The sequence below is a fragment of the Capsicum annuum genome, chromosome 5 (assembly GCF_002878395.1).
Source record: "Capsicum annuum cultivar UCD-10X-F1 chromosome 5, UCD10Xv1.1, whole genome shotgun sequence".
In the NCBI taxonomy this organism is placed as follows: Eukaryota; Viridiplantae; Streptophyta; class Magnoliopsida; order Solanales; family Solanaceae; genus Capsicum; species Capsicum annuum.
In genome coordinates, this window is record NC_061115.1 from 201,526,807 (window position 1) to 201,588,693 (window position 61,887).

General features: G+C 35.3%; 1 protein-coding gene, 2 non-coding genes and 1 pseudogene across 3 annotated transcripts; 3 read left to right on the forward strand and 1 right to left on the reverse strand.

Moving 5' to 3' along the window:
* The first annotated feature begins 23,119 nt into the window (after positions 1–23,119).
* On the forward strand, positions 23,120–24,246 carry LOC107872029. Its single transcript, XM_016718854.2, has 3 exons — positions 23,120–23,347; positions 23,419–23,553; positions 23,707–24,246. Exons 1-3 carry the CDS (start codon positions 23,120–23,122, stop codon positions 24,244–24,246), a joined length of 903 nt encoding a protein of 300 aa, XP_016574340.2.
* Positions 24,247–25,193: 947 nt separating this feature from the next.
* On the reverse strand, positions 25,194–25,354 carry LOC124899137. The gene has a single exon (XR_007056275.1). It is a non-coding gene; the product is annotated as a U1 spliceosomal RNA (small nuclear RNA).
* Positions 25,355–29,648: 4,294 nt separating this feature from the next.
* On the forward strand, positions 29,649–29,809 carry LOC124899093. Its single transcript, XR_007056231.1, has one exon. It is a non-coding gene; the product is annotated as a U1 spliceosomal RNA (small nuclear RNA).
* An 821-nt stretch (positions 29,810–30,630) lies between these two features.
* Positions 30,631–42,072, forward strand: LOC107872028 (annotated as a pseudogene).
* Positions 42,073–61,887: the final 19,815 nt, after the last annotated feature.

The window sequence follows — 61,887 nt, forward strand, 5'->3', positions numbered from 1 at the left end:
TACTCTGTTGATGTTTGAGGGTTATTTATGGAAACCCCCTTGATTTGTGTTGAACTAAATGAAAATGGCTCAAAGGGTTAGCTTGGGTCTACTCGTAGCCTCAAGCACCGTGTGACGCTCCGGGACCCGTTTTCGGGGCATTACAACTACCACCATAGACCTTATTGAAAATCACAAAAAATAAGTCGCACCGTAAAACTTTTGGGGTCAAATTAACATAATTCGGGGCACAACTCTAATACGAATCATGACTAGAGCCTTAACAATTGACCACTCTAACTTACATGTAATGTTCCCATTACTCCTAAACTTACCACCGTTGATATGGCTCAATTCCAAACAGAATTTGGTACCAATCACCTCCTTAGTACTTTATGCACCTATATGTAATCAAAAACAACAAAAAAATGATTCGAAGGATGGGCTGTCTCCTACCAAGCGTCGTAGTTTCGGTTGTGGCTCAACTTTTATTCTTGATTTTTTTTAACATGATAAAATAAAAATAAAATCATGGGTTGTCTCCCATGCAGCGCCTAATTTAACATTGCGGCATGACTCAATTATCTTGACTACTTAGGCTTCATCAAGATACATCAATGATACTATTTGTACCTCATCTTCATAGAATACATTAACGATCGAGAAAACACTCATCTCCATTTGTTGTTTCATGGATTTACACACTTCAAAACTAACCTCTTTCTTGTTGAGCCTAAATTTTAGCTCATTCAACTCCAAGTCAACAAACGCTCTCCTGATTGCTAAGAATGGCCTGCCCAAAATTATGGGTACTTCAAAGTTCAATTCGCAATCAAGAATTAGAAAGTCAGCAGGAAATATAAAATCGGCAACTCTTATAAGTACATCATGTAGAATCCTAATTGGCCTTTTTACCAGTCTATTCGCCATTTGAAGTTGCATATTGGTGCGCGTAGGATCTCCTAAACCCAGTTTATTGAAAACCGCCAATGGCATAAGATTTATACTTGCCCCAAGATCTTAAGAGGCTCTTTCAAAATTTAGCGATCCAATCGTACATGGGATAGTAAATGCTCCCGAACCATCTTTCTTCTGCATAATAGATCTTGTAGCAATAGCACTACAATGATGAAGATTGTCTACCGCTTCATAGCTCACAATCCTTTTCTTCGTCAATAGGTCTTTCATAAACTTAGCATATTCGGGCATTTGCTCCAGTGCTTCAACTAAGGGTACATTCACTGTCAACTGCTTCAACATAACCATGAATTTGCTAAACTTGCCATTATCTTCTTTCTTCTTTAATTATTGTGGAAATGGTGGTGGTGGCCTTGGGATTTCAACTGGAGCAACTTCTACCTTCTTTCTTATGCCTTGATCCACATCACTAATATGCTTCAACTTAGGTGGTTGTTCCACTTCTGCACTCTTCTTTTCTGAACCTCCCAACTCCACAGGCACCACTGAATATTCATCAACTATCTCCCAATCCATTTCAACCACATCAGTATGAGAGAATGCTCCCAATCCTGGATTAGATAAGATCTTATTGCTCGTAGTGGTAATAGCCATACATGATCCATCAGTCCTGGAATTCTGAACTATATCACTTGGTAGAGTCCCATTCCGTCTTTGGTTGAATGATGTGGATAATTGGCTTATCTGCTGCTCTAATTTTGTAATAGCAGTTAAGTGTGAATTTACTAGTTGACTCAGGGAATATATGTCACTATTTATAGTAGTCACCCTAGGTCGCCTCAACTTTCTCTAATAGTTTCTCTATCATGTCCTTCATGGACATTTTGCCTGAACTAGTGGCAGCATTATCATGGCTTCTGGGAGGTATATACAGTCCACTCCTATCACTTTTATTCTTCAAATGTCCTTGATGGTTCCAACCTTGGAATCCTTGACCACCAGTCTGGAAACCCCCTTAGTTATTCAAGTAGTTAGCCTCTTCCTCGGTGTTTGATTCAGCTCCCTTATTATGGGACCCCAAATCTTTTACCTTTTCTAAATTTCCTAATAGCAAATGTTTCGTGAGCAAATCCATCTGGATTTTTATGTGGGCCATATCCTAATCACACACCTCTTCTCTCCTACGCTACTCTGCTGATATTACACTAGACCTAGTATTACTTTCTACCACAGAATCTATGGTATGCCAAGGTCTACTTGTCTTAGTCATTCTTTCTAACATGTCCGTAGCCTCAGTAAATGTGAGCTCCATAAAAGCTCCTCTTGCAGCATTATCCACTATTCCCTTTGTAAGTGAGTTAAAAGCTCTTCAGGTTTTCATCAGTCATCTTATGGTTTGGGCATTGAGTCAATTTCTTTTTAAAACTCACCCAAGTCTCATGCAAAGCTTCATTAGCCAATTGCCTAAATTTGCTGATCTCATCCCTCAATTGTAACATTCTGGAGGGTAGTAAGAACCTTTCTAGGAAAGCTCCTTTTAATTGCCTCTAGTTTGTTATAGAATCAGGAGTCAGCTCATTCAACCACATAGTTAACTCTCCAAAAAGAGACAATGGGAACAATATCAAATAAATAGAATTTTATCCCACTCTAGGATTATTAAATAAATTACAAATATTGATGAAATTCACCAAATGTAGATTTGGATCATCACCAGGTAATCCACCAATGAGTCCTTTCAAATTCAGTAGCTGGATCATAGTACTGGTGATGTTAAATTTCACCCCAGGAGCTAGTAATGGTGGATTGATTGAACCTGTATCTCCAGCTCCATCTAAATCATCCTCATCGTTGTCAATATCAAACTGCATATCTTGGCGGTCTAGTCTACCTCTGAATGGATGATTTTAATTTACAGGTGTAACTACTTCCGCTGCATGCCTCCTATTAGCCGGGTCAATTAAATATCATCTCTCAAGTGCTATTCATCTAGATTAGGTACCCGACCTGGGTTATCTGCATTCTGTTGATTTAATTGAGTATTAGCCAAAGCGGCTAATCTTTCGGCTTTTTGTTGGTTAGCCATTCTTTCAATGAGATGAGGATAATGGTTCTCCTGAACTTCTGGTTCATGGCATAAACAACAATGAGCCTGTAATTAACAAAAACAATAAATAAATATAAAATAAGAAAACTTGACTAACAGTCAATTAACACACATAAACGCAATTGAAAACCTATTCCCCGGCAACGACGTCAAAATTTGATACGCCCAAATTACAACTCTATTACAGCTAGGCTGGGGTCAAATCCCACAGGGAATATGGTGTTAATTAAGTTGTGTGCAGATTAGTTGACTTCTAATCATTTTTTTCCATAAAGCAAAAGGGGGGATTTGATTTAGTTCATAAATTAATGGTTTCAGTTTAACAAGATGAAATATGTGTAGTAGTTTTCAAATTCAAGGAAATAGCAAGCTAAGGTTATATCCACCTTGTAGTTTTCAATGCTTTCTAACTATGGATTTTACTAATTCATACATGTATCATGCTTACAGAGAAACATATTGTATATGATAACATAATCCTAGTGTTTCACAACCATCAAGGACTAATTCACTTTAGTTCTCTCGAATCAAAAGTGTTTACAAAAAAATATGAAATCTCCAAGTAGTTAATCCTGGAAATCCTATTTTCTTGTCACTACTCTCTTTTTCGAACCTCAACCTTTCTATCGAACAAGTTGAGTTTTAAGGCACATCCTCTATGTTTGCAACCATGAGAATTCAAGATAAACGAAGAGAGTATGATATAAGTAGATCAATACATGATAAATTCAAAAACCCAAAGTAATAGATTGTATGTTACAAGGCTTCCATAACTCTAACTAATAAACTTAGCTACTCATGAGTAAAACAAAAATCACAATAGAAACATTCATCATACCAAAAAGTAAACCCAAATTTAGTGGAGAAGGTGAAGTTGCGTGTTTTTCCCCTCAGTGCTAAGCCACCACCCTCGGTACAAAAAAATACAGAATAATGAATAATACGAGACTTTTCAACATCAAGTAGTTTTAATAGCTTTTCCCTCATAATTTCCTTCTAAGTCCCTAGACTAACTCTAAATGAAAAATTAGTCTTGGACATAGGTTTTAGGCACCACATTTGGTCCAGACTTCTACTATCTCTTGTGTCATATGCCATCAGCATCCCATAGTCCCATTATGTCTCCATCTACCTCATTAATACCTGAAATCATGCTAATCACATCGGTTAGCTCAATTACATAGAAGTAGAGTAAAAAGATAAGAAACTAGGCACTTTATTCTCCAAACTTAGCTAAAATATGGGTAAATTATGGTGCTTAGGTGTATAAATACACCCAAGATCAAACACATAGTCAATGACAAAGGAAACACTAAACACATCCCACCTCTTTTCTTGGTGGTAGGTTCCTTATGGTTCCTTGCGTCTTCCCCTTAACTTCTCTTCCATCATATTCGCATCATTGTAGATTCCATGTTGCTCCCCCTGATCGGCAACCTCATTGGTTGTACTTTCTGAACTTCTAGGATGATCAAAACTAGAAGGAATGGTAATAAAATTAGAGACTACACCATTCTATTTCTAAATCTTCTCTAATACATTATCAGTAATTCCGACTTCACTTTCTCGAAGACTACATCTCTGATTCTAATGACCTTATTCTTTACAAGATCCCACAATATATACCCAAACTGTTCATCTCCATATCCGATGAATATGTAGGGAACTAATTTATCATCTAGTTTTGTTCTCTGCTCCTTCAGTACATGTGCAAAAGCTCTGCAACAAAACACCTTCATTTGAGAGTACGACACTGCTTTGTTGGTCCAAATTTTCTCTGGGATGTCAAACTCCAATAGAACTAATAGACTATGATTGATCAGGTAACAGTCTATTTGAACTGCTTTATCCCATAATAACTTGGCCAGTTTAGCCATTTTAAGTATGCTTCTCACCTTCTCCACAATGGTGCGATTTATCTGCTCAGCCACATCATTGTGTTGTGGGGTTCGAGGAACTATCATCTCATGTATGATCCCATGACTTGAACTTTCCTCTTCAAATTCCCTTGAAGTGTACTCACCTCCATTGTTAGTGCGGAGACGTTTTAGCTTTTGATCCATCTACCTTTCCACCAGAGCATGAAACTTCTGGAATACTTGAAATACCTGATCTTTGGTTTTCAAGATATAAGCCCACAATTTTTGTGGAGAATCATCAATAAAAGTAACAAAATATTTGTTACTACCCATCGATTCAACCTCCATTAGACCACAAACAACAAAATATACCTGATCAAGTATTTTTAATTTTCAATCAGACGATGTCTGAAATGAGACTCTATGTTGCTTACCAAATAAGCAGTAGTCACATGATTTTTCCATCGTAACTTTGGCAAAAGAGATAAGTGATTTATTAGTGAGAATCTTTAATCCTTTCTCGCTCATATGACCTATTTTTCTATGCCACAAATCTGCAGAAATATCTTCTTCAGACACGGTCAATTCACCTCGATAAATTTTTGCATTTGTCCTGTACAATGTGCTATGAACAACTCTTTTTGCAATCACTAATTCTCCATTGGTGAGTCTTTATTTCTTATTTGCAAATACATGGCGCACATCTATTAAAATGAATATGTATCTGATATTAGTCCTGATACTAATGTCTCCAATCCCCACAATCTTTGAATAGATTGAGTTACACTTTTTCACGGTGCCGAAATCACCTGCTACATACTTGCAGAAAAAATCCCTTATTGGTGTAGCATGGTAAGATACTACTATGTCAACCACCTATTCTGAATTTGTCCCTGTCAAGTGCATGCACTCCTCTTCCTCGTTTATGAAAGAACAATATTATCATTGTTTTACACCACTACAGCTGTGTTGTCGTAATTTTCTGGCCACTGCTTTCACCTTTTCCCCTTCTTAGATTTGGACAATCTCTTTTGAAGTGACCTGGTTGATCGCAATTGTAGCAATTTTTAGCTCTTGATTTAGATCGGACCTTGGATTTTCCACGACCTTCGGATCTATTATAGATGCTTGAACTCCTTCGGTGACTTCTGTCTCTACTTATTGTGATGAGAGCTTGCCCATGATTTTCAGGCTTCTTTCTCATCTTTTCATTGAGTAGAAGAGCAGATGTGACATCTTTCAGCTTAACAAAGTTCTTACCATGTAAAATGGTTGTTGCGAAAGTATCATATGAAGATGGCAACGAATTCAAGAGTATGATAACTTTATCTTCCTCCCTGATCTTTACTTCGAGGTTAGCTAGCTGCGTGTCAGTCCATTAAGCACATTTAAATGTGACAAAAAATATGTACCTTCACCCATATGTAGGGCGTAAAACTGCTTCTTTAGGTACAATTTATTTACCAACATTTTGGACATGTAGAGATTTTCTAACTTTGTCCAAATACCACATGCACTATCTTCGTTGATGATGTTATTGACCACATCATCTGTTAAATGCAACCTGATTGCACTAGCAGCCTTTCCATCCATTTATTCTCAATCCTCCAGTTTCATGGATTTGGGATTTTTGGGTTTATCACTTAGTACTATGTATAATCCTTGTTGGTTGAGCAGATCCCTCATCCTTCTCTTCCACATTAAAAAAAGCTATCATCGTTGAATTTTGTTGCCTTGTACTTCACTCCGGACATGTTATTTTTATCGAGTATAGTTCCACCAACTGCAAAAATTATTTTTTAATGATGAGCAGAACCTGTGCTTAGTACCTAGGAGTGTGTATCGATCGGTTCGGTCGGTTTTATATATTATTGGTTCAGTTTATCAGTTTTTATTTTTTAAATATGCTAAACCAATAACCAAATAAATAAGATATTTTTTATCGATTTTTAGTCCTTAATGGTTCGGTTTTCGATTTAACTGATAAGAAAATACTATAAAATAAAAATAATAGTAACTAACATAAAAAAAATCGAATCTTAGTTGCAATCAAAAATCCTACATTATGTGTTTTAATTTACAAGAATCTTCAAGTTTGGACTAAATGTTGTTAGGAGAAATTAAGAGTTTGTATAATTGAAATAATAGGTTTGTTAATTTGTAGAAACTAAAGAAAAATATATATTAAGTCATATATATATATATATATGTATATATATATATATGTATATATATATATATGTATATATATATATGTATGTATGTATATATATATGTATGTATGTATATATATATGTATGTATGTATGTATGTATATATAAGAAAAAATCAAACCGAACCAATAACCTAATAATTTTTTTATAAATCATTAAAAAATCGTTAATCCAATAACCCAATAACAATAAATCAATAACATTTTTATAAGTTCGATTTTTACACATCCCTATTTGTACCAGTTGTTAGGGATAAATCCCGCCACAAGAATAATATTATGGTAATAAAAGCAATAAATATGACAATAATAATACGGTTAATCAATAAAAACAATAAGAGCAATAATGACATTAAAATGTTTACGTGAAAACCCAGTAAGGAAAAAAATCATGGGCCAAGAAGAGCAACTGACATTACTATAGTAAGAAATTTTACACTTGTAGTCTAAGTAAAATACTCTGAAGACCACTGCACACTTAAAAGAAATATCTCTCTCTTGATTTTTCCACCTCACTATAACACATTAATGGCCCAACTACAAAATCTTCATTTGTTCAATTTTTACAGCCATTACCTTTTTGTCAACTTTTGCTACCAAAGACTTTGTGACATGGGATGGGACCCTTCAAATATTACATATTATACCACTAAATAAGAGTCCAAACACATGGTCAAGGTGTTCGGACACATAATTTAATTACAGTAGATCCATGTATCTCATATACATGCACATATACCTTGGGGGGGGGGGGGGTTACATTAAGTAGATCCATATATCTCAGATGTATGCTCATGTATTTGGGGGCTATAATTGATTAATAGTCACATATATCAAAAATTATTAAGAAGTGGGATATTATGTAATTACTTTAAATTAGAAAGAGATTTAATAGTGGGGAAAGCCGGGGGGGGGGGGGGTGTATGCTAAATCACAGTATATCCATATATCTCGAATGCATGCTCATGTATTTGGGGGCTATGACTGATTATCAGTGCCATGTATAAGGAATTGTTAAGAAGTGGGATATTTGTAATTAATTTAAAATGGAGAGAGATCTAATAGTTATGGTAAGGATGTTTGGTTATTTAGACAGTTTTTGCTAAAAAGGTGATATACTTTGATTATAGTTTAAATAGCGATCCTTAAATCAACTGTACGCGCACTTATACCCCTATTTTAGCGAGTCGCGATCAAAGCAAAAGAAGACCCAAATGTTTAAGTAAAAATTATATAAATCGAAGTACTTTTGGAGCTAATTACTCTCTATCTCAATTTTTTTAAAATTATTAAAAATTCTTGATTTAGTCCATATAAATATATCACATTATTCTGGATACATCACTTAGTTTTACAATAATACATCACATTCTACATAGATACATCACATTCTTTTGAATACATCACTTAATTTTGTACAAATACATCACATTCTTCTGAATACATCACTTAATACATCACATTTTTCAGTGAAGTGATTATCTCAACCCTTTTAAATGATTACATAAATCTCATATTTTCCTTTCTCTCTCTAAAACTCATGGATACATCATCACAGAAGAATGTGATTATTCGTGTAAAATTAAGTGATGTATTCAGAATAATGTGATGTATATGTATGAAATAAATCAAGAAGTTTTAGTAATATTGAAACGAGTTGGAATAGAGAATTAGTTCCAAAAGGGTTGAAATTTGTGTTGTTTTTAGTAAATTAACATAATCATACACATTAAATTACCATATGTATACAAATCTCCATGCTTACAAAGAAATCACAAAATTCCAATGAATTATGTATCTTTGTTGGATGTATCGAGAGCTAATTATGCATCCCGACAGATGCAAAATTGAAAAAGTATATCGAAAGCTAATTATGTATCTTTACTAAAGAAAAAATGTCTCTTCGTTTGCAGATGTAACATGCCATGGTGTCTACATAAGAGCTTTCACTCAAATGTGTCTTTACATCATCTGCAAACTGTATTCTAAAAGCTCTCACTCAAGTTCTTCTTTAAGCATAAAAATGGCTTAAAATACTAGTTACTATTGAATTTGATATAAACATACCCTTTGTTTATCTTTTGACTTTAAAATGCCTCTTATGTCAACGTATTAGCCCTCAGATGCCCTTATTTTTCACTATTACATTTGAAAATATACGATTAAGGTTTACCCTTTGGTGATTTTCAACATTTACGATTATTATGTACGATGATCTGACCAAGCTGAACGTATAATAGACACACTTCTAGACTATATCGCCCGATGGTACTAGTGACATTCAAACTTAAACTAAAAGTACATAGAATATAATATATTATTTTTTTTAAAACTTTTGTAATCTTAAACATTTCATATATAATATTTGCAATTAAAATTTCCAATAGATTAAAAAACTTCTTAAAAATGAACTAAAAAGAAAAACAAGATGAACGAAGTAAAACGAAATAACCAGGGAGAGAGAAATAACCTGTCCAAAACAAAGTATCACTCAAGTCAAGTTTTCCATACTCCAAAATCCTCAAAACCCTAGCGGCACATTTACTCCATCATCATCCACCTTATCAATAAAATTTTCTAACAATGCCATCTAATGATCAAACAGCGTTGCAATTTTCTCCATCATCATCAACATTCACTTTATTAGCTAAAGTTCACCCTTTGGTCATTTTCAGTATTTGTGATTGTTATGTAATATGACTTTATCAAGCCGAAGGTATAATCAGCACTCTTATCGGTCAGATTTCGCGCACCTCAACTAAATCAATGGGATACCTGCCAGTGAGTGACCAAAGGCGTATCCAGGATATCGAGAGGATGGATAAACTGTTATGCAGATACTTTGAGCGTAGTTTACACATCTATATTTAAATATTTTTTTGGAAAAAATATGACACTATTATTTACGGTCTAGGGAGGGAAACATGGATTCACCTGAACCCGGTGACCCGCACCTAGATATGCATGTAACTATGTCCACCAAGATAGTTGAGAAGAATTGACTAGTGTTTTATTTTTTATTTCTGTTGGATTTGAACGTGAGACCTCAGATTTTTAACCCATTTCATTGACCACTAAGACACTTCATTGATGAAATGAATCCAGAAAGTGTTGTATTTGGATGATTTTTTTGACAACCGTTGTATTCAGGCAAGCTTATGTTAGAACATGCACAGCGGAAGCAACAATTAACCAGAATCAACAACTTACATAACATCTAGATAATGTTGCGTTCATAGAAGTGTGAATGGAAAATGGAAAAAAAATGGTGAAGAAGAGGAGACACCAATTTGGAAAGTGTACTCCCAAAATTGGAAAGTTCACTAATTCTCCCACATTGGTGGGAGAAAGGAAATTTGGAGTGTTTATAATGATGAATACTTACTCCACATGATAACTGAGGCAAGAAATAAGAGATGCCTCGTGCCGCCGTTGTCGCTCGCTCGGCTTCGGCTTCGGCTTCGGATAATGATCGATGAGATCTATTTTTTGAACAAACTTTATTTAATGAAATCTGATCAATACTCCATTTATATGCATACAGTAACAGATGCAATGTTTTGACAGAACTGATGCACTGTTTCGACTGAACTGATGCACTGTTTCTCAACCGATGCACTATTTCTTTTCGACTGAACTGATGCATGCACTGAACTGATATACTGATTCTGTTTCGACTGAACAGATGCAATTCTTCAATGAAGTGATGCACTATTTTGAACAGGTGCACTGTTTGGTGAAATGGTATACTGCTTCAGTAAAAATGCTGCAGACATGCATTTTCAGAAACATCACACCATTTAAGTGAACCAATGCCACCTTTTTGAAGAGGCATCTACTAGGCTATATAAACCTGCTTTCCTTCACAGGTTTTAATATGAAAATTTTAGAATAAAAAATCTTTTCTTTTCTTTACAAATATTTTGTGTGATCAATCAAAACGTTCTGTGCGTTCGAAGAATCCACATATTTGAGGTACCGCTATAGTCAGATTGAAGGTCATTTTATCCTGGGAGGAAGATTCCATAACCTCGGGTACAGTGAGGGGAATTATTCCTTATGGAAATTCCGTGAATTCGAACGACTTGGCTCTATTCATTTCTGTTTCATCTACTTTCTGAAAGAATAAAATACACCTCTTGGAAAGGTCATTTTGATCTTGTGTTGAGGGTATTTGATATGGTTCCTTGTGTTCTTGTTTATACTTGAATTTTAGTTGAAGTTTTTGTTTTGCATATACAGATTCTGCATACCCGTAGAAGGAAATAACAATCTTAAGGAATAAATTTAATTTTACAGAATTTGTATAACTTGTTTTTGGAGATTAAAGCTTTAAGCTTTCTACTCCGCTTGAATTTATTAGTGATTAGAAGACCTAAAATCTTCATCATAATTTAAAGTTCACTCGGTTGACGATTTGAAGTTATAAAAACTTCATCGTTAATTAGAAACAAAAGAAAAGTTGAAAAGTTATTTAACTCTATAAGAAGTATTCTGAAAATACTAAATTTTTTTGTCTTGTGTTGAGGAAAGATGATGAACGAAAGTCAAATTATGGATGCGAAAATGTCTGTTGGGGCAACTAATATTGCCACATCAAGTCGCACAAATGCTTCACTAACAATGGCACCGGCGGAGAAGCTCGAAAAATTTTTGGGCATTGACTTCAAGCGGTGGCAGCAAAAGATGTTCTTTTACCTCACCACTTTATGTTTGCAACAATTCACTAGCGAAGAAGCTCCTAAGGTGCCCGAGGGAACCTCGGACAAAGACCACTTCATTATTGTAGAAGCTTGAAAGCATTCGGACTTCCTTTGCAGTAATTATATTCTGAGTGGTCTCCAAGACGACCTCTACAATGTTGATAGTGGAACCAAGACATCAAAGAAACTGTGGGGGCACTTGAATGAAAATATAAGGCAGAGGATGCGGGAAGTAAGAAATTCCTTGTTGCTTGGTTCCTGGACTTCAAAATTATAGATAGCAAATCTGTTGTCTCTCAAGTATAGGAGTTGCAAGTCATCATACATGATCTCCTAACAGAAGGTATATCTTTGAAAAATACCTTAGTTGAACAAATTAAAAATGCTCTTAATACTTACATAAACTGTTTTGTAGGTTGAATTATGAATGATGCTTTCCAAGTAGTAGTGATAGTTGAGAAGATACCACCTTTGTGGAAAGACTTCAAAAACTACTTAAAGCATAAACGCAAGGAGATGAATATTAAAGATCTTATTGTCCGACTTCTTATTGAAGAGGATAATAAAGATACCGAAAGAAGGTCAAAGGGGAATTCAACAATTAATGGAGCACATATTGTAGAAGATGACCAAAACAATTCCAAGAAAAGAAAGAAAGCTGAACAAGGAAGCAATCAACCTAAGAAAAAGTTCAAGGGAAAATGATTCAAGTGTGGCAAGATTGGCCATAAATCCACAGACTGTCGTGCCCCAAAGAAAGGCAAGAAGAAGGATCAAGAAAATATGATTGAATCCAACAAAGAATGCAATGATCTGTGCGCTATATTCTCAGAATGCAACTTGACGGGGAGTCCTCGCAAATGGTGGATGGATTATGGTGCCACCCGCCATGTTTGTGCCAATAGAGAGTTGTTTTCGTCATTCTCTCCGACTCAAATAGAAGAAATGATCTACATGGCTAACTCTTCTATGGCTAATGTAGAAGGAACAGAAAAAATTTGCTTAAAAATGACTTCTGGAAAGGTCTTGACACTTAACAATGACTTGTATGTTCCGGAGTTACGTAGGAATTTAATTTCTGTTTCACTTCTAGAAAAGAACGGATTCAAATGTGTAACCGTTTTGGCGAAAATTGTAATTAGCAAAGGAGAAATGTATGTAGGAAAAGGCTATCTGACCGAAGGCCTCTATAAGATGAATATAATGACTGTTATTAACTTAGAAGTTTTGCCAAACTTTGAGTGCAATAAATCAAAGTGTCAAACGTGTGTGGAATCGAAGTATGCAAAGCGTCCTTATAAGTCCGTTGAAAGGAATTTCAATCCCTTAGACTTAATACACACTGATATTTGTGATATGAAGTCAACACCATCAAGTGGTGGGAAAAAGTATTTCATAACTTTTATTGGAGATTGCACTAGATACTATTATGTCTACTTGCTAAATAGTTAGGATGAAGAAATAGATGCGTTTAGGAAATATAAAATTGAAGTTGAAAATTAGTTAGACAAAATGATCAAACTGATAAGAAGTGATAGGGGTAGAGAATATGAATTCCCTTTACAAAAATATGTATAGAGAATGGAATAATCCATCAAACTACGGCCCCATATTCACCTCAATCTAATGGAATTGCGAAAAGAAAAAACCAAACTTTGAAGGAAATGATGAATGCCTTACTTATAAGATCTGGTTTACTGCAAAACTTTTGGGGAGAGGCTATCCTTAAGGCCAATCATATACTCAATAGAGTTCCCCATAGTAAGACACAATTAATTCCTTATGAAAAGTCGAAAGGAAGAAAACCCAACTTGAAATATTTCAAAGTGTGGGGGTGTCTAGCAAAGGTCCAAGTTTTTGTGCTTAAAGGGTTAAGATAGGACCTAAAATGGTGGACTGTGTGTTCATAGGATATGCTAAAAGTAGTAAGGCATGTCGATTTTTGGTTCATAAATCCAAACATTCGGATATTAATGAAAATATGGTAATTGAATCAGACAATGCTGAATTCTTTGAAAACATTTATCCGTATAAATTAGACATGAACAGTCTAGTGGGAGTTTTAAACGACCTCATGATAAACCAATTGAGAATGAACATAATGAAAAAAATTCAAGACATAGTACACGTCAAAGAACGTCTACATTATTTGTATTGGATTTTATAACATTTCTCTTAGAAAATGAGCCTCAAACATTTAAGAAAGTAATGGCATCTTCAAATTCATCCTTTTGGAAAGAGGTAGTCAATAGTGAGATTGATTCAACCTTAAGCAACCATACATGGGAATTGATTGTTCTTCCTCCCAGAGATAAACCTTTAGGTTCTAAATGGATCTTCAAAAGGAAAATAAAAACGGATGACACTATTGAAAAATACAAGGTAAGACTTGTAGTAAAAGGCTTCAAACAAAAAGAAGGCATTGATTACTTTGATAGATACTCGCCAGTAACAAGGATAACATCGATTCGAATGTTAATTGCCTTAGCGGCAGTATATGATCTTCAAATCCATCAAATGGATATGAAAACCACTGTTCTAAATAGAGAATTGGAGGAAGAAATATACATGGAACAACCTGAGGGTTTTATCGTTCCAGAAAAGGAAAATAAGGTGTGTAGACTTATTAAGTCGTTGTATGGACTAAAGCAAGAACCTAAACAATGGCATATGAAGTTTGACCAAACCATGTTGGCAAATAGGTTCAAGATAAATGGATGTGATAAATGTGTATATATTAAAGACATTCCAAATCACCAAGTCATTGTTTGCTTATATATATGGATGATATGTTGATCATCAGTAGAGACATTTCTAACATAAATGCAACCAAACAAATGCTCGGGAGCAAGTTTGATATGAAATACCTTGGAGTTGTAGATGTGATCTTAGTTATAAGAATCCATCGAACTCCATAAGGGTTAGCATTGTCACAGTCTCATTATATCAAAAAAGTACTTGACAAGTTCAATTATATGGAATTTGGTATTGCCAAGACTCCATTGGATGTGAACTTTGCACTTCGAAAGAATGAAGGTGAATGTGATTCACAATTGGAGTATGCAAGAGTATTGCGATGTTTAATGTATATAATGAACTGTACACGGCCAGACATAACATGTGCTATTAGTAAATTGAGTCGGTACATGACTAATCCCAACAAAACTCACTGGATGGCAATGAAACGAGTTTTGGGCTATCTTAAATACACTCAAAATTATGCTTTGCATTATAATAAATATCCTGCGGTACTTGAAGGATGTAGTGATGCAAATTGGATCACAGGATCGAATGAAGTAAAATCCATAAGTGGATACGTATTTACTATCGGTGGAGGAGTAGTCTCTTAGAAATCATCCAAGCAGACATGTATCGCTCGCTCTACAATGAAATCTAAATTTATTGCATTAGATAAAGTTGGTGAAGAAGCAAAATGGATTTGAAATTTCTTGGAAGATATTACGTATTGGCCCAAGCTAGTGGCACCAGTATGTATACACTGTGATAGCGAAGAGGCAATAGGTAGGGCAGGGAGCATGATGTATAACGATAAATATCATCATATAAGACGAAGACATAATACACTAGAACTCCTCTCTAGTGGAATTATCACTATAGACTATGTAAAGTCAAATGATAATATGTCGGATCCACTTACAAAAGGCCTATCTAGAGAAGGAGTAGAAAGGACATCCAAGAAAATGAGTTTAAGGCCTAGGACAAGTCATCACGGCGGTAACTCTACCTAACATACTTGAGATCCCAAGATCTAGGTTCAAGGAGATCAAACAAAGTTGTGTCTGACAAGTTCACCATTGTCAAATACCCAACCCATTCTCAAAATGTAGACAATGTTTAGTAAACAAGGATAAGACTTCAGGTGAAAAGTCTTTTAATGATTCTCTAAATTTGGAAGATTTGACCAAATAGTTTAATTTACAGGATTGAACATTTATAAATCACCTATGTGAGGGTGAAGTGGAAGTCGCTTCAAGGAGAATGCTAGTAAAGGCGTATTCTCTAAAATCTTATGAAAACTGGGACGTGTTCATGGCTGAAAAGAACAAAATCATAAGAACCATAAACGTTAAAAGGCTGGCTATGTGACATGCGTTGTATAGATGTACATTAAAGCTCGACGATTCAAAGATATCAAATCTACCGATTGACCAAGTACATCTGATGCATGTTCACTACGGAAAGTTCAAAGGGACACCCACTTATCCAGATGCAATCCGTCTTTGCTTGATGATCACATACTTGTCCGTAAAAGATTTATAAAAAATAGCCATTCCCCATTAATTTGGGGGATTATTGGGTTCATAGAAGTATGAATGGAAAATGGAGAAAAAATGGTGGAGAAGAGGAGACACCAATTTGGAAAGTGTACTCCCAAAATTGGAAAGTTCACTAATTCTCCCAGCGTCGGCGTCGGCGCTCGCTCGACTTCGGCTTCGGCTTGGGCTTTAGATTTGTCAAATGATAGATTGATGAGATCTATCTTTTTGTACAAACTTTATTTGACGAAATTTGATCAATACTCCATTTATATGCATGCAGTAATAGTAACAGATGCACTATTTTGACTGAACTGATATACGATTTCTGTTTTGACTGAACAGATGCAATTCTTCAATGAAGTGATGCACTGTTTCGAACAGGTGCACTATTTGGTGAAATAGTATACTGCTTCAGCAAAAATGCTGCAGACATGCATTTTCAGAAACATCACACTATTTAAGTGAACCAATGCCACCTTTTCGAAGAGGCATCTGTTAGGCTATATAAACCTGTTTTTCTTCACAGGTTTTAATATGGAATTTTCAGAATAAAACCGCTCTTCTTTTCTTTACAAATATTCAGTGTGATCAATCAAAATGTTCTGTGTGTTCGAAGAATCTGCCTATTTGAGGTACCACTATAGTCGGATTGAAGACCATTTTATCCTGGGAGAAAGATTTCATAACCTTGGGTACAGTAAGGGGAATTATCCCTTAAAAAAAGTCCATGAATTTGGACGACTTGGCCTTATTCATTTATCTTTCATCTATTTTCTGAAAGAATAAAATACACCTCTTGGAATGGTCATTTTGATCTTGTGTTGAGGGTATTTGATATACTTCATTGTGTTATGATTTATACTTGAATTTTAGTTGAAGTTGTTGTTCTGTATATATCGATTCTGCGTACCTATAGAAGGAAATAACAGATAACATAATCAGCAAACGATAATTTAGAAAGTTACTTGTTGAAGCATTCACACAATTCAGTTTCTGCCTTGCCCTCCAGATCTACAACCTTCTACAATTTTCTGAATAACTATTGCTATCAAACTTGTGTGGGAAAGTACTTTTTTGATTGAAAAAAGAATTGTTTTCTTCTGAATAGCAACCCCTTTTATCCCTGTTCTCTATTGAATACGGGAGAAGAAGAAGAAGCAAACGTTTTTGCCCTTTTAAGAGTCAAAAAGCGTTTTCTTCTCTTAATATTCTATTAATGAGCAAAAACATTTTTGGTCATAAAAATAAATGCTTTTTTCTTTTAATTTATTATTTAAAGTCAGTAAAAATCCTTTTCCTTACAGATTACCCTTAAATAATATTACCTCTTCTAGGAAGCTCCTTTTTCTTTTTCAAAATTGATTAGTTAATCAGGTATAACAGAGACTGTAGATTTACTATTTGAGACTTTCAATTATAATATTAATTCACTAATGAATGAATTACCGTATCATAATAAATTACGAATTATTTCACTAAAAAATCGTAATTGGCACTCCTCGATTTAATTTTGAAACTCATTACATCTTATTTATTTCCACATGTTAAAGTTACCGCCACCTATCAATTAAATTAAATTCTCTAAAAAATTTAACTTATTGATTAATTAACTTAATCCTTTATTTATAATGCTTAACTTATTTCACTTGACAGATATAAAATCCACCTGTAGGATTTCATGTGAAAACTTATAAGCAACCTTAAAAGGGTGTCTTTGATCTCAAGTCCGAAACATGGTTGGAATTTCTCTATGCAATTGAAAAGTTCGCACACAATTAACTTTGCCAAAATGCTCCCTCAGATTATCAGACAAGATGAGCATCCGACGCATATATGATTCCGCTCAAAAAATTTGGCGAAACTATATTAATAATCGATGAAAGGACAGTTGCATTACCTGTATGCAACCTAATTTTCTCTTTTCCTGAAGTGCGATACTCATCAATTTCCTGTGCAAACCATAGTTCTCAGATCCTGTGAGCTGAACTGGAACCAAGACAGAACCAGGAGTTGTTGGGTTCAAAATTGAAAGAGAGTCATGCAGAAGCTAATAGTTTATAAATCAAGACGATGATAATTTAGATGACAAATAAAAATATACTAAAAAGACATATTATCAATATGATTTGATCAAACGACCTACATATAAAAAACTAATTTTAAAAAATATAAAACCTATTAAAAGAGTATAAAATATGTTGGGAGAAATCTCCCCTAAATAAGAATCTTTGATGTCTACATTGTGGATGCTACTGTATTATGACATGAGAAGGGGTATTCTATTTACTCCAAGAAAAAGGCTAGTCAAATATGGAAAAAAATTATATTTTTCTTTCAGAAAAATAAAAGTAATTATGATATTACTTTTATTTTCCTTCTAAGAAAAGTAAAACTTAAGCTTGGTAAGAAAATTAGGGCAAAAACCCTAACAAATCTCCCCTTTTGGCTTAATTTTCTGAAAAAATAATCTTGATCCTCCTTCTTCACACGATCTTCGCATATCACTGCTTCTTATCATGAATAAAAGTTGACATGGATTAAAAATTGAATCCCTATGCGTTAAAAAATAAAAGAATGGGTTAACATTATTGGAGCACTGTGTTATAAGTGAACAGGGTTAAAAGTAGACCCTTGTGCATTAATAGTGAGCACAAGTTAAAAGTGAAGCTCATGCGTTAAAAGTAAATACATGCACGAGTTGAAAGAAGCCCAAACATTAAAAATAAAAAGGGGTTGAAAGTTGGAGCTCATAAGCATGGGTTGAAAATTTTCTTTAAAGATGGAGCAGCAGGATTATTGAAAATATGGTTGAAATTTCTTCTCCACATATAGTTTTTTTTAGACTTTTATTTTTGACAAAAAAAAACTCCATTATCGCCAAGTTGGTTGCAACTTGATTTGAAACTACTTTGAACATGTCTTTAATATCATTTCACCAAACTATTGGATCACTGAACCATAGGCTCTAATACCAATTGTTGGGTTCAAAATTGAGAGGGCGTTATGCCGAAGCTTAAAAGTTTGCAAACCAAGATGGTGATAATTCAAATGACAAATAAAAATATACTAAAAATACATATTATTAATATGATTCAGTTAAACGGCCTACATATAAAAAATTAATATTAAAAAATATAAAACCTATTGAAAAAACATAAAACATGTTGGGAGAAATCTCCCCCTAAACAAGACTTTTGACTACATTGTGGATGCTACTGCATTATGGTATGATTAGGGGTATTCTATTTATAGAGTTCCAAAACCTTTATTCCAAGAAAAGGTAAGTCAAATAAGGAAAAAAAATATATTTTTCTTTTTGGAAAAGTAAAAGTAATTGTGGTATTACTTTTATTTTCCTTTTAAGAAAAATAAAATTTAAACTTGATAAGAAAATCATGGAAAAAACCCTTACAGGAGTATCCTATGGACTTACGAATAATGGATGAATATTATTGAATTTGATTTCCACCATGGCTAAAATGCAAACAAAAGACGAAAGGAAGAAATTACACTATCTCGAAGAAAAATAAAACAATAGTTCAAAGCTTAATCGTCCTGCTCTGATACCATGTTAAGCTTTTACCATGGAAACTGATATTAAGCTTCTTTAATGTCTAAAAGAGAAAGAAATGGAAAAAAAATATTTCTTTTATGGACTGGTAGTTTGCTTATATTGACTTGTACAATCCGCACCTCATAAGCTAGCTTTTGCGGTTGGGTTAGTCCTAAGATCCATTCTTTATATGGTATCAAAGCCAGTTTTATCTCCGTTTAGGCCCCCAATCCACGCGCCAGTAGGGTCCTGGGCATGAAGGGGGTATTAGAGTGGGTAAAAGTCCTACATTGGTTAGGAAATGAACTGGTAGTTTTCTTATATAGACTTGTGCAATCCCCACCTTATGAGCTAGCTTTTGGGATTGAGTTAGGTCCAAAATCCGTTATTTACACTATCAATGAATTAATATTTCACTAAGTGATTTACCATCATCCAACCTATTAGAAATATATTAACCCATCTCACCTTTTAATAGATTAAAATAATAAATCATATATTACCACTCATATAATCAAGATCAAATTATATTTAATCTTATGCTACAATCAACAAAATATTTGTCCAACCTCATCTTTGATTGTGAACATTAATTCATAACTTATAATTGATTATGAACATTGATTTATAACTTATAAAAACCAATAATTTTAATCTTGCATACATGAGTTAAAATTAACTATTCCACACACAAAGTTGTCTGCTATAAGTAAAGGACACACATTGTAACAACCCACAAAACTCGTTCATACGTTAGCTCTTGGTAATATGCTCTAAGAGTAAATGACTAGAATTGTGTCAAAGAAACTTAGTCTCACTTTTTTTTACTTCCAAAGTGAGTAAAGTTTAAACCATATATAATTTCCCTAATTTTGAATTTTTATCATGTGGAACATTGAATGAGCTTTCCGTCGATATAAAATTTGCCCAAATTCGATGCTAGGGCAAGAAGTTATGGCTAATTTAAGTTCTAGTCATAAAACACCATTATTTTGGTGCTTGGCTTGTCGCGGAGGGGGCCCATTTAGAAATTATCAAATTCCAGTAGCATAGCATGATTGTAGTGCATTGCACTGAAGTTTCAGGTCCCAAATAGTGGGACAACTCGATGGCTCCGCGTCGCGGTGAACCTAAGAATCCCACTCGTTAATTTTCAGTGAGCCACCGCGATTGTGGCGCGTCATAGTGGCCCATGAAATTGGGCTCCCAGTTATTTTTTTTATTTCGTCTCATTAAGGTTATATTGGGTATTTTTCACTCCTTTATCAGTCTAAACATGGGATTTAATCTCAAAGACACCAGAATACATTCACAATCATCCAAATTACTCAAGAACACTCTCTAGGGTTTCAAACTAAAAACCCAAATAACTCAAGATTTAACCGTGGGTTTTCAAGATTGATTGAAGATTTGGAATTCTCAAATTGTAGGCTTTAAGAATCATCCATCAAATTTCTAAATTGAGGTACGTTGGGTTTATCCTAAAAATTTATGGGCTTATTGAAACACTCAAATATGATTTAAAGATTATAAAGCACGAATTTGTTAAAGGGGTTTTAAATCCATGATTTTTATTATGCCTTATGCATGTTATTGATATTGTTGTTTTAGACTTTAGGCCTCATCCCCTTAAATTGATTTACAAGTATATGTATATGTATGAAATTGAAATTTAAGATTTGTTTGAGAGCACAGATTATGAAGTCCCTCTCTTGTGATAAATTCAAGTTTATGATCTTATTGTGAATGATTTGAAATGCATGATTTATGGTTTTGAAACTAGTTTTCTCAATACCTTAGTTTTTGAGCATGATTTAGAGATGATGAAAAGATCTTCTTGATATAATTACACCTTGTTTTAAATGAGAAAGTGTTTCATGCGATTGAGAAATTTGATATGACGACCTTGTATTATTGGAATGCTTGCCAAAGAGAGTGCCTTGCATGTGTTTACATGAGGTTGAGAAAGAGTTTTTTTGAATTGATTTATTGGTATGGTGGTCCCAAACTTTTATTTTGAAAAAAGAGTTTATTATATGCTATTAATGGCTCAGAGACGTGACTTGCAAGTCAATGGTATGACGATACCATAAACATGTATACCATAACAGAGTATGTTTTCAGAATATATTTTCAGAGAATGTTTGCTTTAAAGAGTTAAAAATGGGCTTAAAGAGGGTTAGGTGGTTACCCGAAGAGGGATTTAGTTCAAGTAACTCTTAGCCTAAAATCGTGATTTATCGATTCGGGTATATTATTTTACACTGGCGACTGCCGTGTGGCATAGTAAAGTCAGAGACTCCAACTCTTGCGGCATACTTGGGTTGGAGGCTTCCGCGCCGAGTCAATGGCGGATTCCATATAACCCATAGAATTTCATAGTTGTAGGGTATACCACCTAACGCAGAAGTAAAACGAAGAGTGTCACAGAGTTCAGATGATTTTACAGAGTCTTTCAAAAATGCCCATGAGATTTCTTAATATCTGATATGTTTATGACCTGTTTTAAATTTCTCTCATATATGTTGAATATAAACTAGTATTTTGGATTTGCTCTGCATACCAGTACATCTGTAATGACCCCCTACCTTCTAGGTTCGGAGACTCAGTCCAAGGGTCCAGCTAATCAGTAGAGTATTCCAGAGAGAAGTGATCCATTCAGTGGTGAGCCTTCTTTATTCCAGAAGGCTTATTATTTTAGATTATGTTATTCCGTTAGTTTGTTCTACTGGGGGCCTTGTCCCAGTTTTTAGAACGGTTTTGATATGTAGTAGAGATTTTGAAAACTGAGTCAGATCTTATTCAGATGTTTTGAATTGTAACTTTCATTCTCATGTCCTGAAACTCAGAGTTAATGACCATGAATCTATATCAGATTGTATTTCCACATATTCTCTTATTATATTAATGTTTTGCATGACTACCAGACAGTGTAGGACATTTGGGTCTTCATAGTTTCGGATGTCCGTCACGGCCAGGCCCTAGTTCGGATCGTGACACACATGTTAACACAGTGATCTATTCAACTAATGATTTTATTAATAATATAAATTGTATTTATATGGGATGACCACATGGTTAATAGTATATCCTAACCGGTTATACCTCCTATCTCCGGGACCGAAGCTAGTATTTTTAAAACATGTGTGCAAAAAAAGAAATGTATTAAGTGGTTTTGCCGAAGTTTAGTCCCTTTTTAGTAATTTTTAGTAAATTTCAATTCCTAAGTCACGTAGGACTCTAATAATTAAAAATTACTAAAAATATCTGTTCGTACTTTATTTCTGAGACATATTTTCAACACTCCTCCTTGGATCAGAAATTGTCTCAGTTTTGGTTGAATTTGACCTCTTGAATAAATCTGCCAATTCATCTTTGTTCCTGCAAGGCTTGTGTGCATCTTCTGAAATTATTTTTCTCCAACTCTTTCTCTGTTATTTCTCTAATTTCAAATCTAAAAACCAACAATTGGTATCAGAGACAGTTTCTTGAGAGATCTGTGAGAAAGATGAATTCTGAAAACTTTTCCCAAATAGCTCCTCCAGTCTTTGATGGTGAGAATTACCATCTTTGGAAAATAAGAATGGATACTTATCTTGAGACTTTAGATCTTTGGGAGTCTATGGAGGAGGATTATGATGTTATTCTGCTGCCCGATAATCCTACAGTGGCCCAGATCAAAAGCCCAAGGAAAAGAAAATCAGAAAATCAAAGGCAAAAGCAATTTTGTTTGCTAGTTTGTCTCCAATAATTTTCATGAGAATTATGATCCTTAAATTACCAAAATAAATTTGGGATTATTTGAAGGAAGAATATGCCGGAGATGAAAGAATACGAGGCATGAAGGTGTTGAATCTAATAAGGGAATTCGAATTGCAAAAGATGAAGGAATCTGAGACTGTCAAAGAGTACTCAGACCGACTTCTTAGCATTGGTAACAATGTAAGATTGTTTGACACAAAATTTAAAGTTTCAAGAATTGTTGAAAAAATTCTTGTTACTGTTCCTAAAAGATACAAATTATCAATAACTACCTTGAAAAATACAAAAGACCTGTCCAAGATTACCTTGGCAGAATTGTTAAATATGTTGCAGACGCAAGAGCAAAGGAGGCTTATGAGGCAAGATAGTATGGTTGAAAGAGCTTCGGCGGCCAACCACAAGACTCAAAGCAAGGGTAATAACTACCCACTTTGCCAGCACTTTGACAAAATAGGCCATCCTCCATTTAAATGTTGGAAGAAACCAGATGCAAAATGCAAGATTTGCAATCAACGTGGCCATGAAGTCGTGATTTGCAAAAACAAATCTGAAAAATATAAAGCAGATGCCCAAGTCACCGAAGAAGAAGAAGATCACTTATTTGTGGCAACATATTCTTTAACCAAGAAATCTAATTTTTGGATGATTGATAGTGGTTGTACAAACCCCATGACATATTACAAAACTCTTTTTAAAAAGTTTTTGCCTTTCAAAAACAAGAAAATCAGAATTGGGAATGGTGACTATATTCCTATAGAAGGAAAAGAGAATATTGCAATCAAAATAATTTCAGAAGATGCACACAAGCCTTGCAAGAACAAAGATGAATTGACAGATTTATTCAAGAGGTCAAATTCAATCAAAGCCGAGTAAATTTCTGATCCAAGGAGGAGTGTTGAAAATATGTCTCAGAAATAAAGTATGAATAGATATTTTTAGTAATTTTTAATTATTAGAGTCCTATGTGACTTAGGAATTAGTTGTCACTTTATTATTTGAATAGGAATTAGTTATCCCAATTTAAATTGGAGTGTAGTTAGAAAGTTAGCTATAAATATATTTTTTGAGTTATTAATAAAATACTCCTCTTGCTTACAAAACTCAAGTGTGATTTGCTACCATTGAGTGAGTTCGTTGTTCGGAAGAATTTGAGGAACCACCATTTTGTTGAAGTGATTCATTTTATCCTAGGAGGATATATTCCATAGCCTCGGGTACATGAGGGAAATTATTTCCGTAAGGATACACTGTGGATTCAGTGGACTTGAATCTTCTAATCTTCATCTCTTTCTTGTTAGAGTTTTTCATTTTCCAGAAAATTGTTTGAACTTGCTGAAGTTCATATTGGAATATGATTTTAGGAGGACCCAAAATAACAACAATTATGCGTAGACATGTATTAATGATAAGAATTGAGAGGTTTGAGTTTTCATTCATACTTTGATATACTTTACTTGAGCCTCCAAGTCCTTGTTTGTGAGATTACACCAGGTATGTTGTTGTACAGATATTATTGTATACATGGTCGGAATTAGAAGCAATGTGTTTGATTGAATGCGCATCAAAAGGCCTCTGGTTCTTAGTGTACACCGACTATTACAATGACCGCCACATCAATCTATTGAGTAAAATTATTGCACACATTCAATCCAACAGTTAAAATTCAAGCATTATTACAAGAACAATTTGTAGAATTAAAAGATCCATTGAGAGGTTTGCAACTGGAAAAGATACAAACTATAAAGAGTACTTGTTCAAGCAGTTGATCATATATCATATAAAAACATAAACAAAACAATCAAAATAATTGAACTTATTGGGTAGGGGCCGCGCGAACACAGGCCCCTGCTGCAACAAATTATAACGTAGGCTCGGCCACTTGGACCGACCTTAGGCAGGCACCCGTCCAAAGTGCAATGGAGGTCACCAACCTAGGCCATGGACCTTGTTGGTCTCCCATTCACCCCGTCCAGGTAAGTATCTTTCTCTGATGTATTTGGCCTATTTTTGTAGTATCTCCATGCTACTATTGAATATTCTTCACTTAAGTATGTGGGACTAAGTACATCTTTCTGTATTTAGTATAACAAACTAACAATCATGAAAATTTAACAATGTTAGTTTAACTCTGAAGTAGGAAACATGCACTTCATTCAGTTTAAATCGAAACTAACATATGAGATAAATAGTCCTGTCATTTTTTTTCCACTATTCTTGTAGTTTCTTGTCCCATGTTTAAGCTACTCCCAATTATTTCTTGTACTTGGTTATCATAGTATTTGGTTGTTGTTATTGTTCCTCATTTTCTGAATGTTATGTAATGTTTTTAACATTATTTGCTATGTCCTCTTTACTTCTGTATTTTTTTAAGCCATTTGATGTGTGGGATTATAGAGGGTTTTCGTTGTTGTTAAACTATTTTGTCGTGCATTACTTGAGCAGAGGGTCTTTCGGAAATAGCCTCTCTACCTCTACAAGGTAGGGATAAAATTTGCATACACTCTTTTCTCCCTAAATCCCATCTATAGAATTACACTGGGTATGTTTTTGTTGATGGAGACAAAGTAAACAATAGTTGCAGGCTCAACTTTCAGGATGCTGAATGTTATCATTGTCATATTCAACTAGTCGTAAATCGTACTCTGAACGAACGATTACTGCTAGACGGGTGAAAATTTCTCACAGCTGCCTGCCTAAAGATGTCAGCAAAAATAATAATAATTGACATTTTTAACTAATCATCATGTTTCACATTTAAGTTCAACTCATATCATCATTGTCTCACAGAATGGTGGTTAGACCGGCTACGTTGTATGGGGCGGAGTTTTGGCCAGTCAAGAAATCTCACATCCAAAATATGAAGGTGGTGGAGATGAGAATGCTATAATGGATTTGTGAGTGTAATAGGAAAGATAGGATTTGAAATGAGGTTATTTGAGATAAGGTAGGAGTGGCTTTGGTGGAAGCTAAGATGATGGAAGCGAGGTTGAGATGGTTCTGACATGTGATAAGGAGGGACACGGATGCCCCAGTGCGTAGGTGTGAGAGGTTTTCTAGGTATGAATTCAGGCGAGGTAGAGGTAGATCGAAGAAATATTGGAGGGAGGTGAATAGACATGACATGGAGCAGCTTCAGCTTATCGAGGACATTATGATTGTGTTAGTACTAGTAGGTAGGACGACTATGTTGTCCATGTTATTAGCAATAGTATTAATATTATTTCAGAGTTGTATCATTTGTCGTAATACTTAGTGAATCTTGTCAATGGTATTATTGAGTGTGGTAATTTCTGTTGTTTCTTGTCCTTTTGCTATTCCTTTTTAGGTTGTTTTATCTTGAGATGAAGGTCCAACAAAAATTGTCGGAACCATGACGTGTGTTTAACCCTCACATCAAATGTTGCACTCTTACCACTAGACCAAAATTGTCCTGTTCTACTAGTAGTTGAAACAAATATTATCGTAATCCCATAATCATTTGTTACTGGTTTCTGCTACTTCCTTATTCAAGCATATAGCTAGTTAATATTGATAAGAAACATTCACCAACTACCACAAATATAGAAAAACAGTTTAACAACATACCCAGTGTAATCCCTTGAGTGAGATCTAGGGAGGGTGGTGCATAAGTGGCCTTCGCCCACCTTGTGAAGGTAGATAAACCGATTCCAATGGACTCTCGACTCAAGTAAAGAAAATCAAAATCATCAAAGGGAATACTGGTATGTGAAGAGTTGTAGTGAGTTGCTCCTCAACTTTGAGACCTAGTCCCAAACATACTTTAACAGCATGAAACGAAACAGTAAAGTGCGTGAAAGAGTAAATGAGAGACATACCAATTTTACGTTGAAATTCCTTGCTCAAGGGAGAAAATCCATGACCTACCTCCAGGATTTCTAAGCTCTACTAATATTCAACCAAACTTGAATACAAGCTCCATGGCATCAAGGATTAACCTCCTAATCCTTCTTCTCCTAATAATAGCTCTATTACAAAGAGAAACTTGCAGTAACTCTACTGCACGACACCCCAGCTAACTCTAACTGGAATAAAAGCTAACTCTATCTTCGTATCACCTAACTCTAGATGAAAACAATGAGTTTGGAACTTACAACACTATACCTACTAATAACATACAAACAACAATATGCAAAGTTTAAGATTAAAATAAAAAGACTCGTGATCCCTATTGCGAAAGAAACTTTGATTCAAGATCCTCAAGAGAAATATTGTTGTGAGTGTATGGAAGCTCGGTTTTCTTGTTGTAGAATACGAGCAATATATATATGAAACGAAAAAACCTAGGATGAATCTCATTGGTTGAAGGGAAAAAGTGTAGCAGCCTTTCCCACCAACTTTTGTAGTTTCGTCCAACTGTGTAGTTGGCAATGACAGTGATCTGTAGGTCCAACTAGGCCCCTAAGTTGTTGCAGCTTTGTCATCACACATTCTTCAGGAATGAGGTCCCAACATATATTTTATCAATCATCAAAACTAAGGACTTAACAGTATGTATGGGTTCTAGGGAAAGGGCCGAACCACAAATGTTTATGGTACGCAGTCTTACTTTGCATTTTTGCAAGAGGTTGTTTCCAGGACTTAAACCCATGACCTTTTGGCCATATGGAAGCAACTTTACAATATGAAAAGAAAATACAATAGTGGAGAAGGCATGTTGAACAGTTTGGAATAAGTGACCATAATTGTAAAATACTAAATGCCATTTTATCGTTAAAAATGGCTTGGAACGAACAACAGTTATGAAAATCATTAGCACAGAGCCAATGTACAGAAGGAAAGGGAAGAAAGTAACTATGACTTAGAGAATTATGTTGTTGCCTAAACTGGCTTTGAAATTTCTAGTTTCTAAGTCATGGAAAATGTTCAATGAAAAGCTTAGTCAGCAAATTGCCTCTAATGGTCATCGGGTGTTGCAGCACTATAACATGTACATTCAGGTGAACCACCTCTGACAACTTCTAAATCAAATTCAAATTCTAAATCAGCCTCTGTATGTTTGAGGAATTTACTACTATTATTTAATGATGCAATATATAATGTTTCTGGTTCTTTAGGAGTAATCAATAGTATAAACTACGCATGAATTGCTTCTTTTGGACATTGAGGATGTCAATTACTTTTTTTATAGTCTAGCACTGCATTCTTGGCTAATCATACAATAATCCCACATGGACAAGTGAATAAGACAGAAAAGTTGCAACTAGATGCTTTAAAAAACATACTTAACTGGACGGGGGGAGATCAACAAGGCTCATGGCCTAGGTTGGTAAGCTCCATTGCTCTTCGGAGGGGTGCTCTCCTAATTTCCTTTTCTTTTTTGCAGAAGAATTCAAGAACGAAACGGTTTGCTTTTATGAGTTCCTGCATAGGGGCAAACCGTTCGTCTCTTTAGTTCTTTTTCAACCAAAAAATATCTATTGTAAGCTAAATTAGGTAATCTTTTCATTCATCAAAATTTGCAGACCAAAAATTCCAACGCAAAAAGATGTTAAATTCTAATGCAAATGGAAAGCTAATCATTTTATTTCTTGATATTACACGGTAGCAACATTGATTGGCACAACCTTACTTGTACAAGGTCTGGACCACTGTATCCTTGAGCGTTAATGAGACTAGAAACCAAGTCTGGTGGATGAACCATGACCCTGGGACTAGAGCCTCCATTGTCTTTTGGGGGTCAGGGAGTTGTAGAGGATAATTTTCGACTACCATTCATTTCTTTCACTCATATCACTAGACTATAACTAAGCGAACAAGCATATAATATTTTTCACTCAATCAGCAGCTCATAAACATTGTAGTAATAACGGAGAAAGTTACACTATTTTACGTCTATCACATCAAGATGCAGTGTCTCCTAATAATTCAAAATATCCATCATTCATAAAGTACATTATCTTATATTTGAGCAGGTAGATGAGTTTCATTTCTGCAACATTTTTGTCCGTCTTTTATATTCTATTCAAAAACTTAGTGCCTTCTCATATGTTATTTTTCTAGCATTGTTAATGTTGTTACACTCAATTATGCCAAGAAACAGGATCCAATGAGCAACTTTTCAATATTTGGTTACTCATTTACTCTTTTATTTGAGAAATAGAAAGATGCATAGTGAAGACACAAGTTTGGATTTGAGCGTTCCAATTGACAATGATATGAAGGCCAAAGGACTAATAGTCCCACATCGTCAAGTGAAGAAGATAGAATAGTAGTAGGGAGATACTATAAAATTGGGGCAAGGACCACCAAGAAACATACATACCTGGACGGGGTCAATGGGCGATCATGAAGGCCCATGGCCTAGGCTGGTGACCTCCATTGCACTTAGGAGGGGTGCCTACCTAAGGTCGATCCAAGTGGTCGAGCCTACGTTATAATTTGTGGCAGCGGGTGCCTGTGTTAACGCGGCCCCTACCCAATTAATTCAAAGTCCAATTGTTTTCTAATATCTCATTTATAGGCTTATGAATTACTCTAGCACCCACATTCTTAAAAGTTTATACTCATAAATTTTACAAATAGAAGCTTTTACATATGAGAGATTTACTAGCTTGTTTAAAGGAACATGGTCTTGTTATTCTCAACATGGTCATATGTCTACTGTTATTTCATAATTCAACAGCCTTTTCATCTAATAATGTTTGAATTTCGACTGTTAGATTGAACACATGTAATTATTTTACTTGATAGAATGAGGTGGAGGGCGTTGTTAGATTGAACATATGTAATGATTTTACTTGATAGACTGAGATGCTGGTCATTGTAAAAGATAGTGTACACTCAGAACCATACGCCTTTTCCAGCACATCTGATCAAAAGATTGCTTCCAACTCTAACCATGTTATATACAACAATAACATACTCCTTCTAATCTCACAAGGTGTTTGAGGGTAGTGTGTATGTTGCCTTACCCCTATTTTAAGGAAGTAGAGAGGCTATTTTGAATAGACCCTCATCTCAAGTGAAGTATATCAAATCAGATATGAAAACTCAAAGTTCTCAATGCTCATCATCAATACATGTTGATGTGTTAACTATCACATTGACGGGGGATTAAAAATTAATGTGATACTAATTGAGGAATTTAACGCTCTACTATCTCCATTTACACATTTTGTAGACTGATCCCATTAAGCAATTAATGCATGATCATCTATATAAAAATGCACTACAGAGATATCATTGTATCCTCTATAGTTTGGCTGTTAGACTTCGTCCCTAGTTTTGATAGTTCGAATGTTCGAAAAGGAAGATGCCTCAGCTGATGGAGCTGATGGCTCTCAGGAGCCAAGCCAACTTGCAAATAGTGGGAGAATGTACTAGCGGTCAGCATCTTGGTTGTCTTTGAGGACTTCACTGCCTCCGCTTAATCCAGATATCAGAAAAGATGGGTTGGATCCAAATGGAGGTAATAGTTCTCATGGTCGGAGGCCTTTAGCCCATAGGTCGACATAGAGTTTTAAGGCTAGGCTGCGTCTTCCACCATTGCAGCCATTGGCAATTGCTCGTAGAAGTTTAGGTGAGTGGCTGAGATCAGGATCCGATGATATTGGAGAGTGGCCACTTCCTTCTACCCCCAGTGGAAGGGATATGAATAGCAATAGTGAAAGGCTTAAGATGGATTTGTTGAACATACATAAAAATCCAGAGATCAATGGCAGGCTTGTGAGAAGAGAAAAGATTGCTTTCTTCAATAAAGAGTGTTCAAAGGTGGCTGAACATGTCTTTCTTGGTGGGGATGCAGTTGCAACAGATAGGGATATACTAAAGAAAAATGGGATTACTCATGTTCTTAACTGTGTGGGGTTTGTTTGCCCCGAGTATTTCAAGTCTGATTTCGTATACCAGGTTTTATGGTTACATGATAGCCTGTCAGAAGATATTACTAGTATTCTCTATGATGTTTTTGACTACTTTAAAGATGTCAGGGAGAAACATGGAAGGGTTTTTGTTCATTGCTACCAAGGGGTCTCTCGGTCAACCTCGTTGGTTATCGCTCATCTAATGTGGAGAGAAGAACAAAGTTTTGATGATGCATTTGAGTATGTAAAGGAAACAAGGAGTATCGTGGATCCAAATATTGGTTTTGCTTATCAGTTGTTAAAATGCCAAAAAAGGGTCCATGCTCTACCTTTGAGCCCAGGTTCATCATTACGGATGTATAGAGTCGCACCTCATTCACCATACAATCCTTTGTATCTCACTCCAAAAATGTTAAATGATCCTTTTGTTATTTTATGGTGTTTTTGGGTACAAGAATCTGTATTTAGGCACAACAACTTCAAAACTAGTTCAAGTTTAAAACAAGAACACTATGAAGTACAAAAACACCCTCAACACAAGATCAAAGTGATCTTTCTAACAAATGTGTTTTATTTTATCAGAAATTAAGATGAAACAGAAATATAAAGCCAAGTCCCCTAACTTCACGGAGTGACCTTAAGGAATAATTCACACCTTTTCATATATATTGAACCAAAAAATCCCCCACATAAATGGGGAATGGATATTTTTTCGTAAAATTTTATGGACAAGTATTTGATCATCAAGCAAAGACTGATTGCATCTAGATAAGTGGGTTTCCCTTTGAACTCCATAGTGAACATGCATCGGATGCACTCGGTCAATCGATAAATTTGATATCTTTGAACCATCGAGCTTTAATGTACACCTAGGCAGCACATGTCACACAACTAGCCTTTTATTATTTATGGTTCTCACAATTTTGTTCTTTTCAGTCATGAACACGTCCCAGATTCATGAGAGCTTAGAGAATAGGCCTTTACTAACATTCTCCTTCATAGGTGATTTCTAAACTTTCAATCCCATAGATTAAACTATTTGGTCAAATCTGCCAAATTTAGATAATCATTAAAAGACTTCTCACCTTAAGTCTTATTCTTTTTTACTAAATATTGTCTACATCATGAGAATGGGTTGGTATTTTGACAATGTTGAACCTGTCAGACACAAGTTTGTTTCATCTCCTTGAACCTAGCTGTTGGGATCCCCATCTGCTAGGTAGAGTTACCGCTATGCTGACTTGTCATAGGCCTTAAACCCATTCCTTTGGATTTCTTTTCCACTTCTTCTCTAGATAAGCCTTTTGTAAGTGGGTCCGACACATTATCCTTTGACTTTACATAGTCAACAGTGATAACTCTACTAGAGAGAAGTTCTCTAATAGTATTATGTCTCCATCGTATGTGACGAGATTTACCATTGTACATTATGCTCCCGGCCCTACCTATTGCCGCTTATCTATCATAGTGTATACATACTGATGACATTGGTTTGGGCCAATAAGAAATATCTTCCAAGAAATTTCGGATCCATTCTACTTCTTTACCGGCTTTATCCAATGCGATAAATTCAGATTGCATTGTAGAGCGAGCAATACAAGTCTGTTTGGATGATGTCCAAGAGACTGCTCCTCCACCAATGATTGCTCCTCCACCAATAGTAAATACATATCCACTTGTGGATTTTACTTCATTTGACCCGGTGATCCTATTTGCATCACTAACTCCTTCAAGTTCCACGGAAAATTTATTATAATGCAAAGCATAGTCTTGAGTGTATTTAAGATACGCCAAAACTCTTTTCATTGCCATCCAATGGGTTTTGTTGGGATTACTATTGTACCGACTAAACTTACTGATTGCACATGCTATGTTTGGTGGTGTACAGTTTATTATATAAATTAAACATCCCAATACTCTTGCATAATCCAATTGTGAGTCACTTTCACCTTCATTCTTTTGAAGTTCAAAGCTCACATCCAAAGGAGTCTTGGCAATACCGAATTCCATATACTTGAATTTGTCAAGTACATTTTTGATATAATGAGATTGTGACAATGCCAACCCTTGTGGATTTCTATGGATTCTTATACCTTAGAACACATCCGGAACTCTAAGTTCTTTCATATCAAACTTGCTCTCGAGCATTCGTTTCATTGCATTTATGTCAAAATATCTCTACTGATGATCAACATATCATCCACATATAAACAAACAATGACTTGGGGATTTGGAGTGTCTTTAATGTAAACACATTTATCACATTCATTTATCTTGAATCCGTTTGCCAACATGGTTTGGTCAAACTTTGCATGCCATTGTTTAGGTGCTTGTTTTAGTCCATACAATGACTTAATAAGTTTACACACCTTATTCTCCTTTCCTGGAACCACAAAGCCCTCAGGTTGTTCTATGTAAATTTCTTCCTCAAATTCTCCATTTAGGAATGCCGTTTTCACATTTATTTGATAGATTTCAAGACCATTTACTGCCGCCAAGGCAATTAATATTAGAATTGATGTTATCCTTGTTACTGGAGAGTATGTATCAAAGTAATCAAGGCCTTTTTTTTTGCTTGAAGCCTTATACTATAAGTTTTACCTTGTATTTATCAATAGTACCATCCACTTTCATTTTCCTTTTAACGATCTATTTAGAACCTAAAGGTTTATTTCCTGGAGAAAGATCAACCAATTCCCATGTATCATTGCTTAAGATTGAATCAATCTCACTATTGACTGCCTCTTTCCAAAAGGATGAGTCTGACGACGACATCGCTTTTTTAAACATTTGAGGATCATTTTCTAAGAGAAATGTTACAAAATTGGATCCAAACGTAGTAGATGTTCTTTGACGTGTACTACGTCTTGGATTCTCTTCATTATGTACATTCTCACTTGGTTCATCTCAAGTTCATTTAGATCCTCCACTATACTGTTCATGTCTAGTTTTATACGGATAGATGTTTTCAAAGAATTTAGCATTATCTAATTCAATTGCCGTATTTTCATTTATATTTGGATGTTCGGATTTATGAACCAAAAACCGACATGCTTTACCACTTTTAGTCTATCCTATGAACACACAGTCCACCATCTTAGGTCCTATCATAACCCTTTTAGGCATAGAAACTTGGACCTTTGCTAGACAACCCCACACTTTAAAATATTTCAAGTTGGATTTCCTTTCTTTCCATTCTTTATAAAGAATTGATTCTGTCTTACTATGGGGAAATCTATTGAGTATGCGATTGGCTATAAGGATAGCCTCCCCCTATAAGTTTTGCAGTAAACTAGAATTTATAAGTAAAGCATTCATCATTTCCTTCAGAGTTCGATTTTTCCTTTCCGCAATTCTATTAGATTGAGGTGAATACGGGGCCGTAGTTTGATGGACAATTCCATTCTCTACACATACTTTGGTGAAAGAAGATTCATATTCTCTGGCCCTATCATTTCTTATCATTTTTATCTTTTTCTCTAACTGATTTTCTACTTCAGTTTTGTATTTCCTAAAAGCATCTATTGCTTTGTCCTTACTATTTAGTAAGTAGACATAACAATATCTAGTGCAATCGTCAATAAAAGTTATGAAATACTTTTTCCCATCACATAATGGTACTGACTTCATATCACAAATGTCAGTGTGTACTAAGTTAAAAGGATTGGAATTCCTTTCAACGGACTTATAAGGATGCTTTGCATACTTTGATTTCACACACATTTGACATTTTGATTTATTGCACTCAAAGTTTGGCAAAACCTCTAAGTTAATCAGTTTTCATACAATTTTATAATTAACATGGCCTAAACGTTCATGCCACAAATTGTAAGACTCAACCAAGTAAGAAGAATTCGAACTTTTATTGATTTCAACATTCATTACATTCATCTTATAAAGGCCCTTGGTGATATAGCCTTTTCCTACATATACTTCTCCTTTGCTAATTACAATTTTTCTAGAAACGGTTACACATTTGAATCCGTTCTTGTCTAGAAGTGAAACAGAAATCAAGTTCCTACATAACTTCGGAACGTACAAGACATTGTTAAGTGTCAAGACCTTTCCTAAAGTCATTTTCAAGCCCATTTTTCCTATTCCTTCTACCTTAGCTGTAGCGGAGTTAGCCATGTAGATCATTTCTTCTACTTAAGCCAGAGCAAATGACAAAAACAACTCTTTGTTGGCACACACATGGCGGGTGGCACCAGAATCCATCTACCATTCTCAAGGATTCCCCACCAAGTTTCATTCTGAGAACATAGCACACAGATCATCACATTCTTTGTTGGACTCAACCATATTATCTTAGTCCTTTTTCTTGCCTTTCTTAGGGGCACGATAATCCGTGGACTTATGACCAATTTTTCCACAGTTGAAGCACTTTCCCTTGAATTTTTTCTTGGGTTGATTGCTTCCTTTTTCAACTTTCTTCCTTTTCTTAGAATTATTTTGGTCATCTTCTACAATATGTGTTCCATTAATTGAAGAATTCCCTTTTGACCTTCTCTCGGTAGCCTTATTATCCTCTTTAATACGTAGTCGGATAATAAGATCTTTGACAGTCATCTCCTTGCATTTGTGCTTCAAGTAGTTTTTGAAGTCTTTCCACATAGGTGGTAGCTTCTCAATGATCGCTGCTACTTGAAATGCATCATTCACAATCAAACCTACAAAATAGTTTATGTGAGTACTAAGAACATTTTTAATTTGTTCAACTAAGATATTTTTCAAAGATATACCTTATGCTAAGAGATCATGGATGATTACTTGCAATTCCTAAACTTGAGAGACAAACTATTTGCTATCTATCATTTTAAAGTCCAGAAACCTTGCAACAAAGAATTTCTTAATTCCCGCATCCTCTGTCTTATATTTACATTCTAGTGTCCCCCACAATTCCTTCTATGTCTTAGTTCCACTGTAAATATTGTAGAGGTCGTCTTGGAGACCACTTAAGATATAATTCCTGCAAAGGAAGTCTGAATGCTTCCAAGCCTCTACAATTATGAAATGCTCTTTGTCTGAGGTTCCCTCGGGTACCTCAGGAGTATCCTCACCAGTAAACCTTTGAAGGCATAGAGTGGTGAGGTAAAAGAACATCTTTTTCTGCCATCACTTAAAGTCAATGCCTGCAAATTTTTTGGGCTTCTCCGTAGGCACCATTGGTTACGGAGCATTTGCTCGACTTGTTGAGGCTATACTAGTTTCCCCCATAGTAGTAGCCACATCTTACATTTGACTTTCGTTAGTCATTTTTCCTGTCAGCACAAGACAATAAAATTTAGTATTTTTAGAATACTATTTATAAAGTTAAGCAACTTTAAACTCTTCTTCTTGTTTCTAGTTAACGATGAAGTTTTATGACTTCCAATTGTCAATCGAATGATCTTTATCTTGTGATGAAGATTTTATGTCTTTGAATCACTAGTTAAGTTCAAACGGTGTAAAAAGATTAAAGCTTTAATCTCCAAAAATAAGCAATACAGATTCTGCAAGAATTATTCCTTAAGATTGTAATTCTATGGTGTTTTCAGGTACAAGAGTCTGTATTTAGGCACAACAACTTCAACACTAGTTCAAGTTTAAAATAAGAACACTATGAAGTACAAAAACACCCTCAACACAAGATCAAAGTGATCTTTTTAAGAAGTGTGTTTTATTTTTTCAGAAATTAAGATGAAATAGAAATATAAAGCCAAGTCCCCCAACTTCATGGAGTGTTCTTAAGGAATAATTCCCCTCACTGTACCCGAGGTTTTGGAATCTTCCTCCTAGGATAAAATGGCTTTCAATCCAACTATAGTGGTATCTCAAATAATTGGATTCGTCGAACTCACTCAACGATTTGATTTATCACAAAGAATGTTTTGAAGACAAGAAGAGTTTTTATTTCAGAAAATTTTTCATTCATAAACTTGTGGATAAATGCAGGTTTATGTAGCCATCAAGTGCCCCTTCCTAAAGGTGACAATAGTTTATCTGAAAAGGTGTATCCTTTGAAAGAGTCATGTCTGTTCATTCGAAACATTGTATCTTTTTCTGAATAGACACAACTATCTGAATAGTCACTCTTTTTCCAAAACAATATGTCTTTTCCTCAAAGGTTCTGTCCCTCTATTTTTCATTCACACCTTTTTCGTACATATTAAACCTAACACCTTCTCCGTCAACATTAGATTCTAGAGGTGCATTTATTATACATATACATTCATCAGTATATGTTTGGATTGGTAAAAAAAAGTGACGCAATAATGGAAAGAGATTCCAGTGGGGCTGTTTACCAGATTATTCGTTATGAGAAAGTGCAGGAACCTTTCTACTTCTGGGATGCATTCTCCAATTTCCTTCCATTGGTGGACAAATTAAAGAATGGAGGGGATTCTGTTGAGTCATCAAGTAAGGTTTACCCAGGGGAAAGAAAGGTGGATATGGACAATATCGACTTTGAGATTTTCCAAAAAGCTACTTCGGGCGGCTTTGTGCCTGCATTTGCATTATGTGAGAGTGAACATGAAACCCATCTTGCAGTTATAGAAAATTCATGGAGCATGCTAAGGGGAAAGTTTGTTTCAGGGAATATGAAGGATTTTGTGTTTTCAAAGTCAGGTATCTCTGGATTCTATCCTGATTCTATGTTTAAAACAATAGACAATTTTGCAAGTAAACCCTACATTCTTCCTGTATGTTGTCTTCATCATCTTTATGCTCATCATCGCCATCTACAGTATCGTTATCTTCACATCATCAGCCCCATCACCTCCTTCTCTCTCTCGTGACTCCATCTTGTCTGATTCAAGCATCATTTCAAAATGTCTTTCATATTCTCCATTTGTGTTACTTTTACTTATCTCTTGTGCAGAATTAACTTCTTCGTCTTCATCTAAAAATTCAAAGTATATAGATGTCAACTTCGCTTCCCAGACTTCTTCACAATCAGCTCCTAGACTATCTAAAAAGTGTCCCCTTTCTATTGCGAAGCAGAGAGGTGGTTTGTCGAATTGTCAAAAGCGGCCATTGCTGAGTGATGATTTTAAGAGGAAACCTAGACATTTGAAGAGTGGTGCCCATAAACAAGGTGGCATTGGCATATCAGAAGTGACAAATGATTCTTTTAATGAAGCAGCGGCTGCAGGCGAGATTTTACATTCCCCACAAGAGATAATTGAGAGTAAAGTTGATGAATTACATATGTCTAGAGATATTCTAGGCGTTTCTAATCTTTCTAGAAAAGAATCTACTATTTTTGATGGCTTTCATGAGTCATGGGAGGACAAACCATGCAATGAAAGGAGCCCGACTATATTGAACGGTGTTATGGATACTGGTGAAGCATCTTGTAACCTAGTGAAAACTATTGTTTATCATCGGCCCAGCTTGGAGAAATTTGCTCCTTGTAGCACCGATGCTTGTATTCTAAAGGTGCATATATTTTCATTATTCTAACTTCAGGTTTAGGAAAAGATGCAAGTAGATCTGTGTATGTTTGGGTAGGAAGTTCTTTTAGTCATGATTTTAGCAAAGTTCGGCAAGTAGACTGCAATCGACTTGGTGATCCAGGCACATTGACTGAAAATAGGCTGCTTTAGATGTTCTTCATCAAATGGTTCTACCAATCGACACTAACATTAAGGTATGTGACTATTTCATACATTAATAGATTTGGGAAGAAAGTGTTGGATCATGGGTCTTTGTCCCTTCCTATGTGGATAAATAAAGCTCAATTTGTACCAACCCACTTTTGTCCATAGACCCATTACTATGGATCATATATATAGATCATTTTTAGTTCTTATTCACCATCCACAAAAGATTTTTTCAGTAGCCAAAGTGAGAAAAGAAAGCTGATTTTCACACCTAAAATTCCAGCCACAGCAGTCAACTTCAAATTGCGATTTCCGCTTCGTTTCTTGTCCGATTGAGCTGATTTTTGGAAATATTATTCCTATCATATCAATATTTGATTAGAAACTATCTGAGTTGGATTTGATGGCTTGTAGATCCTATTCTTTATTTCCAAACAGTTGCTGTATTTTTGGTGTTTGTGCTTCCTTTTATTCTCTAGTTTGGCGCTATCTTTGTTGTGTTGTTACTTGTTTTTTGGAACTTGTTTGGTGGAAATTTAGAAGGACAATATTGTAAATCTTGGAGATTATTGTGGAGGTTTTGGTTCCGTGGTTTTTCACTCTTCACATTGAATGGTTTTCCACGTAAATTTGGTGTCTCGTGTGATTGCCTTTATTCTTATCTTGTCATATTTGTGTGGTTATATGGTTTCTGCATATTATCATTATTTTCTTGGGTTTTCTTGTCTCCTTTTGGTTCAAATTGAAAGGAAAAGTTTAGACTTGGGTAATCCTCTGCTGCTACCCTGTCGGGCACTTTGACTGTGCCCCTACCTTTCCCAACAAAGTGGTATCAGAGAGTGGTTATTATTGATTATCGATTTCAATGATGGAGGCTAATATGAGAAAGATGGTGTATTTTAATGGGAGTAACTATCATACTTGGAAAGGCAAGATGAAAGATCTTCTCTTTGTCAAGAAAATGCATTTACCTGTGTTTGCATCTACTAAACCTCAATCAATGATAGATAAGGATTGGAAATTTGAGCACCTATAAGTTTATGGCTATATTAGACAATGGGTTGAATATAATGTTAGTAATCATATTGTGAATGAGACACATGCCATAAGTTTTTAGGATAAGCTTGAGACACTTTATGCTTCGAAGACTAGCAATAACAAGTTGTTGTGAAGGAATTTAACCAGAAAAAGAGAGTTGATTTTGATGAGATATTCTCTCCAGTTGTGAAGATGTCATCCATTTGTGTGGTTCTAGGCTTAGCTGTAAGTCTAGATTTAGAGGTTGAGCAAATAGATGTTAAAACTGCTTTTCTCCATGGTGACTTAGATGAAGAAATTTATATGGAGCAGCCCGAAGGTTTTGAAGTCAAGGGAAAAGAGAATTATTTTTGAAAATTGAAGAAGAGCATGTACGGTTTGAAATAAGCTCCTAGGCAGTGCTACAGGAAGTTTGGTTCCTTTATGAGTTTACAGGGCTTCAAGAAGACTACTTCAGACCATTACTATGGGGCATATATATAGATCATTTTTAGTTCTTATTCACTATCCATAAAATAGTTTTTCAGTAGCCAAAGTGAGAAAACAAAGCTGATTTTTGCACCTAAAATTCTAGCCACAAAGTCAACTTCTAATTGCAATTCCCACTTTGTTTCTTGTCTGATTGAGCTGATTTTCGGGCAGCTTGTTCCTCTAATCTCAATATTTGATTAAAAACTAACGGAGGTGGATTTGATATCCTGTATCTCCTATTCTTCATTTTTGAACAGTAGTTGCATTTTTGGTGTTTGTGCTTCTTTTTATTCTCTAGTTTGGTGCTATCATTGTTGTGTTGTTTCTCATTGTTTGGCACTTGTTTAGTGGTAATCTTCTAGGAAAATATTGTAATTCTTGGTGATTATAGTGGGGGTTTTGGTCTTGTAGTTTTTTACTCTTCACATTGAATGGTTTTCCACGTAAATTTGGTGTCTCGTGTCATTGCCTTTATTATTATCTTGTCATATTTGTGTGGTTATATATTTTTTTTCCTATTATCATTATTTTCTTGGATTTTATTGTCTCCTCTTGGTTCAAATTGAAAGAGAAACTTTAGACTTGAGTAATTTTCCATTGCTACCCTGTCAGGTTCTTTGACTGTGCCCTGCCTTTCCCAACAAAAAGCTTAAATAACCCAAGAAAAAAAAGGAGGTCTTAAAGAGTCATTACAAGTAGGGAGAAGAGAAGTTTTTTTCCTTTACCAATAAATTTAATACAAACTAACGAGGATAATTATAGACTTATTGAGAGAGTACTTTAAATTTTCAGCAAATATTTCGAGGAAAATATAAGAGAAAAAAGTCAAAGATTGACAAAAAAGATAAATGCCAATAACGGATTTCTTGATGTTCGAGATGTTTAATATACTTTCTCTGTTTTAAAATAGTGACCCTGATTGACTTGATAATTCCTTAAGAAAATATTTATAGGAGTTTATTTTATGAGATTAACTTTATTAATTATGCGAAAACATAAATTTGACTATATACGCTTTATTTAATCATTTAATAATAGGGACAACTTAATTCTCTTTATAATTCACCTTTGACCTTCTCTTATTTTTAGTTAACTAGCACAAGATATATTTTCTCACGTGGTGCCTGTTCAGAGTTTTGGAATATTTTGTTGTCATTGTTCTGGCCCCAACATTACACTATTCAAATAGAGCATTTTTCCATGTTGCTAGAATTCATAGTTGAAACTGTATGTTATGTGCCTGAAAAGCAGAAGATTCTAATATAACATGTCTATGCTATTGAGTCTTCTATTTAATTCATTAAGATTACAGCTCAAAGGGGTGCCTTGGCGTAACTGGTAAGGTTTATGCATGTGACCTTCTTCAAGCTGTGGAAATAGCTTGTTGCAGAAATGCAGGCTATGCATAATAGACCCTTCTGGTCTGGCCCTTTCCGCCACCCCGCAGATAGCGAGAGCTTAGTGCACCTAGTTACTCTTTCTTATACCGATCAGTTAATAACTTTACCAAATTGTTGGTGGCATAAATACTCACAAAGTTTCAGGATAATTTGGATTTTGTGCTTTACCTATTCCTTTCTTTTCTTTTCAGTTTTCTTTTATTTGGTTTTTTGCATGTGTGTATGTGTGTGTGAGAGAGTGAGAGAGATTTTTGTAACTGTTGTATGATGTGTTTTATCTCAATACTCATTCTCTCAAACACACGATTGATAGGTTGTGAAATAAAATGAAGAACCTGCTGAGTTCCTAGCATTATTGAATTCCCGGTTAAGCCAATATGATCGAGGACGCATGAGGAATCCCAGTAGATTACCTCCTTTTTCATACATTTTCATCTTCTAAAATTATCCTGGCTTTTGAGTGAAGGCCACCTGACTATAATATGGAGGTATGTATCCAAAATACAGCCATAAACTATAGTACCTGCGACTTCTAGCTTGACTTAACTACATTTATCCTTAAAATAAGCTTAAAATCATCAGCATCAATATCCATTATGTACAACAACACATATTTATCATTATTCATGATCGTAGGATGCACTTTTTCCCTTGAATGTATTGGACAACTAATGATCACATCGTTTAGCGCGCAATCTAGATCCCTGGTCTCCATTACAATTGCAACCAAGTCGTAGTATGAACCATTGCAGCAAAACGCAATGGGCAATGTCATCTTAGTAAAAGATTTCCATTTTTAAGATTTGGGAGTCTCCTCCCATTCTCCCATGAAATCAGAGAAAATTTTGCAATAGATATCCTAGAATTAGGCTTTGGTTGATGGTCGATTATGCGGATGGTCTATATCGGGATATATGAACAATCGATAACTGATGATGACTGGTCGATGACTGGGCAGATATTCGTACAAAATCATAAAATTGCAAATATTGCTTCTAATAAATGATCATTGGGTTTACCGAATAGATAAATAAACTTGGAATCGCCTGAGCTACTGTAATGTACTTTCTAAAGAGGTTTTGAGTAATGTAAGTGATTTAAAGCTTTTTTAACAATGGTGAAAAGTGTGTTTGAGAAGGTAGCAAACAAATGGGGTAATAATGGATGCAATGGACAAGCTTATGATGTTTGTGGATTGATTTAGAATTGATCGCTGAAAAATTATGCCAAAATTGTGCCTAAATCGAAGCTCTTTGGAGGGAAACAGAACCTTCTATTTTAAGCTTTTAGAGTTTTTTTTATAATTATTTTTGAAAATTCAAGATATTTTGTATTATATAATTGTGAATAATGGCGTGGGTTAAAGTGTATTATTAGAAACTTGTGGACGAATTTGTTAGCTTGGAAAGGTTGGATGATGACATGGAATAAAGTGGGTATTTGACCAAATTTTCAAGATTTTTGTCTAAATGGTAAGGTAAAATAAGTTTTGAAAATGGGTAGTAGGCAACTTAGTCCAAGGAAGTGTTAGGTCCAGACCGCAATGCATATGGTTTCTCTCCATAGGAAAGGTTGTTGTAGAGAGAAGATATATGGTTTCATCTGCTATTGACTTCGTCATGAGAATCACCTTTTGCTATACATACAATGCAACAATAATCAAGTACACAAAAAAATATCTCTTCAATTTATGTCATAACGCTTAGATATGATAAGACTAATTTGATGTCAACTAAATGTTGTATTTTATTAGTTAGACTAGGGGTTAATAAGTTGTTTGGGAGAAAAGGCAGAGGCAGAGCCAGGAATGGATCTACAGTATATAGCGCGGGTTTCCGAAAATCTTAATCCGCTATGATAGATTTGATAATTCTATCGAAAATTATTTTAAGAACTATAAGTAAACTTTGTAGGAACCCACAACAACATAGGTGTATGGGCCATTGCCAAAGAAGGGACCCTTCTAAATTTCATGTAGGCCTAGCTGCACCTTTTCCCCTATTTTTTTAAAAAGTTTCTTTTAAAGTGTAAAAATATTAACTAAAAAATTAAATTAGTCAATAAAATATTACTTCATTATTAATCTAATAATTATTACATATTAATTTATTTTTCTAGAAATGTACAAATTTAAAATCTTGAATTTGCATCTGACTTAACCCTAGCTCAGTCTTCTCTGTGATATAATAAACCTACTCATTACATATCATGAGTAGTCTTTTGGAAAAAAAATGAAATCTCTACTTTCTAGGGGGAAAAAAAAGCTGTATGATGAATATATACCTGAAGAAGAGAACTTTTTGCATAGCTAGTGTCTCCAATTCCTCCATTCATAGGAATAACTTTAGCAACTTCCATCTCTTCTGTCTCTTTTATCTCCTCATGCATAGGAGTTGGTAGCCTATATAAGTGCACCAAATAAGGAGAATTTAATGTGGCGATTCAATTTATCATATTTACATAAATCTTCACCATTATAAAATTAAGGGCAACCCGGTGTACTAAAGTTATCGCTATGCGCGGTGTCCGGGGAAGAGCCCCACCACAAGGGTGTATCGTACGCATCCTTACCTTGCATTTCTGCTGGAGGCTATTTCCAAGGCTTGAACCCGTGACCTCTTGGTCACATAGCAGCAACTTTATCCTTATAAAATAATTATAAAAATCTCAACTAATTATGTATCTTCTGTAAATGTATCTGTGAGCTAATTATGTATCTCTACAGATTCATAATCAAAAAAATATACCGGAAGCTTATTATATATTTTTATAAAGAAAAAAATGTATCTTTGTTGATGTATCGGGAGCTAATTATGTATCTCGATAGACTTAAAATCAAAATTTTCACTGAGGGCATATTTAAGATGAATGTAATGATAGTTGAAATTAATAAAAAATCTATTTCTTCTTACTTGCTTGAGTCTAATGAATTGTAGCGTGAACGATTAGGGCATGTTAACCACAAAACTTTGCGAAAAATGATTAACTTAGAAGTTTTGCCAAACTTTGAGTACAATAAATCAAAATGTCAAACGTGTGTGGAATCAAATTATGCTAAGCATCCATATAAGTCCATTGAAAGGAATTCCAATCCCTTAGACTTAATCCGCATTGACATTTGTGATTTGAAGTCAACACCATCTCGTGGTGGGAAAAAGTATTATCTAACTTTTATTGACGATTGCACTAGATACCGTTGTGTCTATTTGCTAAATAGTAAGAATGAAACAATAGATGTGTTTAGAAAATATAAGACAGAAGTTAAAAATCAGTTAGAGAAAAATATCAAAACGATAAGAAGTGATAGGAGTGGAGAATATGAATCTCCCTTTGCAGAAATTTGTGTAGTGATGTTGGGTGTATTTATGCACTCTAGTGTTACTATTCTAGCTTATTTTGCCTTGTTTTGAGGATAAATTGAGTTTTTAAGTTGTTGATATTGATATAAATAAGCATCTAAGTGATAAAGTGTGTAACTACAATGTGCAAAGTGTATTCCAAACAAGTTTGGGTTTAATGGATCACTTAGAGTTCAATCGATGAAACTAGTGTTACTAGCTTGAGCTAGGTGCTTGTCTATTCTCTTTTGTTGGATTCTATGGTGTTTAATGTGTTCTAAATGGTTTTAATGGTTTCATTATATATGGAACAACTTGTTGATAGTGTATAAATTTCAAGTGAATCAAGAATAGAGTCGAAACATGAAGTGGAAGATCATGGAGAACAACATAGTCTAAGTTCTTGTTTTTGATTCGTTATGATGAATGTTGTGTTGTTGGAACCTCTAATATGTGTGGTTGTTCTTGTAGGATCTTTTGTGAGTTGTTTATGATGATATATAGATGAATTGGAGGCTGGAAAACCAAGGGGAAAACACCACAAAGACAAGAATGAATGGAGGAACGTCTAGCACTTAACCAAATTTTGAGAAGCAAATTCCATAGAGTTGTCGTGATAGGGGCACTTCGCGACCCCATTTGACCCAATCCAGCAATGCGTCGTGACCCCTAGTCAAGTCAAGCCAGCCTCGCGTCGTTACCCCGCCTCAAACACGGCCAAAGAGTGCACTTTGAATCCTATACGGCTTGGGCTTTGTTGTCTACTATAAATACACCTTTGTACATATTGTTAATCATTTTTTTGGACGTCTTGGAACATAAAGGAGGCTGCTACAACTTCATAACTTAGGTTTTTATCATTTTAATTTAGTTCATACATGTTCTTAGTCGTTAATTACAAACTATTGATTACGATTATGATTATGCATGGCTAAATGCCCTCTTTCCAGGGTTGAAGCCGAATACATGAGTACTATAGCTTTGATATTAGTTCATTGATTTTCTTATCATTGTTGTTTGTGTGTTCAATCTTATTTTAACTATTGTGAGGCTTGATCACCCTTAGAATATACCCATTGTCAACCCTGTGAACTTAGGAGAGGGAATAGGGAGATAGAATGTGGGATTGAACAGAGTATGGTTCGTATTCATTAATGAAATAAGGAATACAGATTAGTATCTAGGACAGGGATGTACTTAGATGCCTTACTTGATCCAAACATAGGATGATAGCTTAAAGAACTTAATTAAATTATTACAGCCCCGCTCAGTGATGTAGTTGTAATGTCCACATTACGTAATTGGTTAGAGGTCGGGAGACCATAATCATGTGATGAACCCTACGAATCGACAACCAAGATAAGTTAATTGGTGAATAAAAGTCAATAACATAGTACGATTGTTCAAAGAACTTCAACCCTGGGTTTGAATCCTATTGATTATCTAAGATCTTTACTTTACGCGCTATTTACTTTACTTGCAATTTACAAACTCAAATCTCTCTTTTAGTTACTTTTACACTAAACTAATCTCAAAAGTTGAAATTAAATCATTATTGGATCAAGTCCTTGTGGGATCGATACTTGGCTATTCATTAGGCCACTTTACTACTTGATAAGATCACGTACGCTTCTGCGTGCACTATGGCGTTGTCATGTAGAAAATGGAATTATACATCAAACTATGGCCCTGTATTCACCTCAATCTAATGGAATCGTACAAATGAAAAATCAAACCTTAAAGGAAATGATGAATGCCTTACTTATAAGTTCAGGTTTACCGTAAAACTTGTGGGGGGGAAGCTATCCTTAATGCTAATCGAATACTCATAGAGTGACAATAGTAAGACACTATCAATTCCATATGAAAAATGGAAAGGAAGAAAATCCAACTTAAAATATTTCAAAGTGTGGGGGTGTCTAGCAAGAGTCCAAGTTCGTATGCCTAAAAGGGTAAAGATCAGGCCTAAGATAGTAGACTACTTGTTCATAGGATATGCTAAAAGTAGTAAGGCATGTTGGTTTTTGGTTCATAAATCCAAACATCCAGATATCAATAAAAAAATAGTAATTGAATCAGACAATGTTGAGTTCTTTGAACACATTTATCTGTATAAAACTAGACATGAACAATCTAATGAGGGGTCTAAACAACTTCGAGGTGAACCAAGTGAGGATTTACATAATAATGATAATCCAAGACGTAGTACACGCCAAAAAATGTCAAATTCATTTAGATTGGATTTTGTTATATTTCTCTTAGAAAATGAGCCTCAAATATTTAAAGAAGTGATGGCTTCTTCAAACTTATCCTTTTGGAAAAAGGCTGTCAATAGTTAGATTGATTCAATCTTGAGCAACCATACATGGGAGTTAGTTGATCTTCCTCCAGGAAATAAACCTTTAGGTCCTAAATGGATCTTCAAAAGAAAAATGAAAGTGGATGGTACTATTGACAAATACAAGGAAAAATTTATAGTAAAAGGCTTCAAATAGAAGGAAGGTCTTGATTACTTTGAAACATACTGTCCAGTAACCAGGATAACATCAATTTGGATGTTAATTGCCTTGGAGGCGGTATATTATCTTGAAATCCATCAAATGGATGTAAAAACAACATTCCTAAATGGAGAATTAGAGGAAAAAATTTACATGGAACAAACCAAGGGTTTTGTGGTTTCTGGTAAATAAAAGAAGGTGTGTGTAACACTTCGTAGCATTCTCGACTTAATACCTCCCTTAGTAGCATGCATAGAGGACACACAACCTGAAATTTCTCTAAGTGTTAAAAAAGACTTAGTCATATTTTGAGCCTTAACTCCAATGATTTTTAAATTGGCCTTCCCGATCCCGAGATGTAGTTTTTTGAGTTGATTCATGTTTAGGGGTGTAAAGGGGATGTCTTGGGCGAGTTTTACATTTTTTGACTGAGTTTTGAGGAATGTTTTCCCAAAATAGTAGGTCACTGTAATTACGGCGCTGCGCGGTGCCTATAGCGGTGGCACACTTAGCGCATTGTGGTAATGCCTAAATTCGGATTTTAGTTGTGAATATTTAATTTGAAGGGCAATCTCATTTTTTCCCTATAGCCCCAAGTCGTGAAAATAGAAGATTGAAACGTCTGTAGGGTATTATAGGCTCAAAAGTGATCAGTTTTCCTCATAAATAAAACCCTAACCCTTTCCCAAAGATTAAAAGTTCAATCTTTAAGTTCAAGGTTTCTAAGAAACGAGTCAAGATTCGGGTTTCATTCTCCGAACTAAGTAATCTAAGGTACGTGGGGATGTCCTAATCTCATGGGAATGTGTTTTTATGAATTTATCAAGTTTTAAAGTTAATTAAGTATGTTTATATAGTAAAGAATTTGCATTGTGAAGACAAATTGAGAAAAACGCTAATGATCATGGGGTTTCTTTTATAAATCTTGATTTACAATTTCGTATAGAAGAGCTTTGAACTTGAGGAATTATTTTCAAATATGATCTGTGAATTCTTTTATCCCATGATGATGTTTATGTACTTTATATTGCATGAATTGTGAACTATTTGAGAGCATGGCTTAATAGCCCCTTTTTTATTATAAGAATTGTGTTTAACCAAATGTTGGGGCTAGTTTATGAACAATGAAAATTCCTTGAGTATTAAAGTTTTGATAACCCATATGTGTGTGTTGAATGAATTGAATTCTTTTGATGGTCATATAAATAATTTGAATGAGAAGAACTGTGGAATGATGTGATGTAAATGACTTGAAAGATGTGGTATGATAATACCCCATTGTGATATGCCCTTGAGATGATAAGAAAAGAATGTTTTGTGATCATGATACATGTTTTATTATAAGGGGCTAAAACTGGGCTTATAGAGAGTCAGATGGTTACTCGAAGAAAGCACGAGTTAAAAGACTCTATACAGGAAACCGTGATTTGCCAACACGAGATTTCGGTACCCTACTATGTGATCTTATGTACCTTGATTTAAGTCATCTAAATTTAGGACTATGGTTAGGAGCCCTTCTTTATGATCTTACGTGTCTCCCTTACTGATAACCCCAATCCTTGCGGAAAACTTGGTTTGGGGGCTTGGATGCTGAGTCAAAGGCGGATTTCATATAGCCCATGGAATTACAGATTGTAGGGTGTACCATCTAGCTCAAAAGTAAAATAAAGAGTGAGTCATGATTTCCAAGAAATTTTTTGAAGTTTATTAAAGTATGCTCATGAATTTTTCACTTATCTTATGTTCACTGTTTTATAAAATTCTCCCACCTATGTTGTATGAAAAATGTATTTTGTTTTTGGACTATTTTATGTACTAGTACATCTATTTTGACCCCTTATATTTTAGGATCTGAGGCATAGACCTAGGGTCCCGCTAACCAGTACGTTAGTGTGTTTGAGACTTGCAGTTGGTGAGCCTTCTCTATTCTAAAAGGCCTGTTTATTAGACTTTGCTATTCCATTTTTGTTTGTGGTCCGACTGGGGGCCTTATCCTAGTTTTAGACCAGATGTTGGTTTGGCTGTGTTAGAGATTTCATAAACTAATGTTAAATGTTGTTAGAGGTTTAGGAATTTCATTCCAAACTGTTCAGGTGAATTATGATATTGACCATGTTTTCGTATGATAATTTTTTTGTATTTCTTTTCATGGTATGGACGTAGTGCATGATTGCCAGATAGAAAGAGACGCCAGGGCCTTCGTGGTTTAGGATGCCAGTCGCAGCCAGGGCCTCAGTTTGGGTTCTAAAAAAATTGGTATTAAAGCTAGTTCATGGTCCCAGGGTGTCTGCGAATGTCACACCCCAAATCCTATTGCGGCAGACTAGCACCCGTAACCGAGGAGGCCCGGGAGAACCAGCTCATAACCTTATACTTCCCATGCATACCTCTATGACAACCCGAAATTCGGACAACATCATGTCGCATATAGAAGGAAATAATCACCTGTATAAGCTCAAGCACACATATATATGTATATACAATACTTGGCCGTTCGAGCCATCACGTCTATTAACAAAACACCACCTTGACTGTACATTAGGTCTACAAAGCCTCTAGAAAATACACAGAGCTTAACTAAGGTCGGGACACACCCCGCCATATAACTAACTTCTATACAATACCAAAAGTGACTGGATATAACACGGAAAGCCCTGAAGCAAATTGGACCTCACCAAAAGCAGCTGGATATCCTAGCTCCTACTTGTGCGGTGTATGAGTTGAGGTACCTGTGCCTGCAGCATAAAATGCAGGTCCCCCGTGGGGGACGTCAGTACGAAATATGTACTGAGTATATAAAGCTGTAGATAATCACATATGATATAGGAGCTCAATAGAAATCAGAAAAAAGTGAATAAATCGTAATAGGAGTGGACCACACTTACTAGAACTTGTGACAACCTGTACATTGTATTTATTCAATCACTTTACCTTCGTTCTTATCATCTTTGTAATCATTACTGTATTGTACTGTGACCATTAGGATGCCTCCAGTACATATCAACTGGGATCGACCCATGATAGGCTTATGCCCCTGGGATACCACCCATAAACACATAAATAGGGATCGACCCATGATAGGCTTATGCCCCTGGGATACCACCCAATAAGAGAGAACTTCTATCACTTAGTTCAATTAATCTTTGAGATTGTTATTTCGATCGATACCGCATTTTTAATACTTTGAAACAATGATACATCAATAAGAGACACATAAATTTACCATCAATGCAATAAGAATGAATAAGAACTCATTGGCACATCAATGAAGTGCTTTGGAGTCATCAATGCCATAACAATGAAGTAGGAACTTATTGGTATATCAATGAAATGTTTTGGAGTCATTAATATCACATGGATCTTGTTTGAGTAACCGGATACTTTCTGACATTCATTAGTGCAATAAACATGTTAGATTTGGAAAACAAGTAAGTATTGTAATGTCTTGACATCGTGTAGGGTGGAAACAAGTTCATTGGTAACGTAGGACATCATACAAAACCATTATGGATCACATGTTACTGAATAACTTTGGAAACTTTCTTAATAGAACAATTGTTCACTTTCATGCCAAAAATATGGTATAGAGTATGATTTACATACCTGACTGTCAACCTTCAATACTAGTCCCAAACGGACTTCCCGTCTTTTCGAATTACTTATCTACAATGAACATATATAGCAATCTAGTATTAGCGACCAAACGTCACAATTCAATTATTTGAATTCACCAAACTAGTGGTTAAGTAGTAAGCCTTAATTACACCATAAAGGGTGTCACTTTAACCCTCTTATAGTCCAATTACATTCACATGCCATGCATATTCATACAACATCCTCCAATATCAAGTTTGGATTCATTTATCCTTCCAACGAATCCATTAAACCAAATTGAGCCATAGACATAAATAATCATAAATGCAATAGTATATCACCATATCCACCTTCCATAAATCAATTACCATATCCACTTTCCACAATTCAATACAATCAAACCATGCAAAATAGTCCATATCCCTATTTTCATCACCTTTCAATAACAACCAATACATATAATCCTCTATCACACATATACATATGGAAAAGAACAAAGGCAAACAATATTCAAACCTTAGAATTCACCTCTTAATTATTCAATCCAGTTTACACAAATAACAGGTGCCATTCGAAGCTCTCGAGATGACAAACGCAGTTATCGAATTACTTTGGAATTTCTATGGTCGAATCAAAAGTAATTTAAAGGTCAAATTTGGCTAGGGTTTGTTCTTTCTTAATGATTATGATGAAAATAAGTTTTTGAACTCATATACATGTATATATACACATATTCCTATCCATAATATAATAGAAAATGACCAAAATGCCTTTAAAATTTAAATAATGTCAAATCTGTCCTTTGGTGGACTGTTTTGATAAGCTAAAATAGATTGACCATAACTCTTTTCTACGATATCGGATTTGGGTGAAATTGTTATCTTTGGAAGGATAATTCAAAGGGCTTTCATTTCATATAAAGTAGGCCACCCAGTTCGTCCTGTACAAGGAGTTATGGTCATTTGAAGTTGACCCTAAAAATCTGTTTTGATAGGCTGAAGTAAAATGAGTATAACTCCTTACTTAGGATGAAACCAATTGCATTGGAAATAAGACTCAAAGATCTTTCCTTTCATAGGTCGCATCTCTCCTAGTTCATTATATTAAGGGAGTTATGATCGTTCGAAGTTGACCCAAAAATTCGGCGGGCCTCAGTAGTTTGTGTGCAGGAAATTTTCCTACACATTTACTATTCCCAAATATCCCGGCCACCGTTTTATAGTTTCGAACGTGCTCGATTATATCCGAAACCTATCCGTTTTTGGAAATCTTTATATCGTTAGAAATCTTTATATCGTTAGAAAGCTTATTCAATAACCTTCGCATGGAACCATCGACGGACAAATTCTGGTATAAATAAAATAAAAAAATTAATTCCATATAAATAAGACCAATACACATACTTGAATATGCCAATACACGTACTTGAATATGGGGTGTTGTATCCTTCCCCCTTTAGGGCTATTTTCAGTTATTGCTAAATTACTTTAACCTTCTCTATGGCTTGATAAACAAGATCCGGTCCGAACAAAAGAGTTTTACCCACTTCGAACCATCCTATTGGTGATCTACACTTCCTTCCATATAAAGCTTCATATGGTACCATTTTGATACTTGAATGATAGCTATTATCGTAGGCAAACTCAATAAGAGGTAAATGATCATCCCAGTTGCCCTAAAAATCTATTACACAAGCTTGTAGCATATCTTCAAGTGTTTGAATGGTACATTCTGCTTGTCCATCTGTTTGAGGGTGAAAAGTTTTACTCAACTTCATTTGTGTTCCCAAACACCTCTGAAAAGACTGCCAAAATTTTGTGGTAAATTGGGTTCCCCGATCTGATATAATAGATATTGGCACTCCATGTTATCAAACTATCTCTTTAATGTACAACTCGCATACTCTTCAACTGTGTAAGTGGTCCTAACTGGTGGGAAATGTGCGGATTTGGTAAGCCTATCAACAATCACCCATATAGAATCAAACTTCTGAGATGTACGAGGCAAACCAATAACGAAATCCATGTTGATCATGTCCCACTTCTAGCTTGGAAGATTAATGCATTGCATATAACCTCTGGGTTTTTGGTGCTCAACTTTAACTCTTTGACAATTTGGACATTCAGCTACAAATTCTGCAATGCTCTTCTTCATGTCATTCCGCCAATGCATATCTTTCAAATCTTGATACATTTTGGTTGATCCTGGATGAATGGAATACCTTGAACAATGTACCTCTGTCATAATCTTCTTTCTTATTCCGTCTACATCCGGCACACACAATCGGTTTTGGCACTGAAGTACTCCTTCTCTCATAAGCTCAAATGCCTTGGTCGCACCACTCTGAATTTTCTCCTTAAGCTTTAATAAAATAGGGTCTGCATATTGCTTCTCTTTCACTTCAGCTACTAATGAAAATTCCGCAGCATTATGTATGATAAGCTCTTTATCCAGAGTTTCAAGAAGGCAAACTCCCAAACTAGCTAACTGGTGAAGATCTTTAATCATCCCTTGCCTTTCTATAGGCGCCATCATAGCCTTATGACTTAACGCATTAGCTACCACATTTGCTTTTCCTAGATGGTACAAGATACCAACATCGTATTCCTTTAATAGTTCAAGCCATCTCCCTTTCCTTAAATTTAGATCCTTCTGACTAAAAATATATTGCAAGCTCTTATGGTCAGTATATATATCAACATGAACCCCATATAAGTAGTGGCGCCACATCTTTACAGCAAAAATAACTGCTGCCAGCTCAAGATCATGTGTAGGATAATTTTTCTTATGTGGCCGCAATTGTCTAGAAGCATATGCTATTACCTTACCATGCTGCATCAATACACATCCTAAACCAATTCTGGAAGCATCACAATACACTGTATACCCTTCGGTGCCTTCTGGAAGTACCAACACGGGTGTAGAAATCAACTTGTTCTTTAAATCTTGAAAACTCTTCTCACAGGCATCATTCCATTGGAATTTGGATGCTTTATGGGTTAGCTTGGTTAAGGGGGCTGAAATGGAAGAAAAACCTTTAACAAACCTTCTATGATAACTGGCCAACCCGAGAAAACTACGAATCTCTGTAGGCATTGTGGGCCTAGGCTAGTTCTTCACAGCTTTTATCTTTTGAGCATCAACCTTTATCCCTTCACTAGATACAATATGACCCAAAAATGCCACTGACTTTAACCAAAACTCACATTTAGAGAACTTTACATAAAGATTACAATCACGAAGAGTCTGCAATGCCTGCCGTAAGTGATTAGCATGGTCCTCTTCTGATCTAGAATAAACTAGAATATCATATATAAAAACTATCACAAATACATCCAGGAATGGCTTAAACACCCTATTTATCAAATCCATAAAAGCTGCGGGTGCATTTGTTTGCCCAAATAACATAACTAGAAACTCATAATGACCATACCATGTTCGGAAAGCTGTCTTGGGTATATCCTCTCTTTGACCCTCACTTGATGGTAACCTGACCTCAAATCAATCTTAGAAAAGCACTTGGCGCCCTGTAACTGATCAAATAAATCATCAATTCTTGGGAGAAGATATTTATTCTTAATATTCACCTTATTCAATTGCCGATAATCAATACACATCCTCAGCGAGCCATCTTTTTTGCGCACAAATAACACTGGTGCTCCCCAGGGGGACATACTATGCCTTATGAATCCCTTCTCTAGCAAATCTTTCAATTTCTCTTTCAATTCTCGTAATTCTGCTCGGGCCATTCTATACGAAGGAATGGAGATTTGTTGGGTGCCTGGTATTACATCAATACCAAAATCTACTTCTCGTTTAGGAGGCAAACCTGGAAGATCTTCAAGAAATACATCAGCAAATTCATTTACCACCGGAATAGCATGAAGAGTTGGTGGCTCCACTTCTGTATCTCTTACTCTAACTAAATGATATATGTATCCCTTGGAAATAATTCTTCTTGCCTTAAAATAAGAAATAAATCTACCTCTTGGCGCGCCAATTTCACCTTTCCATTCAAGAACTGATTCATTTGGAAAATGGAAATATACCTTTTTCGTGCAGCAATCAATTGTGGCATAACAAGACGCCAACCAGTCCATACCCATTATAACATCAAAATCTACCATTTCTAACTCCACAAGATCAGCCATCGTATCACGACCACAAACAGTTACTATGCATTTCGGTAAACCCTTCTAGATATAATAGATTCCCCAACCGGTGGGGACACTTCAAATGGCTTAACTAATAGTTCGGGTATTCTTTTGAACTTTCCAGCAACCAATGGAGTAACATAAGATAATGTAGAACCGGTATCAATTAAGGCCTATGCATCGAATGAAAAGATAGACAACGTAACCTTAACCACATCTGGGGAAGCCTCTAAATTCTGTCGATCCACTAGAGAATACGTACGATTTTGAGCCCCGCTAGAACTCGTGGCTCCTCTATCAACTCTAACCCCACCCATTGGTTGTGCACCCCTTCCATAATAAGGCATCGATGATGATGATGCAACAAATAACCCCGTAGGTCGTGCCATACCCCCTATGCCCCTTCGTGGGCATTCTCTCATCATATACCCCGACATACCACAACAAAAGCAAACATTGGTCCCCAGCCAACATGCGCCCAAATGATACCTTCCACATTTATTGCATGGCTCTCGAGGAGGTCTCGATTGGCTCATATTCTCTTTCCCTTGGTACCTCACTGTCTATGAACTCTGACTCTCACTTCTGTGCCTAAATTGATTTTCTCTTGACCCTTAGAACTTTGGTGGGACACTAGCTGCAGAATAAAAAGATAATGGCCTAGGTGGTCTAGCAGAAAACTATGGTCTGAACCCTCCTTTGGATGCCATGAACTGCCCTGTAGATCTGGCCCTCTTGGAATATCCTCTTTCTAATTCCTGTGTTCTTCTCCTCCGCCTCTGATCTTCCATTTTCTATGCAAAAGCTTGGATCCTCGCTATGTCCTTTTCTTTGTTCAAAGCGGCAATAGTATAATCTCTAAATAGATATGGATCTAGCCTATCCACATATTGATGAACTCTGTCATCCATAGTAGCTACAACATTAGGAGCATATCTCGACAAGGAATTAAATCAGAGACTGTACTCCCTCACGCTCATATTCCCCTGATAAAGATTTAAAAACTGATCTGCACGGGCTTGACGAATCTCAACTGGAAGATAATGATCAAGAAATGCCTCTTTGAACTCTTTCCAAGTAGCTGGGGGTGCATCAATACCCCTAGATCGTTTCCAGTCATTGTACCAATATATAGCCTCTCCTTTAAATATATACGCCACTAACTCCACTATCTCTCTACCCGTTACATGCATAACATCTAAGGCCCTTTGAATTTGATCAATAAAGTCATATGGGTCCTCGTTAAGATCTGATCCAGTAAAAGTGGGAGGATCCATCTTAAAAAAATCTTGTGTTCGAAGGCTAGCAGCCCTATATATACCACTAGGACCCGTGGTAGAAATGGCTTGCCCTTGAGCTTGACCAACAACTATACGAGTCAAAAGTTGCACTGCATTTCTAAGATCTTGATCAACAACATTAATAGGTGGCTCTGGGGATATAGTTGTCCTCCCCCTTATTTCTTTCGGAGTGGAAGAAGTTTCTAATACATGCTCAGCTGAAGACTCACTTTGATTAGCTGGTATAGTGGGTGACTTACTAGTCCCCTCTCCGGCAGCCACATCTACTTGTTTATTGGTATTCTTGCTTTTGGTAACCGGCATCATTACTATAATAAGAGAAACAAACGGATTTAGTGGTCAACTATGACTTCATATACAATATAGGCTTTATCGCACGATCTAAGACATAAAGAAAAGAAACAATTCCTAAATGTCCATAGCCTCCTGTTTATAGATGCGATGCATGACACACCGATAAACAAGACTCTACCTAGACACGGCTTTCCAGACTGGCACCCGTAACCGAGGAGGCCCGGGAGAACCAGCTCATAACCTTATACTTCCTATGTATACCTCTATGACAACTCGAAATTCAGACAGCATCATGTCGAATATAAAAGGAAATAATCACCTTTATAAGCTCGAACACACATATATATGTATATACAATACTTGGCCATTCGAGCCATCACGTCTATTAACAAAACACCACCTTGACTGTACATTAGGTCTACAAAGCCTCTAGAAAATACACAGAGTTTAACTAAGGTCGGGACACACCCCGCCATATAACTAACTTCTATACAATACCAAAAGTGACTGGATATGACACGGAAAGCCCCGAAGCAAACTGGAGCTCACCAAAAGCAGCTGGATATCCTGGCTCCTACTTGTACGGTGTATGAGCTGAGGTACCTGTGCCTGCAGCATGAAATGCAGGTCCCCCGTAGGGGACGTCAGTACGAAATATGTACTGAGTATGTAAAGATGTAGATAATCACATATGATATAGGAGCTCAATAGAAATCAGAAAAAAGTGAATAAATCGTAATAGGAGTGGACCACACTTACTAGAACTTGTGACAACCTGTACATTGTATTTATTCAATCACTTTACCTTCGTTCTTATAATCTTTGTAATCATTACTTTATTGTACTGTGACCATTAGGCTGCCTCCAGTACATATCAACTAGGATCAACCCATGATAGGCTTATGCCCCTGGGATACCACCCATAAACACATAAATAGGGATCGACCCATGATAGGCTTATGCCCCTGGGATACCACCCGATAAGAGAGAACTTCCATTACTTAGTTCAATTAATCTTTGAGATTGTTATTTCGGTCGCCACCGCATTTTTGATACTTTGAAACAATGATACATCAATAAAAGACATATAAATATACCATCAATGCAATAACAATGAAGTAAGAACTCATTGGCACATCAATGAAGTGCTTTGGAGTCATCAATGCCATAACAATGAAGTAGGAACTTATTGGTATATCAATGAAATGTTTTGGAGTCATTAATATCACATGGATCTTGTTTGAGTAACCGGATACTTTCTGACATTCATTAGTGCAATAAACATGTTAGATTTGGAAAACAAGTAAGTATTGTAATGTCTTGACATCGTGTAGGGTGGAAACAAGTTCATTGGTAACGTAGGACATCATACAAAACCATTATGGATCACATGTTACTGAATAACTTTGGAAACTTTCTTAATAGAACAATTGTTCACTTTCATGCCAAAGATATGGTATAGAGTATGCTTTACATACCAGACTGTCAACCTTCAATACTAGTCCCAAATGGACTTTCCGTCTTTTCGAATTACTTATCTACAATGAACATATATAGCAATCTAGTATTAGCGACCAAACATCACAATTCAATTATTTGAATTCACCAAACTAGTGGTTAAGTAGTAAGCCTTAATTACACCATAAAGGGTGTTACTTTAACCCTCTTATACTCCAATTACATTCACATGCCATGCATATTTATACAACATTCTCCAATATCAAGTTTGGATTCATTTATCCTTCCAACCAATCCATTAAACCAAATTCAGCCATAGACATAAATAATCATCAATTCAATAGTATATCACCATATTCACCTTCCATAACTCAATTACCATATCCACTTTCCATAATTCAATACAACCAAATCATGCAAAATAGTCCATAACCCTATTTTCATCACCTTTCAATAATAACCAATACATATAATCCTCTATCACACATATACATATGGAAAAGAACAAAGGCAAACAATATTCATACCTTAGAATTCACCTCTTGATTATACAATCCTGTTTCCACAAATAATAGGTGCTGTTCGAAGCTCCCAAGATGACAAACGCAGTTATTGGATTACTTTGGAATTTCTACGGTTGAATCAAAAGTAATTTAAAGGTCAAATTTGTCTAGGGTTTGTTCTTTCTCAATGATTGATGATGAAAATGGGTTTTTGAACTCATATACATGTATATATACACATATTTCCATCCATAATATAATAGGAAATGACCAAAATGCCTTTAAAATTTAAATAATGTCAAATCTGTCCTTTGGTGGACTGTTTTGATAAACTAAAGTAGATCGACCATAACTCTTTGCTCCGATATTGATATTGTTGGAATGATAATTCAAAGGGCTTTCATTTCATATAAAGTAGGCTACCCAGTTCGTCCTGTACAAGGAGTTATGGTTGTTTGAAGTTTACCCTAAAAATCTGTTTTGATAGGCTGAAGTAAAACGAGTATAACTCCTTACTCAGACGTTAGATTTGGATGAAACCAATTGCATTAGAAATAAAACTCAAAGATATTTCTTTTAATAGGTCGCATCTCTCCCAGTTCATTATATTAAGGGATTTATGATCGTTTGAAGTTGACCCAAAAATTCAGCTGGCCTCAGTAGTTTATGTGCAGGAAATTTTCCTGCACATTTACTATTCCCAAATATCCCAGCTACCGTTTTATAGTTTCGAACATGCTCAATTATATTCGAAACCTATTTATTTTTTGAAATCTTATTCAATAACCTTCGCATGGAACCATCGACGGGCAAATTCCGGTATAAATAAAATAAAAAAATTAATTCCATATAAATAAGACCAATACACATACTTGAATACGCCAATACACGTACTTGAATACGGGGTTTTACAGCGAAATTCCGTCAAGTAGAGTCCTTCTTATGGGTGTGAAGTGCGTCATACTTATAAGTAGGGGGATACAAGGCATTTAGGAATATCTCTCTCCTTTTTATGATTTAATTCATGCTATAGAGTCTGAATGTCCTCTAATAAATGATTTCCTGTATTTCAGAAAGTTTCCATGCCTCTCCGTCGATCCAACAAACAAAATGCCAGTGGGCCCATAATAGAACTCGTACTTCTGAGTTTGTTGCTACTCCCAGAGTCCGTCCAACTCAAACTAGTCCACCTAGAGGTCCTCGATCTGGAGTTAACTTTACTCAACCTTCCCAAAGGGAAGTCTCTAATGTTGAATTCCGACAGTCTATATATATGATTGCCCAGATCGTGGCCTTTCAGGCTCATTGGTCTGAAGATGTAGGGTCTATCTATGGTTCATTTGAGATGACACAGTTTGGTCAATTCATGGGACTAAACCCACCCATGTTTATTGGCACGAAGGTTAAGAAGGACCCCCAAGGGTTTATTGATGAGCTAGAGAAAATTTTTAGAGTTATGCATGCAAATGAGGTTGAAGGGGATCGAGTTGGCAGCCTATCAATTGAAGGATGTACCCAATCAGTGGTATAACAAATGGGACAATTTGAAGGGTAGAGATGTTGAGACTTCTATGTGGGGTGAATTTGTGAAAGCTTTCCTGGATTGTTTCTTTTCCTAGGAATTAAAGGCTGAAGAATTTATGAACTTGAAGCAAGGAAAAAGTATACATTGAATTTCACCCAGTTATCCCGTTATGCTCCAGAATTGGCAGGCAACATGAGAGCTCACATGAGGAAGGTTGCATCTGGTCAGTCAGATAATCTGGTGTTGGAATGAAAGGGAGCAATGCTAAATTGAGATATAGGTTTCTTCAGGTTGTCTATTCACATGCAGCAGGTTAAAGAACAGAAGAAAAGGCTAGCTGAGGTAAGGAAAAAAAAAGGGAAGATCAGAGAGATAGGTCCACAGATCAGAATAACAGTCAGCACCAAGGTAATAATTGGGGTAATAAGTCATCAAATAAAAAGTTTTGGAACAATGCTCAATCTTTAGCAAGTGCGCCTGCGCCTAGACCTTTGGTTGAGCAGCAGTTCCAATCAGGAGATAGGCCTAGAGCTCAGGGCACCCAGACCCAGGGGATCAGGACTCAGCCTGCTAGATCGTTTCCTCACTGTAGTGATTGTGGGAGAAGTCATTCAGGAAAATGTTGTAGCCGTTTGGCCATGAAAACTAAAATTTTCTGGAGTTGGAGTTGAAGTTGGAATTGAAATTGGAGTTGGAGTTGTGTTTGGCCATGTCTTTATTGAAAAAAAATTTTAACTTTTGAAAAAAAATTTTAAATATGATTTTATTCCCTAACTTTTACAAACTATCAAAATCACCCAACTAAAATTTACCTACTAATGAAAAAAGAACACAATTAGCCACTATTATAAAAATAATTACATATACATGGCCATATTTAATGAATTTCAATTATGACATATATAATAGTTACATTAATAGTCGTTTTCTCATATTTGAAAATTTTAAATATGAATGCTATATTAATATATCACTGCTTCCTGTTTTTTAGGTAAAAAATATTATCTTTCAAATAAATTTATTTTTTTAGGAATTTATTTTATTTATTTTCTTCATTTTCTGTTCATAAGATATAGAAAATGATGAGTTGTTATTAAATTTTAAGGTGAGGCTAATTTATTTCTTTAATTCTCTTATACATGAAAGATTTTACTGTATGTGAATAAATTATTTCTATGTAAAACATGCTTTGCATATTTATGGTATATTATATCATATACCATAAATATATAAATATGCTTAGTATGTTTCTTTATACTTTGTATTTTTATATATGTGTGTATATGGTATATATATGGTATAAACTTCATATATAACATACTTTGTATATTTATATTATAAATATGCTTAGTATGTTTCTTAATACTTTTTATATTTATATATGTGTGTATTGATATATACATGGTATAAACTTTATATATAACATACTTTGTATATTTCTATTATAAATATAATACTTTATATATTTATGGGTATAAATATAAAGTATTATATTTATACCCATAAATATATAAAGTATTATATTTATAAT

Bases quoted from the DNA above. Each gene is read 5' to 3' on its own strand.
- LOC107872029 (XM_016718854.2), top strand. From the start codon at position 23,120: ATGAATTCTGAAAACTTTTCCCAAATAGCTCCTCCAGTCTTTGATGGT. The intron at 23,348-23,418 runs GTTTGTCTCCAA...GATTATTTGAAG, and splicing joins AAAAGCAATTTTGTTTGCTA to GAAGAATATGCCGGAGATGA. The intron at 23,554-23,706 runs GTAAGATTGTTT...AATATGTTGCAG, and splicing joins TTCTTAGCATTGGTAACAAT to ACGCAAGAGCAAAGGAGGCT.